This window comes from Prunus mume, linkage group LG4 (assembly GCF_029339155.1).
Source record: "Prunus mume cultivar Tortuosa linkage group LG4, ASM2933915v1, whole genome shotgun sequence".
In the NCBI taxonomy this organism is placed as follows: Eukaryota; Viridiplantae; Streptophyta; class Magnoliopsida; order Rosales; family Rosaceae; genus Prunus; species Prunus mume.
The window spans coordinates 8,554,967-8,626,369 of NC_142701.1; the positions used below are offsets into that span (position 1 = coordinate 8,554,967).

Genomic DNA, 71,403 nt, shown 5'->3' on the forward strand with positions numbered 1-71,403 from the left:
GGGCTAAGGGAAAGTGCAACGTGCTCGTTTGTATTGTAAGCTTGCTTTTTCTCTTCAGCCGTTCAGAGAATTTGGATGGCTGGGATTGATTCTCATAGAAGGTTCTCACATAAGCATTCTCATCTGATCCAAACCTTAAATATTTAGTGTAATTTTTCTTTTGGAATTTCAGATTTATTAATAGAGCAAAAAGATTCAATTAAGTCCAATGAGAAAGTAGGAAGGAAGAAAACACAAAAAATAGGAAAAGCTAAAATGAATTCTGCAAGAAAAAAATGAAGAAGCAATGGCATTGAAGTATATTCTGCAGAAAGCCTTTCCTAAACCAAACAACAGTTGGAAAACAAGTAAAACACATAGCAACATAATGTAAGAAAGAAACTAACGGTAACATAATGGAGATCGGGCCTATTTGGTATTCAACTTGAATCTAACTTTTTAAACAAAATTTGAGTCAAAAATAAAGAAAACCTGTTTGGGTAGTCCTATTTCTAAAACCTCGAACTCAATAACTAAAAAACACCCAATTATTAAAAAAAAACAAAAAAAAATCTGTTTTTTCAGTTTTTTTTCTAAAACCCATAAGTTCTCACATTTTTAAGATTTGAAAACAGTTTTCAAGTTGCATACCAAACAAGTTTTTGAATCTTAAAAATAGATTTAAGAACTCCTTGTTTTTAAGAAAAATCAAAGTTTTTGAGTTCCCTATTTGAATAGGATACCAAACGCCCTTGCTGCAAGTTTTTTTTTGAACCTGTTTACCTTCGTAGTCTAGAAGGCGATTCAAACTTGGGAACTTGTATGCGCACGGTATTACAAATAAACAAAAGTAAACAAAAATTAGGACAGAAGCCTACAAATGCTTTACGACCTAACCAACAACAAATATAAACAAAACCATATTCTAGGCATCAACTAGCCCCTCAGTAAACAAACACTAGACAAGGATTCTGCAGAAGTAAAAGCAAAAGAACACGAAAAAGTAAACTGAATTTTGCAGAAGTAATGACATTGCAGATTCAAATGATTTAAATCCAATATGGTAGCTTAATTATAAACCTGCCACTTATGGTGTGTTGAATGGAATTCAAGGGACTGTACAAGTAGCAAATATAACACCATTCCTTTTCCAGAATTAAGCAAACAGGACTAATAAAAAGAACTCAGGGCAAAATTTTGAATAATTGTGTAAACAATTTCACTTAATTGTAGAAATTTGATTTGAGTTAAATGTCGAGAATTTAAGCTTGCAAAAACTTGAACACATATTTTCGTCGTTTTGAACAGTTATGTCTTTATATTATGGCAATTTAATGGAAAGAACAGGATAGACAGAAGTAAAGAACAACTAGTATATAAATTTGAATATATATTTTTTTTTTACAATTTCGTGGTTATGAACTTGAAATGAATAATTTCAAGTCATCGACTTTACAAATACAAAAAATACAAGAACAAAGAATCCTAATGTCCAGCTGGTATCTCAAAACCCGGTAGGGGATGAATTCTGGGAACAGTGGCAGTGCTTGCACGGTAATCTGCTTTCGGTTTGAAGTAAGAGACACCATATGCATAGCCCAAAGATGAGTTGATCACCTTCAACTTGGCATGACCAGCTTTTGATGGATGAGGCGGCGCTACGAATGGATGAGACAAGAGCCTTTCCGCTGTTGATCTTTCACAGGACCTCATGGCAAGGCAACTCTTGAGAAAATCCCTGGCCACATCTGAGATCTCAGCCGGAATTTTGGAAGTACGTAGATGATCAAACACCGTCACGTCGACAGAATTGTCAAGATCACAACCAGGCTTCATTTCCCAGGGGGAGTTTCCGGTTAGCATCTCAAACACAATACAACCAAGAGCCCAAATATCACATGACTGATCTTGTTTGTTATCAAATAAAGCCTCTGGGGACAGATACCTAGGAGTGCCTCTCCACCGACTATAATTGTCCTTGGTTTTCTTAGCCAACCCAAAATCTGCAATCTTGGCTACAAAACTAGTTGTAGCACCAGACCTAGCTGTAGTAGAAGTAGTGGTTGTGGTAGGCACAAGCAGAACGTTGTCCGGCTTCAAATCGCAGTGAACATAGTCACACTTGTGAATGTGTCTAATCCCTTCAAGAATTGACCTTGTATATCTTCTAACATCGTATTCAGGCAATCCAAGACCGTTGGATTTTTGTATGAGGCCATCAAGGGTTCCTCCAGAAGCAAATTCTAACAACAAGTTGTAGACCTTGTCACCCTTGTCTGTGGTGGTGGTCTCTTCACCAAAGCGCTCGATAATGAAAGGGCAGCCCTTGATCTCAAACAGAACCTCTGCCTCATGTTCAATAGACTCCGAAGCAGACACCTTTGCCGATTTGACCGCCATCACTGCAGGCAAATTGACCATACGGCTAAACTCACCCCTTCTTCGTTTCTTGGGAGTAGCAAGGAAAACAGAACCAAAGCTTCCTTCTCCAATAAACTCCCCTCTCTGCCAGTGCCCTCCATGGCTCCACATGCTGTGCTTTTCCCCTTCTAATTCTTCTTCAACCTGTCTTTTCATTATTCTTCTTCTTCACTCAGTTCTCAGTTCTCTGTTTTCTCTCCACAGGGAAATAAGTATTTCTCTGAAAAAAAATTAGCGGCTTGCTTGACTGATTGTGCTCTATAATGCTTTATAGTATTGGTTTAGGGAATAGGAAGGTGTATGGAATGTGTGGTTTATTAGGGTTAACGAGATGTATAAAGTCGGTCAGGTTTAATTGATGCTTTTGTAGGTTTTGATTTGTGACGTAGCCACCAAGCTACTAGCTAACAGACAAGAATTTCCACAATATTTTATCTTCGTTTTTTTTCAATATCGTTTTGTTATTGGTCTGAATTTTTTACCGTTTAAAACGGAGAGAGGAGAGAGGAGATTTGACAGCTGTGGAACGCAAAGACGGAAACCTTTCCTAACAAGAAAAGGAGTTAAATTTATTCTTATTACTTTTTTTTATGGAAGAAAAGAAGTTCAAATATATTAAAGAAACATTACCCTCCGCTTATCACAAGATAATATGGTAATTATCTACAAAACCACATTTTATTATAGCAATATTTTGGAGACTTGGATATCAAGGTTGTAACAAAAGGATACATTGGGAAAATCTTTCCTAACAAGAAAGCGAGTTTAAATATTATTCCAAGTCACATAGGTAGACAACGGCGTTCTTGATGATCTCACTAACAGAGTGGAAAAAATGTAGATTTTCTGGGAGTTTGAGTATGAAGTTGTAAATGTCTTACAAAATGTATATGAACTTGAAAATGACTCCATAATTTAGGGGGTCTTTTGTCGTTAACCTTATAATATAACAAGTAAAAAGTTTAACGACAATAATTTTCTGCAATCATTTTTACATGAAACTTATAGGCCTTTGCTTGGCCATTACATACAAAACTATTAGATTTTAATGACACATTCAAAAAACAATATGGAAGACAATTCTTGATTTTATGTGAGACAGTTCCAAGAAAAGTTAACATAATAAACCCTAAACTCTGACAGTGGCATGCTATGGTTCATAGAGTCTTATTGTAATTGGCTTTCCGTATTTTCTTTCATTTTCTCTACATTTTCTGAGAAACAGAAAAAGAATGCTTCAAGAGAGTGTAGTTATAGCAATGCAAGTAATATACTCTTGCATTCTCAACAACCAAGAACACATCCCCATCATGAAAGCACATGCTCTCTTTGGGCATCCTCATCTTCAACCAACATTTCCAAAATAAAGGACGTATATGCGTCAGCTGTATATTTCCAATCAGAAGGGCAAATAGGATGAGCCCAAAAATTCATATCCCTAAGGAAAATAGAATCTCTAAAGCAAAGGTACTGATTTCAAGCCCCTGGCCAAGTGTACTGCAGAAAGTGAAATAACAATGTGCTGAAATTAATCAGATTTGAGAACCCAAATCAAAACATTTTGCATACTAGGAAGAAATTCTGCCCGCACAAACTGTTCCTTCTCTGCACTAACTTTCTTCAGCCGAGATGTTGCCTATTTTTTATAAGGTATGCATACAAATGAGGCACAGCTATAGTCTATGGTATCATCACCACAGGCATTAACAGCAAGGAGGCTAGCAATGGGAAAATGAAGTTGAACTAATCTCAGCAGGAAAAAAAAGTATAAATAAAAAGAATGGTGTAATTACTCACTTTTTCCTGGAATTAGAACATCAGCTAGGGCATACATATATCATAGTATAATACCTCAAACAGAACAAAAATTTGGAGAAAAATTATGTGGATGCAATGACCTTTGAACTTATGGCCTCTGTAAAGATTCCAAAATTAAATGGTGGATTGTCACCTTCAGCGATGCAGCTCTTATTAAGAATATCCACTCTGATATATGTAAGACACAGGTTAGTGTCCTAATTGTATACTTGTTAAAAATACATAACCATATGGTTGTGAGAATTTTTTTTTTACCCGCAACATAGTTTGACTCATCAAATACAAGTTCAAGCTTCAATGAACTGAAATTAGAAATACCCAACGCACCAAATCATAAAGAAACATTATAACAATCAACCAGAACCACCCAACGCAGTCAAATCAAGCAAAAACAGGGTATTGAATATGGTATAGTTCAATCACGACCTCTAGAAAGATGTATCTTATGGGAAACAAAGAACATCAATCAAAGTATCTGTTGGAAAAAGAAAACATTTTAAGGCTATCAGCTGCAAACTACTAGAAAATTTGTCAATCCAAGCTCAAAAGTGGCGAAATCTAGTGTTCTACATTACGTAAATATGGTTTCATTAAGCAAAGTTATGAGTTTTTTGGTTGACCGAAGTCCCAAGTCAAGTCACTGAGTGGCATAACAAAGCACAAATTATTCCATCAAAGTTACATTGAAGAACAGAAAATATAAAAAACGCACTCAAGTCTCTGAGCTTCATATTGTCCACACAGAGAGAGAGAGAGAGAGAGAGAGAGAGAGAGATAAACAAATAGAATGCAGTTACTTATCTATGATCTTAAGAAAACTACATGGTAGTCATTCACTCATGCTTCAGTATCTGGCTAAACCAATCTCATTGCTTTTGAAAGTCAAATAAAATTAACGAAGCAAAATCATGCTTCAATATCTTTCCATGCTGTGTGTCATAAGGCTTGAGACTTTCTGCTTTCAGGTGATTTTTAAATCAAAATTTTCGGTTCAACATTACCTTTTCGTCAACTGCAGCTCCTGCCATGGCTGAAGCACTCATTTCCGGGCTTATAGAACAATTGATGGGAAAACAAGAGTTACAACTGGCCGTAATTCTCCAAGAAATTCAACCTGTGCTTGAGGATGCAGAGAGGAGGCAAGTAAATGAGGTCTTTCTCAGAAACTGGTTGCACGACCTCAAAGAAGCGAGCTTCGATTTGGAGGACGTGTTGGATGAGTGGGGCACCACCATTCTCAAAATCAAGATTCAGAAACTGGAATTTGGAGTTTCAGAGAAGGTACGCTTCTGCAGATTCAATTCTTTTATCTGTTTCAGTGAAGTCAGTCGAGTCAGTCAACGCCGTCATATTGACCGTAGGATGAAAGATGTGAGGGAGAGATTGAGTGTTATTGCCTCTGAGAGTTGGAAGTACAGTTTCAATTTCTTGAGTAGAGAGATCGAACAGCCTGGGAGACTAAAAACTTTTTCTTTTATTCGAGAATCTGCTATATATGGTAGAGATACAGAAAAGGAGAACTTGATAAGCAAGTTGGTATGTGAGAGCAGTGAAGATACAGCGCACATATTGTACAGTGACCACAAGAAATGAGTGCGCTGCTCGTATGATGCGATCAACTGGCATGATTACACTAGGGAGATTGTCTGATGAAGATTGTTGGTCGATATTTAGTGGAATCGCATTTTTCAATAGAAGCTAGTGCAAACAACTAGAAGAAATTGGTAAGAAAATTGTAAGCAAGTGCCGTGGCGTGCCTCTTGATGTGAAGACCTTGGGAGCTTTCATGCGCTATAAAAATACGGAGCGAGAGTGGACATATGTTTTGCATAATGAGATGTGGGAACTGAAAATTGCGGAGACACAAATTTTTGCTTCACTCATGTTGAGCTATTATGATTTGCCCCCTGCAGTAAGACGTTGGTTTTCATTTTGTGCGTGTTTTCCAAAAGATTATGTGATTGAGATAGATAATTTAATTAAATTGTGGATGTCACAAGGGTATCTTCATATTTATGGAATTTCAGAGAAGGAAAGACTAGGCCAGGAATACTTTATGAGTCTAGCAATGCGTTCTTTCTTCCAGGATTTTGAAACATATTATGCAGGAAATATTATAAGATGCAAGATGCATGACTTAGTCCATGACTTTGCCCAATTCCTCATGAAAGATGAATGTTTTATCATGGAGGTTGATGGTGTTACAGAGAAAACTAGGCCACTTACTGAAAAGATCCGTCATTCTACTTTTGTTCTACCACCTGGGGCTCCATTTCCTGTTTCAATTACTTGGGAGGGGAAAAGTATGCGAACTTTCTTCGTTTTGGGTTCAACAAACACTACCATAAACCCTGGTATATTGTTGCATCTATCAGGTCTTAGGACACTTAATTTAAGTGGATGCTGGTTCAAAGAACTTCCAGAGGAGGTTGGTGAGTTTATACACTTGAGATATGTCCGTTTATCTGGTAATGATGAGTTGGAAAGATTGCCTGAGTCACTACGTGATTTATCTAACTTGCAAACATTGTTTATCAATGATTGCATGCGACTTCGAAGGCTACCAGAAGCGATGGGGAAACTAGTAAGCTTAAGGCAGCTTCATATTGATTGGTCCTTTAATCTGGACAGATTGCCCAAAGGAATTGCGAAACTAACTTGTCTTCAAACACTAGATATGATCGTTGTGCCACGTGATGACAAGAATGAAGCATTTCAATTGGGAGATTTGAAAAACTTGAACAAACTTGAAGGTTATCTTCGTATCTGTAGGTGTGGAAACCTAGGACACTCGGGTGGTGCTGAGAAAGTAAAACTTACGAATAGAAATCACCTTCTTAATTTGAATCTAGATTTTGATTGGAGTGGAGAGTGGAGACTTGAAGATGAAAGAATACTTGAATGCTTACGACCATATTCAAATTTGGAATCCTTAGAGATACGGAAGTACAGTGGCATCACCCTTTCTCCGGATTGGTTGGTGTGGTTAACTAATTTGAGAAGGCTTGTCCTGTATTCCTGCCAAAACTGTGAGTCCTTACCTCCTCGGGGGAAACTTCTATCTCTTGAATCCCTTCAACTATGCCTTACGAAAAGTGTGAAAAGCGTGGGGCTTGAGATTTTGGGTATAGGAACTGATGGTGCAGAAGAATCATCATTTATTTCATTTCCGAAATTGAGAGAACTTCGTTTTTCTTCGTTGGGCAAGTGGAAAGTGTGGGAAGGGAGTGTAGGGTCTACAGAAAAAGATAGTTCCTTTACAATAATGCCATGCCTTCACTCCTTAGAGATTGACTCCTGCTTTTGCATGCATGTGCTACCAAACTTCCTGAAAAAGACACCACTGCAGAGTTTGATGATCACTGAGTGTAAAATTCTCCAAGAACACTGCCGAATGAAGACAGGGTTTAGGAATTGTTTGCATCCCACTTTGCCAAAATCTAGTAGAGGAGTATCTTGTTATAAAAAAGTAATAAATATTATATGTTACAATTGTTATAGAAACAGAGAATGGCCATCTAACATTTATCAATTTCCTGCTCATCGCTTTTAGGAATTTGATTTATTTGCTTCTCTGTTTATCTAGCAATTTATTTAGGATTCCTTTTTGTTTATCTTGGATCACTTCACAAGTATTTATCTGACTGTATTGGCCTCTATAAATAGGCCATTGTGTTGTGTTTACATTCTAGGCAGACTAGACTTTAGAATAAAACTGCATTTCTCCTACATCCCTCCGTCTAGTCTTCTCCTCCCTTTACTACTTTTCTTCTTAATTTAATTCTCTCTGTCAATCCCTATTGGTGATACATCACATAGGCAGGGTATTTGAACATTATTTTGAAGCCATCATGGATGCAATAGACTGAGCTTAGTTTAATGTTACATAGTGAGGCAAGGGTGGTCAAGTGATCCCTGCAAGCCGGAAACCACTGCCTAGGGGAAAAATGTTGACCCCCGCAAATGCTTGATTCATGGCCACCAAGGATGAAAATATCGGCAATACAGATATTATAGGGCCTTCAATTTATGGATATTTCAGGGGATATATCGATGTCGTTATAGGTATCAGGGAAAATCGACAAAAAAGACAAATATTGGCTTAAAAAGACGGAAATTTGAAGTGAAACTTTCATAGATATTAAGCACATTATCAATGAATGTACTGAACAAATAAATTTCAAAATCTACTAAGTATATGATATGCATATGATGAAATGTACGTGTATATAATGTGCGATGAAAATCCTGAAAATAATTACAATTAGACTTAACACAACAAAGACTACATTATTCAAACATAACCCAACCCTACCCATTAATACATAACCCAACATTATATTACAAGAGTCAGAATGATGGAAATGAGAGATAGAAGACTAGGTGAAAAGTAAAATCAAACGCACAAGAAACTGAGCAACCAGAGAGAGGAGAGGAAGAGCTAAAGATAGCCGAAATAACTGAGAAGAAGAAACGAAAGGAGAAACTACCAAGTATTAGAGCTTGTTTTTTGACATTGATTTAGTGGCTGGGACCTATGATTATTTTCAAAACTGAAGATAAATTTCTGGGTTATTTGTATGGTATTGGGAAATATTGGTAAATATTGGTAAATATTGAGGATATTGAGGGTTATAGGGGATATATCGCCAATAAAGAGGAAGAAATAGGCTTACCCCCTGTATCTGTATCGACACCTAAAAAAAGGAATATATTAGCCGATATATTTTTATCCTTGATGGCCACCAGGTGTTTGATAAATTCCTCCAAAGAAGAACAGCAGTGCGCATGCACTGCTTCCTTTTGTTTTTAAAGTGACCTTGCCAAATGACGTGGTTTGGGCCAAGTTAATTTTTCACTTCTTTTTTTTTCTTTTCAAAACCTAGTGAAAAGAGGAAAAAAAAAGAAAAAGGGCCAGCAGCTATCCTATTTGATTTTTGCAAATTACATCCATTGTCCTCAACAATTTTGACCGTGTGCTCTGAATCTCTCCTTCCTCTTCTCTTTTCTTTTTATGTTAATTACTGTAGACATCCTTGAACTTGGCCTCCATTTGCAATTGGGTTCGTGAACCTTTTTTTTCAGCAATTACATCCGTTAACTCGATAAACAGTTGCAATTAGGTCCTGCCGTCCAAATCACAATTTATCACCAAAATTAGGGTAAAAGCGCCTTTCAGTTAGCATGGATGAACTGCTCCTTCTTTTAGAATTATTTACTGTGCTGGAGAAAAGGTAAATTTAAAACAAAAATAATAATAACAAGAACAAATATATCTTAAAGAATAAAATAAGAAACAATTCAAAAAAAATAAAAACTAGAACAAGAACAATGCACCAAACCCATAAAAAGCACCCCATCTCATCTTCCCCAACCCCATCCCAACCTCCCTTCCCTATACCTATCTCCGATGCTCGGCGACAGTAAACCCGCACCCGCCACCGATGATCGCCATAATGATCGCAACTCCTCGCCCTCCGTTGTTGGTGACGACGATGATTGCGTCATGACGTCGTTATTTCAAAGCCTCTCCTTTGCCGTTCAATCTCAACCTTCGGTGAGGTTTGTGGTGATGATCATTCAATCCACCCCTTTATGCCTCTAATTACCGTATGAATCTCAATAATGCTCCCCCTTTTTCCTTTTTTTATTTTTTTTCTACCCTTATTTTCTAAGGAAGATCATTAAAAAAAAAAGAAAGAAAAAAAAAGAAAGGAAATCTGGTACTTGGTGGTTGAGACTGTAACGACCCGGTCTTAAATAAATTGGTAAATATTAATTTATTCAGATAAAAGACCATTTTTGCCCCAATAATATTTTATTAGGTTTAAAGTTGACTTTTTGACAGAGAAGGAATTTGGGAATTTCGACTATACCGTTGCGTAGAGCACGGTAAGATGGGTCCGTAGACACGTAGTGGGCTCGAATTGGAGTTGTAACGAGAGAGATACGATCAAAATACCTTCAATGGCATAACCGTAAATATTGCAAAAAGGGTTGATAAAGTCAGAAAAGCCCTCACCTTTCTTTCTCTCTCCTGCTCTCTCTCTCTCTCACACGAAACCCTCGATCAGTAATACAATGCTCACGGCCGCCATCGCCATGTCCGGCCACCGCTCGCCGGGACTGGTCCCAAAATGACCGGCCCGGCTCCACTTCCCATCAATTCTCCAAGGCTGGCAAAGAACACCGCTGATTTTGCGAAAACCAACCAGCTTAAAGGAAAATTCTAGCCGCTCGTTCTCCCTCCTCCGGCCACCGTTTCTGGTGAATGAGGTATGCTTTCTCACCTATTTTTTTATGATCTAGCTGATGGTTGGGTAGGATTCCGTTAATTTTGAGTGTTGATGGTTCGATTTACGAATTGGATTTCGACCGAATTTTGGGATGAGATTCCAGCCACTTACGGTCAGTTTTTGGGGTAGGTACAAGAACAAAAGTGGCTCCAATTAGGGTGTTTTACCTAGGGTAGGAGGCTTGAGTCGTGATTTGGAGTTTTTCCGCGAAAGGTTATCGCTTGACACCCACGCCGTCGGCAAGATGTGGCGGCGCGTGGGCGCCAGAAAAAGGGCTTTGGGTCCCGATGTAATCTCCTGGTCCTTACTAGTGCATAGGTGTGCTCGAATTTTTATTTGAATACCGTTTGAGTCTCGAACGGATATCGCTATTATGCGTTATCCGGGTTCGCTAGGTTTGGATCGTTGGATGGTCTTGAGTTTATTACAGGTTAATCTGGACATCCGTAGGATCGTGTAGGATTCGACGGATCGTAAAACGGAGTCCTGTATACTCCGAAAATGCCAACCCTAGGGGTAGGGTTATAGTAACCGTCCGATTGTGAGCGATTCGACCGTCCGATCCGGACCAAACTTGCAGGACATGTGTCCTAAGCTTTGTAATGCCTATAGGAACTGTCGGATCGAAATTTGAAGGTCGTGGGCCTCGTGGGCCCGTTTAACCAAGGTTGGATAGTTTGACCCAAGGTTGACCGTGAGACTTCCGAGATAGTTCTACCTTCTCAGGAGGGTTAGAATGACCGTAGTGACAGGTCTTGATTGTTAGTTGAGCTATGTTGATTATGTGGGATTAGGATATCAATTTATTGTTTTAAATTGGGGGATTACCGAATGCTATATTGTGGTTGAGGTTTTTGCTATATTGAAAATTAATATGTAAATATATTACCAAGATATAAAGATGTTTGATTACACGGTGTAAGTACCATCCTGTACTATGAGATGTGAGATCCCACATGTCGTAGGATTTTTCGGCGTGCGGACATACCTCATATGTGGCGGTTGGTAGTTCCGGCATATGGGGAGATTTTGTAATATTGTGATGAGGTCACACGTGTCGTAGGATTTTCCGGCGTGTTGACAAACCCCATATGTGGCGTTGGTAGTTTCGGCATATAGGGAGATTATGTGATATGATTGTGAGGTCCCACGTGTCGTAGGATTTTCCGGTGTGCGGACAGACCCCATATGTGGCGTTGGTAGTTCCGGCATATGAGAAGATTATGTGGTATGATTGTTAGGTACCACGTGTCGTAAGATTTTCCGGCGTGCGGATAGACCCCATATGTGGTGTTGGTAGTTCCGGCATATGGGGAGATTATGTGATATGATATTGAGGTCCCACGTGTCATAGGTTATCCGGCGTGCGGACAGACCCCATACGTGGCGTTGGTAGTTCCGGTGTATGGGGAGATTATGTGATATGATGTTGAGGTCCCACGTGTCGTAGGTTATCCGATGTGCAGACAGACCTCATACGTGGCATTGGTAGCTCCGGCGTATGAGGAGATTATGTGATATTATGATGAGGTCACACGTGTTGTAAGATTTTCCAGCGTGTTGATAGACCCCATACGTGGCATTGGTAGTTCCGACATATGGGGAGATTATTGTGATGTGATTGTGAGGTCCCACGTGTCGTAAAATTTTTCGGCGTGCGGACAGGCCCCATACGTGGCGTTGGTAGTTCCGGCGTATGTGGAGATATTGTGATATGATGATGAGGTCACACATGTCGTAGGATTTTTCGGCTTGTTGACAGACCCCATATGTGGCGTTGGTAGTTCCGGCATATGGGGAGATATGCGATATGATTGTGAGGTCCCACGCGTCGTAGGATTTTCCGGCATGCGGACAGGTCTCATACGTGGCGTTGGTAGTTCCGGCTTATGGGGAGACATTATGATATTATATTGGGAAAGCAAGACATTTGTGAAAGAACTACGTGTGGCTTGATCCCTTAGTGAGGGTACATAGGCAGCCTAGGGGTAGTGCCTAGGTGCAGCCGCGGGCTAAATTTTGAGGCTTGACTAAGTTAGATCTGAAAACTCGTTTTGGATTGTTGTATGATTTAGGCTGAGGCCTTAAACTACTTGTGTTTGTATTAGGAGGTTAAAACCTCATATGTTGGATATTTGGGGAAGTTAGATGATAGTTGATGCATGCTAAACATTTGGGAAGTTAATTTATGTTATGTGAAGGCCGGAGGCCGATTATTCGAATTGCATGAAATTATATTTTGCGTGCTGCCTGTTGGGATATTAAATTGTGAATTTTGTGCAGGTTGAATTTGGGGAAATGTTCAATTTATATGGGAGACTCTGCCAAAATTTTGATAGAAAGTCTCGTGCCCTTACCCCTTTAAGGAAAAGAGGATATAGTTTTAGTGAGTGAGCTCAGCATTGGTGTGATGCCGGGATTTCCACAGGATTCGTCAAAAAATTGGTGGGTCCTGTCAGAGAAGAAGAATTTGAGTTTTTTCTTTTTTGTTTCTTTTGGTGTAGAAATAGCATCTGGGTTTTCATCTTCAACTTAGGTCTGACTGAGGAGGTCTTGGTAGCTGTGAGAGAGATGGGTATAAAGGTTCCTACTGAAATTCAGTGTATTGAAATCCCAACGGTGCTTGATCAGGTTGGTGAATAGGATACATAGGGCGTGTTGGTGAATGGGGTGAATGACGATGATGGAGAGCTTGATCGGGTTGGTGAATAGGATACAGAGGGCGTCTACTGTGATGGGTGACTATGAAGGCGGTGATAATTCTTTCTCTTTGTGGGAAGCTTTGCCCTCTGTTGCCGTCGTTAGTGGCCAAGTCTGTCTCTCCCCTCACCGCCTTTGAATCATTTTGTCCCATTTTTTATGATCTTTGTTTGTTAAAGAGGGTTTTAAGTAGAAAAAGTGAGAAAGGATGAGACTTTTTTGGTAGATATTGATTGAAAATTACTTTCAATGAATAAAAAAAAACGAATTTCAGTTTAAGACACAAAGTGGAACTGATGTTCTTTTTATTATTGTTGTTCTTTAACATTTGGTTTCCTACTGAGCTTTACACGCGGGATTATCCAGTGAAGGAGACTCTTGGAACTCGAAATGACAAACTTGGACGGCAGGACCTAATTGCAACTATTTGTCTAGTTTAAAGATGTAATTGCTTAAAAAAAAAAATTCACGGACCCAATTACAAATGGGGCCTAAGTCCATGGACGTCTACAGTAATTAACCCTCACATATTATATAACCATCAACTTTCCATATTAATATCAAATGTACTAATAAGTAAAAAATCATATCAAAGTGTCATGGACAAGGATTATGATTGCCACATTAAATGGTCGTGCAAGGTTGACCACATGCCCCCTGCTTTTCTTCCTTCCATCAACACAATGGTTAGTAATATAAATAATAGTGCAACACAGAAAATTATACTTGAAAGCTTTTCGTGCTGATAATGTGTTGTAAAATGAACAGTATATGCGGGAATATTGAGTTGCACGTAAAATAAATAAGACACAATATTTAATGAGTTTCGGCCATGCCTACATCTTCGGAAAGCAGCAGCAGTAACTTTTCCACTATGTAAAATAATAGAGTTACAACTTTAGTATTTACAATCTCAGTGGCTCATTGATTTTTCTTTCTGCTCTCCTCTCCTCTCACTCTTCTTTCTTCCTTCCTTCCTTCCTTCCTCTCGGCCTAGGCTCTCTTCTCCGTTGGTTTTTTGTGTGTCTCTCAAGTAGTGAGGATGGCCTATTTATAGGCTAATTGAATGGAAGAAGCGAAGCTTCACGTTGGTGTGTAGAAAATTCCTCCAAAATGTGGCTAAAAAGGAATCCAATATGTGGGTTCCACCCACTATCTTTACAACAGCTTAGATTTCATTTACTGAGAAATATTTTCCGCTTCCTTGTTGTAGACTGTACCGTTACTCGCTCTCGTGTAAAAAATTAAATTAAAAAAAACTCTGTTCACTCTACGAAATTTGTTTAAAGTCAATTGGGAAAGATAACCCAACTGCTGCTGCTGTCCATTGACACCATTTTCTTGAGTATATTTCTTTTTTTCCTTTTTCTTTTGGGTCTAAATTGATCATCTGCTAGGGAAGATAGGTAATTGCTGCTCAGTCACTCTGCAAGTACAATGCGATGCATTGATCAATCGCTGCATAGACTGCACCCTTGGACGAGCAACATACGTGTGTTTCACGGAAGAAAATCTCAACTCTCTAGGAATTGCATTAGGAGATTTGCAGGCGTTGAAGAATGATGTGAAGACCAGAGTTTACCTGGCTGAGGCATAACAACTGAAGCCATTGGACCAAGTGCAGAGGTGGGTTTCAATGGTTGAAGAGATCCAAGACAAGGTCAATGAATTGGTCAGAGATAGAGATAAACACCTTGAGAAATTATGCATTGGAGGTTGCTGTTCTAAGAGCTGCAAGTTCAGCTACCAATTCGGGAAGAAAGTGGCTGAAAAGTTGAAGCAAGTCAATGATTTGAAGAGCATGAATTTTGCTGAGGTGGCTGGGGAGGCTGCCCCGGCGTCGGAGAAGAGACAGACTGAGCAAACTGTGGGGATGAAATCCATGATTGATTAGGTCTGGGGGCAACTTGAGGAACAAAAAGTGGGAATTGTTGGGTTATATGGAATGGGAGGGGTGGGGAAGTCTACTCTTCTGGACCAGATCTACAACAAGTACTTGGACACCCCGAACGATTTTGATCATATAATCTTGATACAGGTTTCCAGGAACTTCAAGCTTGATAAAATTCAAAATGAGATTGGGAGAAAAATTGGTGGTTCAACGAGAAATGGAAGAACGAAGAGGGATAGCAAAAAGCTGACAAGATATTCAGGGCCTTGAGTAGGAAAAAGTTTGTGTTGCTTTTGGATGATGTGCGGGAGCGTGTTGATCTGAAAAAGGTTGGCATTCCTATCCCTGATGAAACAAATTGCTCCAAATTGATCTTCACTACCCGGGATGAGGAGGTATGCAGCCAAATGAGTGCTCAAAAGAAAAATAGAGTAAAATGCTTGGCATTCGATGAAGCATGGTATCTATTCAAGAAGAATGTGAATGTCACGGAAGACATACTTTCTCTTGATCTAGAAATCCCTGACTTGGCTAAAATCGTTGCTAGAAAGTGTGCCGGTTTGCCTCTTGCACTAAACATAGTTGGTCGGGCCATGTCTTGCAAGCAGACAAGAAGAGAATGGGAAGATGCCATTGATGTTTTGTTGACGCAGAAAAATGGTTCGGCACTTTCCTGCACAACATAGTGATGTTAGGCCTTCAGATGCTCTGGGCCTCGAGGCGTGCAACTGCAAGATAGCAAACGATCGGTAAGACCTAGGGCACCGGTGTGGTACCGGCCGAAGGCTCTCCGATACTTAAGTAAGTACAGATTTAGTAAGGTTGAACTACAGATTAATAGGCGATGCCGTGACGCTTTGATTACCTACATTCTAGGGAATTGTGCTTCTTTTATAGATCTTGGGAGGTGTACATGTTGTGTAGATTTTCGATGTGGGACTGTAGACATCAATTGTGAGCTTGCCACGTGTCCTAGAGAATGAGGTTGCCTTAATTGTTGGATCGGTAAACTGGGTGCCGAAGGCTACCATGACCCATTTCGTCTACGTGTCGCTTCTCATTGGCTGTTCATTTTAGTATAAACAGGAGTCCCCAAGTTCTCTTGCAGAGTTCTCAAGGGGACTTGTAATTATCATCGGCAGGTAAATACTGTCCTACCGTCGAGTTGAGCCGATGGAAGGGCTCAATCTTGGTGCTTTCGTGCTTTCCCATCCGAAAGCTAACGTCGGGAGTCGGAAGGTCGCGCAAGTGACGCTTGAAAAGAAATGTGGACGCTTTGTCTTTCGTGCCTCGCGTGCCGCACCCCCACAGTGATGAACGACACGTGGTGAGAGCAATTATTAGGGCGGTGCATTAATGTGCTGTTTGGTTTTTCGAGGTATACCGTTACTGAACCCTCGCTCTATAAATAGGGGTGACTTCGGAGAGGAATTCACTTATGCGTTTGTGAGAAGCGAGAGCTCGTTGAGGTGATTTTCGACGAGAACTTTCGGCATTCAAAGCGATTTCTGATGCGGGCTAACGGTAATCCATGCGATTTCCGACATAGCGAACAGCAAGAAAGGCGAATTTCGTCAAGGCGATCGGTATCATAGTTCGTGGTCTTCCTTCCAGAGCTTGATTTAAGATACCGTTCGGTACCCTCAATTTACTCTCTCCCTTAACTATTGTTACATTCTTTCTTGGCTTGAACTAGACTGACCATAGGGTTCTGTTCGGTAGTCTAGTCGCCATAGGTAGTGATGTATAGGTCGGTAGGCTAGTCTTCGACATGAACCTTAGTTTCCTTTTCTTTGTTTTTGTAGATGTCTGATAGCGAGTCAATTCCTGAGCGTGAGCCCAATGCGCTCGATGGAGAGTCATCGGACGGTCTTTTGACTCGCATAACGAGATGGTAGGCCCCGGCGCCGAGGACGAAAGCGACACCGATGTTGAGATACTCAGTGAAGGCCCTAGCTCCATTCCTACACATGGCATCGGTAAGGGGCTAATGACCGCACCGCATCGTTGTCCATTATATATAGCGACGGTCGTCCACGCTCGGTATAGCCATACCAGGAGACGAGCGCTGGCCGCTTGAGACCTCCACTTCGGCCGTGGAGAGTCACCACGAACCATCCTCTCGGCCGAGGGTATTGGTAGTCTTTCCTAACAATCCTAGGTGTCTGATGGGAGTTCCAAGGAGCACCTATTCAGATAACTATCAGAGCCCAACAAGATTACCGAGCTAGAGATCGGGAGATATCACGCCGAGTATTTCATACCCGATTCGGTAAGGATGAGGATCCCAACGCCACCGTATCTCCGAGTAAGCCGAAGGAGGGAAGTCGTCTTCTTCACGCACGCATTTCGCAAAGGGTGAGGCCGCCACCGCTTTGCCGCTTGCTCAGAGGATCTTGGCATAGATCGCCTATGCTCTCGGTGAATTCAACCCCAACTCGGGTAGCGTTGATGGGAGTGGTCACGGCTTCGCATGGCCGGTGAAGGAGTGCCTTCGACGGTCAGCAGTTCTCCCATCCGCATGCGATCACCAAGTCGAGTCCGCCACCACGAGGGTCGGGTCCAGCTAATCGCCAAGGCTACCGAGCGCAACCATTTTGTCGCTGTCGTGCGGCCGCAGAAGACGGGAGGAATCGGCGGGTACTTTTGTTCGGCGATTGGGAGTCACCATCGGACACCCGTGCTCGTTTCCACATTCCAACCAACTTCCAAATAGTCGGTAGGCTAACATACTCGGTAGGTCTTTAGTGCACGACGTCATAAAGCCTAATTCGCTTTCCTTTTATTGTGTAGGCAAGTTAAAGCAGCCGAGCGCCACCCAATCGGAGATTCGGCAGATTGACAGGTGAGATTGAAAGTCCTGCCGTGGAGAGAGTGTACGAAGTTCCTCTTCGCCGCCAACCTTATCAAGGCCCACTCGTCAACCCGCCGAGAGTAAGTGTACTGCTTAGTTTATGGTAATGTAACACATCGACGTCTTACCGATCGTCTCTTTTGTACAGTGACGGAGGCGAGGATAGTTGCCGAGGCCAAGAGGATGAATGAGTCATCCAAGAGGCGACTCATGCTTGGCCTCCAAGGGAAAAAGAAGAAGAGCCGGCCGGTGGAAGCGGTACCGCATCCTCGGTAGAGCCGACCCCAAGGACCAAACCTCATCGACCGTCTCCGTCCAAGCGAGCTAGAGCGGCAGCGATCCGACTCTTGGCCGAGGTGTGTCTGCCGAGGGCACCTCCTCCAAGGTCTGCTCAGCACCCGATCACCGTCGATTGGGGTGAGCAAGCAAAGAACAAAGTTGATCTTGAGGCGAGTGCAGAATTGCCTAAAGGCTTCCGAATCAAATTGCCTATCGTTATCGGTGATGATGGCATAGGGGATACCAATCGATAGCAAATGTTCGTCCAGATGAAATCTTCTATTCTGGATGCCGTTATCATTACTAAGGCTTCGGCATCTAGCCATTTGGTGAAGTAGTCCACGACAACCACAACATGTTTGACTTGACCCTTGCCTTACGGCATCGGACCGATCAAGTCTAATCCCTCACTGGGCGAAAGGCCATGGGCTTACGATCGGTGAGAGAGGCTCAGCAGGATGTGAGGGACACTACCAACCGCTTGGCATTTGTCGACTTCTTGACTAACACGTTCGCATCTTGGTGTAAAGTTGGCCAGTAAATACCGCCGAAGACTTTGTGTGCGATCGGGACTGAATGGTCACCGCATACTCCATCGTGGACTTCGAATGACGAGTACCCCGCTCTTTGGTTAGGCATTTCGATACGGCGCAGTTGTAGCCTCGCTTGTACAAAACATCGCTGATGACTGTATCTTGCCGATCGCATCGTAGCTTTCGGGGTTGGGACTTATCGGTGGGCAGCGTGCCATTCGTTAAGAAAGCATAAATTAGAGACATCCACGTGTCCTCATACCGTACGACACATACTTCAGCAGCTTGTTGCGCTTGGTGGGACAATATCTCCACCGCTACCTTCCTTCCGATCTTGTTGTTTATGGTCGAAGCCAAACGTGAGAGTGCATCGCGTGGCTGTTTTCGACCGGGATCTGCTGAATGTCGAGGCCCGGAACTTTTGTAGGAGTTTGTGAGCCGATAGGTAGGTCGACATTGAGGCATCCGTGGCTGCGAAGTCCGCCGTTATCCGGTTTACTATGAGCCGGGAGATACCGTGATGATTTGTTTTGCGTTCATGCTCTTAGCTAGCCGAAGGTCGGCCAAGAGAGCCTCATACTCGCCTCGCTGTTAGAGGTTCCGGTTGAATCGAAGGGCATATTCGACTTTGCCTCCGTCTGGAGTTGTCAACACCAAGCCAGCTCCACAGCCTTGTTGATTTGCCGAGCCATCGACGTGCGGTGATCCATATAGGAATGGAGGGATCAAAGCGTTCGGCATTCAACTTTTTTGGTTCCAAAATAACAATGTTCGGATGGATGGTTCCGATGGTGCCAAGGTGTGAGCTCGAAAATGAAGTTGGCGATAGCCTGACCCTTCTCGGTAGGTTTTGGCTTGAACTGTATGTCGAATTCTCCAGCTCGATCGCCATTTGATCGGTTGGCGGGATGTTTTGGCTTTTGTAGTACCGCCGAAAGGGTTGATTAGTCAAAACAGTGATCCGAGACCACGAGGTGAGACCACGAGGGCTAGTGCTAGCCGCTCCAAGGAGGGTACAAGCTCTGCGCTCTGAAGCGCCTTGCTAACATAGAAGATCAGAGCTCGCCTTCTCTAGCTTCCGTACGCACCGAGCTAACGGCGGCTGGATACCGAAAGGTAGAGGAGGAGAACTTCTCCGGGGAGTGGTTTCGATAATAGTGGTGCCTTGCTCATGTAGTTCTTCAAGTCTTGAAATGCTCGGTCGCACTCGGAAGTCCATGTGATATGGTGTTTGCCTCCTTTCAAGGCTTTGAAGAATGGTCTGCACCTATCGGTAGCCTTGGAAATGAAACGCGTTAGGGCCGCGACAAGTCCGGTAAGGCTCAATATCCTTTTATGTCTTCAGCTTTTCCATATCGATGATGGCTTTGATTTTCTCGGGATTGGCTTTGATTCCCCTTTGGCTGATCATGAATCAGAAATTTCAAGATACACCGAAGGCGCACTTCGTTGGGTTAAGATTCATTCGGTATACCGAACATGAGGTTAAGTTTACCAGGATGCCCCACGCCTTTCGGCTTTTCACCAACATGTCGCGACATACACCTCCATAATGCTGCCGATGTGTTTAGCAAAAATCCTATTGACGAGCCGCTGATATGTTGCCTGCATTTTCAAGCCGAAAGGCATGACATTGTAACAGACAACCCGCAATCGGTGGTGAATGTCGATGCTCGCCATCGGCATGGTCCATGAAAATCTGGTTGTACTCGAATAGGCGTCCATGAAGTGTAGCTCGTGTCCAACGGTTCGCAACGAGCTCGTCAATTCTCGACACTTGGAAGCTATCCTTCGGATAGGCCTTGTTCGTCGGTATAGTCTTGACACATTCGCCATCCGCCATTGGCGCTTCAACCATAACCGAGTTGGCAAGCGCATGGCACGTAGCCTCCCTAATAAAGCCGGCGGCTTTAAGCTTGTCAACTTCGATACACATAGCCTCATATCGCTCGGCATCATACGAACGGCGCTTTTGTCCGACCGGTTTATAGACGGGAGATGCCGAGGTTGTGATTGATGACGTCGGGTGATATGCCGGGCATATCATCGTAAAACCAGTGAAGACCTCGGCGTGGTGTCGCAAAAAGTTAATGAACCGCGCTCGTAGGTCGGATTTAGTGTGGTGCCGATCTTTACGCACCGATCGGGATGTTCCTTGTTCAGCATACCACCGCTTTCCAGCTCCTCGGCAGTTGTGCTACCGGTGTCGGCGCTTTCCTCCCTTAGGTCATCTATAGGCCAGCTACCGCTCGGTACCTTTCTCACGCACATTGCTTTCATTAGAGGTTTGGGGGCTACCGATTTGAGTGTCGTTGCATAGCAAGTCCGCTACCGAGTCCCTGACAACGCCATCTTTATTCTTTGGGTTGGAAATTTCATTAGCAACATGTGGGAGACAAGTGTGCTTTAACTCTGTGAGTGTCGTCCGTCCCACGATGACGTTGTATGCCGCTTTGGTAGTCGACAATGAGGAATTGGTCGTAAGTCATCGCTGAGGGTAACGCCAAGGCGACGGGCAGACTCACACCGCCGACAGCTAGACCGATCCCCAGAAAAACCGAGTAGAGGTGTTATCCGCCAATTGACCATGCTATCGCAATTCCTAACCCTCAAGGCATCGGAAAAAATTACATTGATGAACTTCTAGTGTCGATCAAGACTCGACCTACATCGAATGGCGGCGATTTGGCCGATATGATCATCGGGTCATCGTAGGGTAAATGATCCCTTCTTCCTCTTCTTTGCAAAAGATTATAGGCTCCCAACCCACCTTCGGGACCTTACGGTGACGATCGGCCTCTATGCCGAAGACTTGAGGGTAGTGAGCGACACGCACATATTATTTCACTTATTAGTTAGAGGGTCCCGCCAGAGTGGGGCCTCCGCTAATGGTGCTGATCATATTGATCCGCCGATTCGCGTTGGGGCTGGTACTGCGGTGGTCCGGCAATGTATTGATCCAGACCTTCCTTCCCAAATCAGCGCTCAACGATCTTCCTCGGTGATCGATGCGCCTTGACGCTGTGGTTAGGTGGTATCTCGCAGAATTTGCCGGTATCCCGATTGTCCCGCCGATTGGGCTTTCAATTGTTTGGCTTCGGATTTGGTCACATTCTTTCATCAGACGGCCTCATATGTAGTATTCAACAGAGTGAAGACTTCGAGCGTGGTCGTGATTCGCAGTGGCGCTCCGTAGTCGCTTGCGACCGTATTTCCCACGGCCCTTCTTTGAGCTTCCCGCCAATTATCACGGTCGTCCCTTTCGCTTGTGACTCGAATAGTCGCGGCACCGCTTAGGAGGGTATGATGATCCTTGCCCAAGATAGCTCTTTGGTGCCGATTGCTCCCGCCTTGCCGAAGGCCCTGACTTGGAGTTGAAATATTCACCTTGGCGTGGATCGCCGCCTACTTCATCGATTCGTCATATGTGCACCAGTTGCTACTGTGCATGAGATATCTGAAAGTGAGAGGACCGAATGCCACTCTTGAAGGCACCGTAGGCTGCCCTATCACCGCTTCAACACCTCGAGTATTCATGACCAAGCGCGCAGCGTATTCCCATAGGGTTCGCCTTCTCTCGCCAATCGTACGGATCGTCCGGAGTACAAACGGTCTATCCGGATCATGAAGTGATTGAGAAAATCTGCTTGATTCGTCAAACGAGTCTACCGTTCTCGGTTCAAGACGGTAGAACCGGCTTCAAAACGGCTTTGTAAGGGAGGATGAGAACAACAGTGCATTGCCCTCGTCCGAGGCCCTTGCATCCGACCGCCGATTGAAAAGAGTGAAGGTGCGTCAAGGGGTCTTTCACACCGGTGTAGAACGGTATGCGCAGTTGTACCTCCCGTCCCGCCTGCATTTCTTGATGCTCTCGAAAAGGGTCCCGCCGAAGTTTCCAATCAGGTTCCTAGGACCGGGTCCGGTCGCTTTTCCATCTTCCAATTCTCTAGAAGAGCAGACGGATAACGGGGTCTCGGCTTGGAACCTCCTCGGAACTATAGTCTTCGGAAGTTCTCCTCGGACTCGGTGGTCTTGCCTTTGAATACTCCGTGGGAGTTTCCAAACGGTAGTTCGATTCGGTGTCCTTGGAGGGGACATATTCGTTGTCAGATTCTACCTCCGACTCCAAGAGGACCCTCATTCGTGAGTCCCGCAGGTGGGCATTAATCCTGATTGGGAACCTCTGCCATTCGGCCTCTTTGTCGTTGATCCGATGGCGACAGTCGATGTAGACCTTTTTCAATATGTGAGGCTGGTCCCATGGAGCCGGGACTACTAGCTGTTTGGAAGGCGCAGCGCGTTGCCTTTGCCCCCTTCTTCCCCTTCTTCTTGGACGGGAGTCCGCAGACTTTGGGAAGGTTCGTGAGCTTGGATATTCTGCGTTTCTGTTGATTAAGCAACCGCTGGGTTTCGTCTACTTTGGATGAGAGGAGGTTGTTATGTTCTTGGAGCTTAGCCATTTCCTTCTGAAGGGAAATATTCGGGCTGTAAGCTCCAAGAACATAACAATGAAGTGGAGCTCGGCCCGAATGGAGTGCTAGGGCAGCGCAGGCTTGCTCCACTTGGCTCTGAGCGGTAGCCCATCCTCCGATAAGAACGTTGGTACAAGTGGTTCCCATGTGTTTTTTTAGGAATTGTAGGTCGATTCTTATTAATTCCTACAGACGGCGCCAAACCGCTGACGCAAAAATGGTTCGGCACTTTCTTGCGCAACTTAGTGATGTTGGGCCTTCGTGATGCTCGGGACTCGGTAGGGGGTGCAAGGTAGGGGCAATCTGCAAGATAGCAAACGCCGGTAAGACCTAGGGCACTGGTGTGGTACCACCAAGGCTTTCCTGCTTAAGTAAGTACGGATTTTGTAAAGTTGAACTACAGATCAATAGGGAGTATGTCGTACGTTCTGATTACCTCCATTCTAGGGAATTGTGCATCCTTTATAGACCTTGGGAGGTGTGCATGTTGTGTAGATTTTCGATATGGGACTGTGGACGTCAATTGTGAGCTTGCCACGTGTCCTAGAGAAGGAGGTTGCCTTAATTGTTGGATCAGTAAACTGGGTGCCGAAGGCTACCATGACCCATTTCGTCTATGTGTCAGCTTCTCATTGGCTGTTCATTTTGGTATAAACATGTTTTAAGGAAATCTGCTTCACAATTTCAAGGTATGGAAGAAAAAGTTTTCCCTCTTCTCAAGTTTAGCTACGACAATTTACCTAGCATAGGGCTCGTCAATGGGCGGGCAGGCTAGCCCGCCCAAATTTAACGGGCTTAGGGGCCGGGCTTTAAAGAGGAAAGATAAAACATCGGGCCGGGCCGGGCCGGATTTTTTAGAAAATTAAAGCCCAAGCGACCCATAGGTCAAGCTTGAGAAAGCCCATTGGGCCGGCTAAGCCCAACGGGCCGGGCCGAAACAGGCCTACTTCATTCGAAAAAAATCATAAACTTAATCATAAGGGCATTTTAGTCTAAATTTGAGATTAAACTCACTTAATTCCAATATTTTCACATCAAACCAAATTCATAAAATACTCAATAAAGTCACACAATTTAATAAGATTTTCCACAAAAATAATAAAACAAAGTATTATTTTTGAGGTTATTACATAATTAGACCATAATACGTTTTAAGAAATAATTTAAAAAAATAATAAGTATCAAAAAGATATTTTTTTTTAATCGGGCAGCCTAACGGGCTTTGTGGGTGGGCCGGGCTTTCTTAGGCCGGGCCTATAGGCCGGGCAGCTTCAAACACCTAAGTCAAGCGCCCGGCCCAAGGCGGGCCATCTCAAAGCCCATAACGGGCCGGGCCGGGCTTTTTCCAATGGGCCGGGCGGGCCCCCATCGGCCCATGAGCCCGCGGGCCAAATGATGAGGCCTAACCTAGCAATGAAGTCAAATCTTGTTTCTTGTATTGTGCTTTATTTCCAGAAGACTTTTCTATTCATAAGGATGAGTTAATATATAAATGGATGGCCGAGGAAATATTGAAGGAGTATGCTAATATAGATGGAACTCTAAACAAGGGTTACTCTATCATTGGTATCCTTGTTCGTTCTTGTCTATTGGAAGATATAAGAGGCCACGTAAAAATGCACGATGTGATTCGTGATATGGCGCTGTGGTTAGCTTGTGAATTGGAAGAAACAAAAGATAATTTTATGGTTCAAGCAGGTTCGCTTTTGACTGAAGTTCCAAATGTTGAAAAATGGGAAGGTGTGAAGAGGATGTCATTGATGGCCAATGACATTGAGAATCTTGAGATAATACCTTCATGCCCCAGTCTACTTACATTATTGCTCAGTAATAATCATTTGAAGATGATTAACGAAGGTTTCTTCAACTCTATGTGCAAACTAAAAGTTTGGGACTTGTCCAAAAACAAGGATATAACCCAATTGCCATCAGGAATTTCAGACTTGGTTTCACTGCAATATCTTGGTCTATCAGAGACAAGCATACAAAATTTTCCAGTGGAATTAAAGGCTTTGGTGAAGCTAATATATTTGAACTTGGAGCACGCCAGCGAACTTGAGGTTATTCCGCATAATGTAATAGCGAGCTTCTCCAAACTGAGTTTTGAGACTATATAAATGTGGTACGTGCAAAAGTATCCTTGTTGGGGATGATGAGCACCTGGGAAGTGAATTGCAATCTTTGAAGCACTTGGATATGTTGACCTTGACCATACAAAGTGTTCCTGTTTTCGAAAAGTTTTTCACCTCCAACAAACTACTGAGCTGCACTCAGTTTCTATGCCTTGATGGTTTGAGCTTTCTTGATATATCATCACTGACATATATGGAACGTCCACATTCTCTTACCATTAGTAGTTGTGAAATTGTGGACTACAATGTCTCAAGGCAAAGTTCCTTTAAACATCTTCAAGCAGTGGATATACATGATTGCCCCAACTTGAGGGACTTGACGTGGCTAATTTGTGCTCCAAATCTCAAGAAACTATCTGTAAGTTCATGTTCCAATATGAGAGATGTAATCCAACTTGAAAGATGGGATGAAGTTGCGCAGGTAGAAGAGACGAATCACTTTGCAAAGCTTGCTGAATTGAAATTGATAAGCCTACCGCAGCTGCAGAGCATATATGGAGGGGACACCTCGCCTTTTCCATATCTGAAGAGAATCTAGGTCCTTGACTGTCAAAATCTAAAGAAGCTTCCTCTCAACTTTAGCAATGTCCCCAAACGAGATCTTGTCATTGCTGGAGAAGAAGACTGGTGGAATATGTTGAAATGGGAGGATGACGTTACTCGTAAAGCTTTTCGTCCCTGTTTTAGACCACACAAGTAAATGGCATTAACACCAGAAAGAGTTAGATATTGAATATGTTGGGCGCACAAAGCAGGAGTCAAGTCCAAACTACGATTCCAGGTACCAAGAATTACATGATTGAGAATCTTTGTAAATTGTGTGTAATAAGTATAACATACGCATGTATTTAGGTCCAATATTTTGCAGCCTTTATTCATTGTCTTTGAGTCTCTACCTCACATGATCAATGTATTAGGTGAGATGCCAAACTCCAGGAACTATTTTGGCAAACTATTGTATAATTATTGCTTTGGCTGGAGAGTTGTAGAGGCCTCTAGTTGTTCTTCCTTATTTTTCTGTCGTGGTTCTTGTGTGGCTTTGTTGGTTGCATCCTCATCAACTATTTATTTGAAGAGAAAGAAATAACATGATCATAGACACTTTGCCTTGTAGAAGTCGGAGAGATTTATTATTTTTTATTTTTTATTTTTCTGGGTGTGGTAATTACCTCTGTTTCTAACCCTACCCTTCCTTTTGGGCCTGTAGCATGGTACTTTGCCCTTCCCCTCTAGTATTCTCCTCCTCGTTTCTCCTCTTTATTGACTTTCTTCTTTTCTTTTTATCATACCCTCTGCATCCACTATTTTACGCTTTTAGTAATGGTCTCAAATGCTTGGCAATATAGTAAGGATTAACTACAATTTAGTACTTTGTGGTTACACCCTAAAGACATGTTAGTTCATACCTTCTCAATTTTTACAGTTAGATACTCTGGTCTTTTAAATTTGTTACAATGTGGTTTCGCCGGCAACTGGTCTTATATGACCTAAGTACACACAATATTAAGAAGAATCTTTGTTTTTATGGGCGTGACAATATTTTATCACAAGCTATTTTCTACTCAGAGAGTCTAGTCTCAGTCATAGACTCATAGGGGATGAAGAATGAAATTAGCAAAATATGGTGTTCGAGTCGTGTCCAGTTTACTTTGTAGTTATTAATTCATGGCTTTCCTAGACTAGTTGGTGTATAAATTTTTAAATAAATTACTGGCTTGATCATTGATTAGTTTTTGGTTTGATTGAGAATCAGGTTGAGCTTGTTTATTTATTTACTGTCGTGGCAGAAAGTTAATGACGACACCCACAATTACCAAAATGTTTGTGTAGTTGTGATAATAAGCATCCGTGACCAACACCAGTGGCATCATGTTTTGCAGCAAGCCATATAATATGCTGAAACTAGTCTTCTAATTTGGGTTTGATGCTTAATTGAGTTTTTTGTTCTTTGTATTAATTCGACAAACACTGGTCACTATTAATATGTTTGTGTAGTTTAATCCTAATCAACCTCTCGACCAAAAAAAATAATCCTAATCAACCTAATAACATACCAAATTCCAATAAGAGAGCAACACACACAATAAAAAATCAACTTTGAATTAAATTCTAAGATTTTGATTTAGCGTGACTTATAGCATCTCCAGTCGTGCTTTCTATTTTCAAGTAAAGTTTCAACTTCAAAAACTTGAACTAATACTTTATAATTACTATTTTAATTAAAAACTTAACCATAATACAACCAATCCCTACCTAGCCTCTTGATAAAAATTTACCATTAGGTTGTCAATGAGCCAGTTCATTTCGAAGTTCCAATCACCAATTTGCCTGTCAATATTGGTTTTAGAATAAGATTAGTTAGTCCATAATCTTAGAGTGAACCCACATTGACAATAATGGCGTTCTCAGTTCTCTATAAATTGATGACACAAAACACAACTTTTGTTTTGTTATGAAATGTGACAAACACAACTTTAGAATATCGTTCGGTGGGTAGGATTAGTAGAGGATTCCAATCCAATGTTTGGTACTAAAAAATAAATATAGACGAAGATAATCTCACCATAATTTCATTAGGTGCATTTTTATAAGATAACTAATCCTATGAAAAAGTTGGATATACAATCTCACTACTAGATTCGAAGCCTCTACATTTACCCGCATTTCATAAAATCTAGACCATCCAAATGATTCAATGCTTGAGAATATCCCACATCATTCATTTGATATATTTATAATTTCTTTTCAAAACTGACGGTAACAGTTCATCCATCTCCAAACTCGCCTACCCATGTCTCTCTCAGTTCTTCCTCTTTGTCTTTGTATTATAGTTTTTTTTTTTTTTTTTTTTTTGGGCTTCTTCTTCTACTTTAATGTGTATCAAGTGAAGATGGGTGTTGTAACCCCAACATTGAAGAAAATTAAACTGAAATCAAATGGGTATTTCCCTGATCATTTTGGGCTTTTCTCGATGACTAGACTACAACTTTCAAATTAGCAAGTTGCACTAACTTTGGGCTTTTCTCGATCACTACAACATTGGAAGAATTTTTAATTGATCATATTAAAGGTTTTTTTTTTTTTTTTTTCCCAGAAATGGAAGTATTTAGCTATTTTAGGTTTTTTTTCGCAAATCATAATGAATACTGATAGAAAGAAAACAACATTACTAGCGAAAATCCGTTCTTATTGAACTTATAAGAAAATATTGTGACAAAAAAAAAAAAAAAAGTGAGAACGACATGGGAGAGAAGATGAGCGCGCGAGTTGAGAGAAAAGAGGAAGATACAAGTGATAGCATTTATAAAAAAGGAAACAAACTCATTATAGGCAATGTGGTATTCTCATAAGCATTGGATTAGTTGGATGGTCTGAATTTTATAAAATACAGGTAAATGCACCGTCTCTAAATGCAAAAGCTCGAGCTCCCCTACTACTTTGGCATTGTAAGTCACGAATTGGTCTTGCCTCCCTCACGTGAGACACTTGTACATATGAAAGCAAGATAACATTATTTTTCTATTCTAATTAATCATGGCATGCCATGTGTAATACCCTTTCACGTGACAGTTTGTGATTGCTTCCCCGTTTTCACCATTTTTCAGATTTTCTTTGCCTTCGCTGGCGTTCGACATGTCCCATAGTCTTTTCTTCTGGTAAACTGATGGCACTTCCCTCCATAGCAAGAAGGCTACGAAGCAAACATCCCCAGCTCTTCCTATCACACACGCTGCTCCCGTCCATTTCTAACTCACCGTCTCCTCCTCATTCTTCGCACCTTCTCCCCCAGCATCTCTCTCAAACATTTCATCGAACACTTCTCGTTCCCTTTCAAACCCCTCGCCATTTTTCTACTCTCCAACCCTTGTCAGCCCAAACTCTCAACGACCCATTGGGCTTCAATGCCCAACGATTCAAGACAAACGACCCGTACAAGTCGGGTCTCACCCAATTTCTCGAATTGCTCAAACATGCCGCCCATTTTGCCTCAGAAGCCGAGGCCATGGCTTTTCTCGACAAATCGGGCATTGAGGTGAATGGAGATACGGTCCTTTTAGCGATTTGGGAATTGAAGGAAGACTGGAAATTGGCGTTTTTGGCTTTCAAATGGGGTGAGAAATTGGGTTGTTGCGATGAAGAGGCTTGTAGTTTGATGGTATGGGTTTTGGGGAGTCACAGAAAGTTCAGTACTGCTTGGTGTTTGATACGGGACTTGCATCGGGCTCTGATGGATACACGGCGTGCTTTGCTCATTATGATTGAGAGGTGAGCTTGAGCTTAGCTTTTGATATTTTTTTTATTGTTTTGATTGAATGTTGATTATGTTTTGAAATTGAATATGGTGTTCAAAGGAGGTTTAATTTAGCTACATTATTTTCTAGTTAGAAGTAAACGTGGTTGTAGAATTTTCTTCTTTGGTGCAATCAAACAAGATGCTTGGACCTTCTGAAGTTCTGAAATCAAACTAACTTTTCTTGTTTTGTTTCTGGATGGTTCCCAGAAGTGGTTTCTGGGGTTGCATACTTCTTGCATTGTTCGCATAATTCTACGAATATTGTAAAGTATGGATCTTTATAGATTAGAAATTCTTTTGTTGCTTTTGCTAGCTTTGGGACGTTTGGATTTTTGTTTTTATGATGGTGCATGAGATGAGTTTATATAAGTCTTCAACCACATCCACGACTTTGTCTTTGTGCTTTCTCAAACTTATACGCGGTTCACTAGTGTTATTCAAAAAATTAATTTTCCTTATTTCCCCTTTGGTGTTCATCAGATATGCATCTGTAAATGATCCATGTAAGGCCATTAAGACATTCCAGATGATGGACAAGTTCAGGTTGACTCCTGATCAAGAAGCATTCCACACTCTCTTAAATGCTCTCTGTAAATATGGAAACATTGAAGAAGCTGAAGAATTCATGCTTGTTAATAAGAAGCTTTTCCCACTGGAGACTGTGGGCTTTAACATTATTCTCAATGGGTGGTGTAACATATCTGTTGATGTATTTGAAGCCAAGAGAGTTTGGAGAGAAATGTCAAAATGTTGTATTACACCAGATGCAACTTCTTATACACATTTGATTTCCTGCTTGTCAAAGGTTGGAAAGCTTTTTGACTCCCTTAGGTTCTATGATCAAATGAAGAAAAGGGGCTTTGTTCCTGGCCTCAATGTTTATAATTCATTGATTTATGTACTAACTTGTGAAAATTGCTTTAACGAAGCTCTCAAAATGCTGGGCAATTTGAAACAAATGGGTTTGCAGCCAGATTCTACTACCTATAACTCAATGATATGTCCTTTATGTGAATCAAAAAAGCCTGAGGAGGCGAGGCAGATGTTGAGCGCTATGATAGAGGATAATGTCAGCCCAACCATTGAGACTTACCATGCATTTCTCCAGAGCACAGGTTTAGAGGGAACTCTTGAAATTCTTAATCGAATGAAGAAAGCAAATTTAGGTCCTAATGGCAATACCTTTCTTACGATTCTTGGAAAGTTCTTCAGATTAGAGCAACCTGAGATGGCATTGAAGATTTGGACAGAAATGAAGCACTATGGAGTAGTGCCTGATTCTACACATTACACTGTAATGGTACAGGGCCTGGCAGCTTGTCGTTTGTTAATGAAGGCCAGGGAACTTTTTGCTGAGATGAGGTCAAACGGATTTTTGGGAGATCCAAAGCTTGAAAAGCTTTTGAAGGAACCAGTTGGAGGCAGTAGTGTAAAAGGAAAACAGAGACTGAGACCGGTCAAGCAAGCGACAGGGGTTAATCGAAAGCAAGGCAGGATGAAGAGATGGAAAAGTCCACACCAATCAAGAGAGGAGAAGACATCAATTGAATAGTCTAATCTGAAATTTTGACTGCATGTCAAAAATCTTGGAAAGATCCTCTCTGCTAGTTCTTGCAGAACTTTTGCAAATTCCATATGGAAGATATGGGTTGTTGTTGTTGGAAAGTTGCTAAGGAGCTTCTGCAAAATTGACTCCTAGAAACCTTTCCACTTGTGCTATCTGGTTTTCATTCTTGACAGCTGATCAAAACAAAATTGATTTAGCATTTAGAAAGAAGGAACTGAGCCTCTTGAATGGTGCAAAAAATATATTATGAGGAGCATTTGATTCACATTGTTGTGGTATTTGCGGATCAATGCTATTGTTTCTATGTGTTCCTGGTACGCATTCCACTTGACCTTCATATTACATTTTGGCAAATGAATGCAATGTTTGCCAATTGGTTCATGGACTTGATTTGCATTTTTCATTGGTTCACATGACTTGGAAGTAGACTGTCTTTCCCTTTCCTTTGTTGTTTTTTGTTTGCTCATACTGAATGGAATGGATGTTTCTTTTCATAAGTATTTTTAATTTGGAAATTTGGTGATTTCTTTTTCTGCAGCTTCTCACTCATCATCTGTGCTGGTGGAACCTATTATTTGGAGATACAGGATTTCCAGATCCGTTTAGAAGGAAGAGAGTGTAGAACCTTTTGCTTTATAACTCATAATTGTGAACAACTCTTGATGTAAGATATTTTCACTTTTTTTCCTTAGCCTTGGATGGCAATACTGGAAAAGTTCTAATAGGCCGTTGCCTTTCGTCTATGATTCGTTGGCAGAGGCACAAGTGTCATGCTTTCATATGGACAAATATGGGAACACGAATATGTATACGTCTTTGGGACTTTATAAACATACATACATTTATTACCATGATTGAGCATTTATTTGCAGAAGCATGATATTTTGCAATACCAATACAAAATGGAAGTGTTAAGATGTTTCTTGATACAATAGGATGTAACACTTTGTATGAAGATATTCAAGTGACAAGAAGTACCGTTGTCTTTTACTCAAGTGTCTCCCTCCCCTGCCTCTTGCTAAACCAGGCATTTCTTTTTGGCATTATTTCATATGTCAAATTATGAGGAGATATCTGTACGAAATATTGAAATGCAAGAAGCAGGAATGTCAAAGTCCCCTAAGGCAGCAATCTTGGAAAGAGTTTTTCATATAAATACTTTGGTAACAATTGCTACCCTCCTTCAAAATTATATTGCTCTCTGGGTTCACAGCTTAAGAAATCCAATAGACTCGTGTGTAAATCCTCTTTTAAGAAAATCACATTAGAAAATATTGGCTTTAGTTAGGTGATGGGATGGCATTGGATGGCAACAGGCCGGGTATGTCAATATCATCCCCATCCCCGCTTCCCATCCTTGGCCCTGTTCCCGCCTCCATCTCTGTTTAAGAGGTTTCGGGAAATCCCAATCCCCATCAACATGGGCGGAACAAAGGCAATGGCTGGCTGCCCTTGGCTGTAGCCCAGAGAAGGTTTGGAAAAAATAAATTAAATATACATATAGCATAATATTTTAACTATAAATATACATATATATATATATATATATTACACAATTTCAACACCAATAGGCATAGTAAGAGGTCTTTCACATTTGTATTTGGTGTCAAAGTTTGTCCCAACATCAATTTAAAATTTTTTCTATTAATTTGTCTCCAAAAGATAAGCATTTTACTATAGAAAATGTAAGTACCAAAAAAGAAATTATCATTAGATTTTAAGCTAATAACTTTAGCTAGTCTACCCATTGAAAAATTTCTGGTTCCGCCTTTGTCCATCGGGGGGCTATCCCCATCCCTGCCCCGAATACTCACTTTTTTGTATAAAAAATATTAATGCCTGACAAAATAACCCACATTAATTCTTAGTTCATATTTGGGGGGAAAAAATGCAAATCTAAAAGAAACAAAAAAATTGGGATATTCACATACATTTGCTCATGCTTCAAGAAGCATTTCTACGCACGAGATCTTGCCATGCATTGCAGCTAACATAAGTGGAGTATGAACCATTTCCAATAAAAAATCTAACATTCAAAAACAATGGGAATTATTAAAGGAGAGGGGGTTTCTCCCACACATACTACCAAGATACTATAGGGGTTCGAATAAAAAATTATTAATCTATAAATTAATATTTTTTTAACTAAACTAGACTCCATTAACACGTCATTGACATTTTCTAATGATTTATAAAATACTGGTTTTATATGCATAAATGATAAGAAATCACTCGTTCATAGACAACTAAATTGTTTTTTTATAAAATTGAAAATCACATAAATCAATGATCAGAACAGAAATCACCCACCTCCGCAGTCAACTGACTGTCGCACAGCTCTCAATAGTCTGTATTGATCCACGACCCGGAATGTCTGAAAATTAAAAAAATTTCGCGTTGCTTCTTATTTTGTGTCCCAATTTACCAAACAAGGACAAAAATGTGGGTAGTTATTAAAAGCTACTCCAAGAAAATATTAAAATGGGGCCTGCTTGTTTGGAGACCACAACGGCCATTTCCCAATGCCTGATCCATCTACTCATATATCATATGCCATCAACGGTTCTTTTTCTTTTCTTTGTCGGTTCTTTTTATTATGTTGCAAGTTGATAAGATTTTTTAATGGAAATATTGTTTTGGAGTTCTGTGAAATAAACCAAAAAAATGGGGAGAAAGAAGAATTGTTTGTTTGTGGAGCCCACACAGACCCAGAGCTCAACTCAACTGGACTCCTTTTTGAACTGTCTCCAGCGAATTATTTCCGTTAACCAAGAGACGGAGGAAGCGGAGAAAGGAGAAACCAACCAGAGAAGGAACATGTGGAAGTCTTGTAACTCAACCCACCTCATCTTGTTTCTCCTTTTCATCTCCGGCCTTGCAGTCCTCACTCCAATCCTTGCCACTGACCACATTGTTGGTGCCAACCGTGGCTGGAACCCTGGCATCAACTACACCCTCTGGGCCAACAACCAAACGTTCTATGTTGGGGACCTCATCTGTAAGCTCTCTCTCTCTCTCTCTCTCTCTCTCTCTCTCTCTCTCTCTCTCTCCCTGTGTTTCTGTCTTTAGATTCATTTTCAAGTACTCAGTTTGCATTCTAGAACCCACTTTCCTTGTTGGGTATTTTGTTTTCACTTTTCTGCTGCTTGTTAAAAACAAAAGTTCAAATTTTTTTATTAAAAAAAATGAGAAAAATGGTATCATATTATGGTACTATGGTACACACTTGAATTGCATTCTAAAACCCACTTTCTTTTTTGGGTATTTTTGTTTTCACTTTTCTGCTGCTTGTTAACAACCAAATTTTTTTTTAAAAAAGAAGAAGATAAAAGTGAGATATATCATATTATGGTTACTACGGTACACTTGAACTGAACCTAGCACATTAATTTTGGATTTCTTTAGCTTAATTGTCTATCTGAGATAGTTTTCTTTCATATCTTTTTCACAGTTCATAGCTGATCATTCTGGTACTTTGAATATTGCTGTTGGTGTGTGTACACACAAATTTACTATCTTTTTTGGCTAATCATACAATTTTCTATTTGTCTTGGCCTTTTTCTGTGCAAGTTTTTCTTATTTATCCTGGTCTTTCTTTTCTTCTCAAAGTATATTGCTTGTTAACTTGCAGCATTTAGGTACCCAAAGAACCAGTACAATGTGTTTGAGGTAAACCAGACTGGGTATGACAACTGCACCTTGGACAGTGCTGTAGGGAACTGGAGCAGTGGCAAAGACTTCATACCCCTCAATCAGGCCAAGAGGTATTACTTCATTTGTGGCAATGGTCAATGCTACAATGGCGTGAAGGTCTCTGTTGTTGTCCATCCTCTGCCTTCGCCACCCAAGGCTGCCCCAAGTGCCCATAATTCTTCATCAGATTCTGCTGTCCTGGTTGTTCCTCGACAGGGATTTCGGGCCTTAGCGGTTTCTTTGGCAATGCTGTGCTTTGGATTCGGATGGGTCTAGTTCTTGTGGTGTGTTGTGGTTGTGGAAGCTGGTGTAACTCAGGGAAGTGTACAATTTATTCTTATTTGTTCTCAGTTTTAAGCTTTTCTTTTTTTCCTTAGTTGATGTTCTTTGGACAATTACATTATATGATTTGGGTTGAACTCTTCTGGTTTTTTCCTTTGTACCCTCAACTGTCAACTGTATTGCCTAAACTTTGTTTCAAATTAGCAAAACTTTACAATTTGATCATCCTTCAACTATTTTAATCACCGCTCTGAAACTTTACAATTTTGACTTTCTGAGCCATGTTTAGGATTAGACCAGCACCCTGTATCTTGAATTGTCTCCTTAGGCGTCCAAACTAGTTTAATAGGAGCGCAGGCACTGTTATTACCAAAGACTTGTCAGTGACTACATTGTGCTAGCTTCCAAGACTAATCTACCATAGGCACATCAAATATTCTCCATTTCCAGTTGCAACAGATGTAGGCAGTTCTTCAGCTGCATCTACTTCGACATGGAGGTGTCGAATAATCAAGCCTTGTTCTTTGCATAGTAATGCTGTCCATTCAGAAAGGTTCCCATGGTAATAGTTTTCCATGAGCTTTGCCTTCTCATTGCCCAAGCATTACTGCCCTTGCTAATTTTGCTTGTTCTGCCCTGTCTTTTGACAAGAATTTCCAGAAAATAAGAAGGTTGCGTGATTTTGTAGCTTTAATACTATCAAGATTTACGTAGCCAAATGAATACACTATGCATATAAGATCCTAATGGATGGGGGAAAACACAAAATCTAGAAGACCAAAAATATTAATTTCTATGTAAAGATGCATAGATATTAAGGGAAGAAGAAAACATTCAAAATTTATGATTTAAACTGTGAAATACAACAAAACATTAATATTAGAATCTCTTTATTAATCTTAATCTCGTTGACACTTCTTTCATGGTGGGCCTATCATAAGGATCTGACTCGAGACACCACAATGCGAGCTTGGTGCATTCTGCTACTTGCCCCATGCTTCTATCTTGCAAATTTTCTCTCAAAATGCTTTCCCATTCGTTAGAATTCACTAAAACCTGAAAAGCTTGTAAATCAGCAATGTTCTTTCCTGTTAGAATTTCACAGAGTACAATCCCAAAATTATAGACATCACTTTTCTCGTTATAACGCCCATAAATTTTTAGTTCTGGAGCAAAGTGGTGTGGAGCCCCGAACACTTCGGCATCAACATGAGTTTCACCACAAGGAATTGGTACGGAGGTTTGGAACTCAGACAGTTTGGCAACGTAGTCTTGGTCTAAGAAGATATGTTCTGTCTTTATATGTCGATGGATGAACATCTTGCGCGTGCCGTAGTGGACATATGCAACTGCATCTGATACTTCAACTGCAATCTTTAGCTTAATCTGCCATGGTAGCAATTGACTGCCCCTATAGATGTGATGAGAGAGAATTCCTTTTGCTGGGAATTCATAAACTAGAGTAAGCAACTCAGTCTCAAGGCAGCAGCCCAAGAGCTTCAAAACATTCTTTTGCTTGCTCATTTTTGAGGCAATAGCAGCTTCATTTGTAATTAGTTCTAGAGGGTCCATGCAACTGTTTGAGTCTCCTTCAAACTTCTTCACTAGAATTTCATGATCGTCATGAACTCCTTTGTACAGTTGGAAGTTCCAATCCTCATGTGTCATTCTATCCCAGCTGTAGTCGTTTGTTGCCTTCTTGAGCTCTTTTCCAGAGTACATCCGAATCGGATTACAATTCCCATTAAAAGAATGGATGAGCTGTTCCAGCATCACAGCTCCATTCTTCAGGAAGTAGCCCTCTTTTCTCTTGTTTTTGTGGTTTCTGAAGCGTGATAGCATACCAAAAGATTGGTTTTCCAGTTGATAACAATACAACTTTAGCTGCGGACATTAATAGCTCAGTCTTTTTGTCCTGTGCGCAGAAAGTCAACTTGGGGTTGTCACTTTCTCCAAGTTCAAATTTTGTCTTTGTCTTCAAAGGCATACCAAACCCAATTTATTTTCAAAGTCTTCAAGTCTATTCAAGGTATTGAAGAGTCATGAAGACAAATTTGAACTACAATTCATGTATTACGCGAAAAGCCCCCCCAGTTTGACTGTCTGCAGAGAGGGTGGACCAGCAAAGTGAGCTGTTCTGTTACCTACTGAAAACTAATCTTCCAATAAGCCACAGTGTCATTAAGATCAAAATAATGAAAACTACAACTGTGCTTCAAGAATAAAACCTTATGTATTACTCTAATAATTGTTCATCGATTGTGGTCCAAAACCAGATGCTTTGTTTCTTCCACAAGCCTTATAGGAAAACACCCAAAAAAAACCAGGATAGTTCCTAAAGAATTATTAGTCAACAACTTAAGCCCCTAGTTAACTGTCAGCTGAGACAGGACCACAAAAGCAGGCTGGTCCACAGATTGTGCTGCAACTTTGGCAACTGAAAACCAATCGTCGAATATGCTATCATGCTTCAGAAACAAGAAATACAAGACAAAAGAGGAGGGATGCTTCTTGAAGAATGGAACTGCCATGTTAGAACAGCTTATACATTCTTTCTATGGGAATTGTAATCTGATTCGGATGTACTCCAAAGAAGAGCTCAAGAAAGCAACAAATGATTATTGCTGGGATGGAATGGCACATCGAGATTGGAACTCTCGATTGTACAAAGGAGTTCATGAAGACCATGGAATTTTGGTGAAAAAGTTTGAAGCAGACTCAAGTAGTTACATGGATCCTCTAGAACTGATTACAAATGAAGCTGCAATAGCCTTGAACATGAACAAAAACAAGAATGTTTTGAAGCTCTTGGGATGCTGCCTCGAGTCTGAGTTGCCTACGCTAGTTTACGAATTCCCAGCAAAAGGAAACCTCTCACACCACATCTATGGAGATGGCCAGTCACTACAATGGCAGCTCAGGTTAAAGATTGCAATTGAAGTAGCAGATGCAGTTGCCTATCTCCACTATGGCATGCCGAAGATGATCATCCATCGAGATATAAAGGCTGGACATATCTTCTTAGACCAAGACTATGTTGCAAAGCTGTCTGAGTTCCGAACCTCAGTGCCAATTCCGTTGGGTAAAACTCATGTGGATGTTGAAGTAATTACCAGGACTCATAGGTGCCTGCCTCCTGAATATGCTATATCGGGACGTACTTCAGAAAAGAGTGATGTGCATAGCTTCGGAATTCTGTTATGTGAGATCTTCGCAGGAAAGAGATGGGATAGTTTACTAATTTGGTTTATGGAGAATTCTAACAAAGGCAGTTCAAGCTCATATAACGAGCTAGAGTTTAGACAGTTAGCAAATCTTTTCAAAACCTACTTAGAGGCCAATGTCTTGGAAGAAGAAAACAAGAAGCAAGTAGTGGAATGTGCTAAGCTCAACGAGAGGTGTCTCAAAACAAATCCGGATGACAGGCCCATCATGACAGAGGTAGCACAATCACTCAGATTGATCAAAAGCTTATAATGTTGAGATGATCAATGGTCAAATTATAAAATTATAAAATTTTCATTGTTAAAAATCACCACATATAGAAAGATGATCACTCACTCTCTCCCTCCCTAGCTTCTTATGAGAAGTATGTGAATATTATGTTTCACTTATAATACGATTCTTGCATTTGTTATTAACTAGTTTCTGTTTTTTTCTTCTTATTTTTACACTGAAAATGTTATCAGATGTCCCATAATATCATTGTTTGTTCTCTTTGTTTCACATCAAATGTTTGGTACAGTGTATTTAAGATAATGACATGAATAAGCAACAATGTGTTTTTCTTGATCTAAGCATTTATTTAACTTATTGGCAATCTATGGCATGGATGAATGTTGCCTGCAATCAGCAGAGCATGATGATGCAACAGAAATTCGATTTCGGACAATGCCGTGTCCAGTTGGTAATAACATAAAGTAAGGGTGGGAAGGGTTGGAGCAGGGGAGGTGGGAAGATGAGGACTGGAGGTGGTGGATAAGCAATGTTTGGAAGGGTGAGAGTAGTAATGGATGGGGCAATGGCAGTGACAAGAATTTCCAAATAAGGTTGCATGATTTTGTAGCTTTAATACTTTATTATCCATCAAGAATCAAGATTCACATAGCCAAATGAATACATTATGCATATAAGATCCTAATGGATGGGGGAAAACACAAAAACAAAAAACAAAAAACAAAAAACAAATAAAAATTTAGAAGACCAAAAATATTAATTTCTATGTAAAGATGCATAGATATTAAGGGAAGAAGAAAACATTCAAAATTTATGATTTAAACTGTGAAGTACAAAACATTAATATGAGAAGCTCTTTATTAATCTGAATCTCCTTGCCACATCTTTCATGGTGGGCCTATCATAAGGATCTTGCTCGATACACCATAATGCGAGCTTGGTGCATTCTGCTTCTTGCCCCATGCTTCTATTGTGCAAATTTGCCCTCAAAATGCTTTCCAATTCCTTAGCAACCTCTGAAGCTAAATCAGCAGTGTTCTTCTTTCCTGTTAGAATGTCACACAGTACAATCCCAAAATTATAGACATCACTTTTCTCGTTATAACGCCCACAAGTTTTTAGTTCTGGAGCAAAGTGTTGTGGAGCCCCGAACACTTTGGCATCAACGTTAGTTTCACCACAAGGAATTGGTACGGAGGTTTGAAACTCAGACAGTTTGGCAACATAGTCTTGGTCTAAGAAGATATGTTCTGTCTTTATATGTCGATGGATGAACCTCTTTCTCATTCCGTAGTGTAGATATGCCACTGCATCTGCTACTCCAACTGCAATCTTTAGCTTAATCTGCCATGATAGCAATTGACTGTCCCTATAGATGTGATGGGAGAGAATTCCTTTTGCTGGGAATTCATAAACAAGAGTAGGCAACATAGTCTCAAGGCAGCAGCCCAAGAGCTTCAAAACATTCTTTTGCTTGCTCATGTTTGAGGCAACAGCGGCTTCATTTGTAATTAGTAGTTCTAGAGGGTCCATGCACCTGTTTTTTAGAGGGACCATGCAACTGTTTGAGGCTACTTTAAACTTCTTCACTAGAATTTCATGATCGTCATGAACTCCTTTGTACAGTTGGAAGTTCCAATCCTCATGTGTCATTCTATCCCAGCTGTAGTCGTTTGTTGCCTTCTTGAGCTCTTTCCCAGAGTACATCCGAATCGGATTACAATTCCCATTAAAAGAATGGATGAGCTGTTCCAACATCACAGATCCATTCTTCAGGAAGTAGCCCTCTTTTCTCTTGTTTTTGTGGTTTCTGAAGCATGATGGCATACCGAAAGATTGGTTTTCCATTTGATAACAATACAACTTTAGCTGCGGACATTAATAGCCGAGTCTTTTTATCCTGTGCTCAGAGAGTGAAGAGTCATGAGGACAAATTTGAACTACAATTCATGTATTACGCGTAAAGGCCCCCCAGTTTGTCTGCAGAGAGGGTGGACCAGCTAAGTGAGCTGTTCTGTTACCTACTGAAAACTAATCCTCCAATAAGCCGGTGTCATTAAAATTAAAATAATGAAAACTAAAACCGTGTTTCAAGAATCAAACCTTATGTATTACTCTAATAATTGTTAATCGTTTGTGGTCCAAAACCAGATGTTCTGTTTCTTCCACAAGCCTTACAGGAAAACACCCAGAAAAAACCAGGATAGTTCCTAAAGAATTATTAGTCAACAAGTTAAGCCCCTAGTGGACTGTCAGCTGAAACAGGAACACAAAAGTGTTGGAAGTTTGAATGAAATTCAAGAACATTTGTCTCCCATTAGTAGAAAGAAGAAAGAGTGAGGTATTTATAAGTGTGGAAGTCCCGTATCTAATGAATGAAAGTTGGGCCAAGTGAAAGCCAATTGGGCTTTAAAATGGATTTGGGCTTTGAATATTATATAAATAATGTATAATATTTAATGGTCAAATAGATAGGCTTTCATATTTAAATTAATTTTTTGGGCTTCAAATCTGCAAGCCTCTATCTCGAATCCAAGTCAGTTTCATCTGTTGTTTATATACTGCATTCTGTATTACAGTTTGTTATAAATTCTATTTCGTTGATTCATATATATATATATATATATATAATTATTTTAAATAGTTACTGATTATTGTTTTTCCAACAATTTAAAGACAATAAAAGATGGACTCACAATCATCAGTGACTGTGAATGGGATGACAAAGAATCCTCATGACAAGAAGCCTGAGAAGTTCAAGGGAATTGACTTCAAGAGATGGCAACAGAAGATGTTGTTCTATCTCACAACCATGAATCTGGCACATGTTGTTAGAGAGGAGGCTCCCAAATCAAGAGAAAATCCAATGTCTAAGGAAACTATGATGACCATTGAGGCTTGGAAACAATCTGATTTCCCGTGCAGAAACTACATTCTTAACAGACTTGATGATACTCTGTATGACATTTATTCATCATACAATTATGCAAAGGAAGTTTGGGAATTACTTGAGAAAAAATACATAACAGAAGATGTTGGTGCCAAAAAGTTCATGATTGGCAAATTTCTCAAGTATGCCATGGTTGATTCGAACACTATTATTAAACAGGTTGAGGAACTTCAAATTCTGATCTATGATTTACTTGCAGTGAGGTGTTCTATTAATAAACACTTCCAAGTTGGAGAAATAATAGAGAAATTGCCTCCATCATGGAAATACTTCAAAATTTACTTGAAGCACAAGCGCAGAGATGTTTATGGAGGATCTGATTTTGAGGCTTTGAGTTGCGGAGGATCACAGGAAAGGTGACAAGGGTGAAGTGCATGTCATGGAAACCAAAGCCAATGTTGAGGAGACATCAAGGCCAAAGTTCCAGAAAAACAAGGGCAAGAAAGTTGCAAAGAACTTTGCCAATGGTCATGCACCAAAGGGCAAGGATTTCAAGAAAATCAAAGGCGCTTGCTAGGTATGTGGAAAAAGAGGGCATAAAGCACAAGATTGCGGCCACCAAAGAGACCAAAATCCAACCAATCCTCAAGCCAACGTGACTGAAGTCAATGAAGATTTTGTGGCTGTAATGTCCGAAACCAATATGGTTTCTGATACTAAGGACTGGTGGGTTGATACATGTGCTACTAGGCACATTTATGGTGACAGAAATCTGTTCAGTAATTACAAACAGAATTCTGGTGGTGAGAAACTGTACATGGGAAATGCCTTTGTATCTGCAATTGAAGGCAAAGGCAGTGTGCTGTTGAAGTTCACTGGAAAGGTTTTAACCCTTTTGGATGTGCTGCATGTTCCTGAAATTAGGAAGAACTTAGTGTCTAGCCCTATTCTTAGTAAGAAGGGTTTCAAACTTGTATTTGAATTTGACAAGTTCATCCTAACCAAAGGAGGGTTGTTTGTAGGAAAGGGTTACCTTGCTGATGGCTTGTTCAAACTCAATGTAACTGGCAATGATGCTTTTAATAATATGAATAAGGTTTCTGTTTATTTTGCTGAGCCTTCAAATATTTGGCATGCTAGATTAGGTCACGTAAATTATCAATCTATGTATAGAATGATGCATCTAGGTTTATTGCCTAAATTTGATATTGACTTTAATAATCAGTGTGAAACTTGTACAGAATCCAAGTTTTCTAGGCAAACCTTTAAATTTGTTCAAGGAAGGTCAAATGAATTACTTGGATAGTGACCGTTGTTACTTTAAATCCACACCAACTCATGGTGGGAAAAATTATTATATAACATTTATAGATGATTGCAATAAGTATTGTTATGTATACTTAATACATAACAAGAAGGAAGCCTTACAGATGTTTAAGACATACAAGGTAGAAGTTGAAAATCAACTTGATAGAAAAGTGAAAATACTTAGATCAGATAGAGGTAGAGAATATGAGTCCACTGCATTTTCCAATTTTTGTACAACTCATGGAATTATTGTTCACCCGTTTTATATTTGTTCCTGTGATGGTAGGGCAAAGTTCCCCATTGTCTCGAAAACCATTGACTGGTAAACAAGTCAACTTTCTTTTGTGTGCGAGCATGCCACTGCTAGCAATGAAAATCCTAGCAGACTTCTTAAAAATAGATAAATTGCACCCCAAGTTATTGATTTCTAAGCAAGCGATTGTGAATTTGGGTGAGGATATCTCTCAAGTAAGTTCTTTTTTTGCCTCAGATTGGTGAGGACTTCACAATTTTTCACAATACAAAACTGGTAGTTCTGGCCAGAATAAATGATAAGAAAGTGAATTGTTTTAGGTATAACTGTCTTTTACAAAGCTCAAAAAGGGAAGACCAACTCTAAAAAGACAAAAAGAGCGCTGGACTTCAATTTCTGCCTGGATAAATGCTTCTGATCAAGCTAGACTGGGTATGTCTATGCTGGATTGGACTATCAACATCTTCAACTGTCAAGTTTCAGCTATAAATCGATACCAACGTTCGAGTGTGGCAGAGCTTTAATCTATTTCAAGCCTATTTCTGGTTGGAAATGAATTTGTATAGTCATTTTGAAAATTCATTTCCGATGGAAATTTAAGCAATATCGACGAAACATGGGCGTTGGAAATACATTATTTCTGACGAAGTGGTGGGAAAAAAACTATTTCCAACCAGCGTTTTCGACGACTTCCGACGACAATTTGCCGTCGAAAAAGGGTATTTCCGACAGCAAAAGACCTTTTTCAACCACAAACTACCGTCGCTAAAGGCATTCTGTTTTGTAGTGTCCCCAAGTTGGTCAAACTTTGCAAAAAAACCCTTAGGCACAAACAAGGAGATTTGACCTTAACCCAAGTATTAAACTCCCTCAGGATTGAAGAGAAACATAGATCAAGTAACAAGCTTAAGGAAGAAAAGACAAACGTGAAACTAGTGGAAAGTTCAAACAATAGGAATCGTTTCCAATCTAGAAGGAAATTTTTCAAGAGGACAAATAGAAATAGCCAACCCAATCATAATCAATTCAACCGAAACCAAAATTGCTAGCACAATAGACCCCATAACAATTCCACTGGCAATATGGATCAACCATGCTTCATTTGTGGGAGAACAAATCATTCGGCCAAAGACTGTCATTATAAGAAGACCAATCCTTACAAACCAAAGCCTAAATGAAACAAAAGACAAATGGGTCCAAAAGCCCAAGTGAATGTGGATCAAGATGATCAAGATGAACCCAATCTAAGGTATAGTTTTAAGCCTCTAGTTAATGTCACATATTTAAGTAATAGTCATTGGTGGTTAGATTCTGGGGCAAACGTACATGTGTGTTTTGACAAACGATTTTTCAAAAATTAACAGAACTCAAGTGGAGGAAGTGTAACCCTAGGTAATGACACCGTCGCACAAGTACATGGAACAGGAGAAGTGGAATGGAAGATGACATCTAGAAAGACTCTAACTCTCAAGGATGTGCGACATGTTCCTGACGTGAGGAGAAACCTTATCAGTGGATCGTCCTTAGTAAAACAAGGATACAAAATTATAATGGAGTTGAATAGGATTGTTATTACTAGAAACAATGTCTTTATTGGAAAAGGATATGTTTGTGATGAATTGTTCAAATTAAATGTAGTTTTTGAAGATAATAAAATTTCTCCTCAAGTTTTTAATGTTGAGTCTTGTAATGTATAGCATGGATGGTTAGGACATGTAAGTTTGAGCAAAATCAAAAGGTTAATGGATCTTGAGCAAATCCCTAAGTCTAATGTAGACCTTAAGCACAAATGTGAAGTGTGTGTTCAAGCCAAACAAACTAGGAATTCTTTCAAACCTGTAGAGAGAAACACCCTAATCTTAGAGCTCATACATAGTGACGTGTGTGATTCAAATAGGTCTCCTACTAGAGGTGGAAACAAGTACTTTGTGACATTTATTGATGACTTTTCTAGGTATTGCCATATTTATCTTATTAAGACAAAAGATGAGGTGTTTGATAAACTCAAGATTTATAAAAGTGAGGTAGAAAATCAATTGGAGAAAAATATTAAAAGATTTAGATATGACAGAGGTGGGGAGTATACCTCAAATGAGATTGAAGTGTTTTGTGAAGAACATGGAATTTTACATGAAGTTACTCCACATATTCACCCCAATCTAATGGAGTGGCTGAAAGGAAAAATAGAACCCTGATGGATATGGTAAATTCTATACTTCTTAGTAGTGGACTACCTAAGAACTTGTGGGGGGAAGCAATGTTATACTCAATAGGATAACATTGAAGGATAATGAGAAAACTCCTTATGAGTTATGGAAATGAAGATCACCTAACCTTAGAATCCTAAAAGTGTGGGGGTGTTTAGCTAAGGTACTCATACCTGATCCTAAGAGAAAGAAAATAGGTCCCAAGATTATAGACGCAGTTTTCCTCGGTTATGCCAAAAATAGCAGTGCCAATATGTTTTTGGTGATTAACTTTGAAGTAAAAGATGTTGCAAACAACACAATTATGGAAGCTAGAGATGCTACATTCTTTGAAGATATTTTTCTGTACAAGACAAGATTTTCTAAGGAAGTATAGACAAGTGAGAAGCCTTCTAGCTCAACTATGATCGAAAGTTTAGAATCTCAAGAACTTAGAATAAGCAAAAGAGCAAGAATTGAGAAGAATTTTGGAGATGATTTGTATACTTTTCTAGTGGAAGGAGATTCCACAACTTATAAGGAAGCTGTTATGTATGTGGATGCACCATTCTGGAAAGAGGCTATAAATGATGAATTTCAATCTATAATCCAAAATAATACATGGATGTTAACAGATTTGCCTGCTAGAAATAAAGCAATAGGGTGCAAGTGGGTGTTTAGGAAAAATTTGAAACCAGATGGAAGTATTGATAAGTACAAAGCAAGATAGGTAGCTAAAGGTTTTACACAAAAGAAAGGGATATACTATTTTGATATTTACTCACCTGTTTCTAGGATTACCATCATAAGGACTTTGATAGTTTTAGCATTTGTGCATAATTTAGTAATTCACCAAATGGATGTGAAGACGACATTTCTAAATGGAGACTTAGATGAAGAGATCTATATAGAGCAACCCGAAGGATTCATAGTTAAGGGCCAAGAACACAAGGTGTGCAAGTTGGTTAGATCTTTATATGGCCTAAAGCAAGCTTCTAAGCAATGGCATGAGGAATTTGACAAGGTGATTCTAGGTTATGATTTTAAGTTTAATGGTCATGATAAACGCATTTATTATAAAGAGAATAATGGAGAACATGTAATTTTGTGCCTATATGTTGATGACATTTTGATCTTTGGGACGAATTTAGAGATTTTGAATGATGTGAAGTCATATTTATCTAGGAATTTTGACATGAAAGATATGGGAGAAGCACATATAATCTTAGGAATGAAAATTGAGAAGACAACACAAGGAATTTCTCTAAGTCAATCTAGTACTATTGAGAAGATGTTGAAGAAGTTCAATTACCTTGAGTGTAAGCCCACACCAACACCGTATGATCCCAATGTTCATTTAAAGAAAAATCAAGGTGAACCATTTTCTCAGCTAAAGTATTCCCAGATGATAGGTTCTTTGTTGTACATTGCAAATAAGACTAGGCCAGACATTGGTTATGCTATTGGAAGATTAAGTAGGTATACACATAACTCAAGCAAGGAACATTGGAACACTTTGGAAAGAGTTTTTAAGTACCTAAGAGGAACAATGGATTATTCACTGTACTATAAAGGATTTCCAAATGTAATAGAGGGATATAGTGATGCAAATTGGATAACAGACAATGAAGAAGTGAAGTCTACTAGTGGTTACATTTTCTTATTAGGTGGAGCTGCAATTTCATGGGGTTCAAAGAAGCAAACAATTATTTCTAGAAGTACTATGGAGTCTGAACTCATAGCTTCGGATATTACTTGCACTGAGGCTGAATGGATTAAGAGTTTATTGATGGATATGCCTATGGTGGAGAAACCATTGCCTGCTTTATCTATTCATTATGACTATAAGGCTACAATAGACTTGGTGAAATGATCTCATATAAATAGGAAAATGAACAGGCACATACATATGAGACATAAATATGTGAAGAGCCTATTAAGTAAGAACGTTGTGCTTTGGAGTATGTGAAGTCAGAGAATAATATTGCTGACCAATCCTAGAAATGTCGAGGAGGATGGGCTTAAGCCCATAAGGGAGTCACCTAGGTTGGTAACCCAACTTCTGTGATTGGTGATCCCATGAAGGAAGTTCAATGGGTAGAAACAATTCATACTATGTGACACATTGAGCATTGTTTATATAATGTGAAGGAATCCTAGAGATGTCCTCATGGTCATCCCTATGACATCAGTGCTATATAATGTGACGTTAGGAGGGGAGTTATCCCTGAATGAGTTTCGAGGCGGGCAGTCTCCCCCAGGGTGCATGTCGCATGTACTCTTGGAGAACTCACCTAAGTGAGAGACGTTGTAAGGCCGCGACTATGAGAATTGAGCTATTCTCTACCAACTCTCATGAGAATCAAGATTAGCGCATGCCCATAAATAGCGCTACCCCACTTCCAAGTCTCAACCAATATTATGTGTGGGATATGTTGAAGTTTGGTCAAAGGTGCCGAGTTCAATATTGTGTACACTCAAGTTCTTCAAATGACAACTATCATAACTAAGTGAAGGTTCAAGCCCGGAAGGCACCTACACCTATTGCATAGTATTATGTTGCCCATATGTATATTTTCTTTATCTTTTGCTATTTTAAAATTTTAAAACCCTTTGTGGGGGATTGTTATTATTTGAAAGGCTTTTAAATTTTAAACGTTTTATTTTCTGTTTTAATATTTTGGCTGTTTTTCTTATATTTATTATGGGAGTTACAAATTGTTTAATTTTCAGTTTTTATTTTCTATTCATTGCCTTAATTTTTCTGGTTAAATGTGTTTGGAGGTTACGAGTGTTGGATGCCTATAAAAGGCCACTCCTCCTTCACATTTCAACACACCACAATCAAATTTCTCTATTCTCATATTTTCATATATTCCCTGCTTTCCATATCATTATTTTGGCCAACGGTTCTGTGACTTGGATATGTCTATCCGACTATGAACATACTCATAGCGGACCTTAAGCTTGTGTATTGGGATCGTATCTTGGAGTCCTGTAGACTGTCATTACCTGCATGTAGGAAGGCTATAAAGGCTTTAGGACAGCATCTTTGACGTGCTTTCACTATACTAGCTTGCTTTCTTAATCTTAACTTTTATTTATTTATTTATTGTCTCTTTATTTTATGTTACTGTTTAAGCTTTATTTTATATATTTTTATATCCAAAGATTTAAATAAGAATTTTATAAAAAAGGAAAAAACCAGAATTTTTTAATAACAAATGGTATGCCATTCCAAGTGGTATGCAATTCTTATATAAACATGTTGCAAGAACCTTGAGAGCAACCAATGGCAGTGCTTTCTTCTTTTGCAACTCCACGTTCCCACATGTGCTTTATATGCTTTCTTCTTCTGCATCTGCACATATTCCCAAACCCCAAACCCATGTTTCTTATGTATATTATATATACTAACAAATTGTGGACCACTTAGAATAGCAGATATCCAATCTATCTAAAAAAACAAGCTGAAAAAAGGAACAACCGGATTTTAACATCATGCAGACATCCGCATTAGAGAAAGACTATATATATACATGTACCAAATATACATCATGTAGCAATTCCACCATGAAAATGAACAACTTTCATAGGAATGAAAAAAAAAAATATGCACGAGACTACATAAGCACAACTCCTTCAAATCAAATCCAAACTACCGATGAAGACTGTGTAGACTAGTTGGCTTCGATGGCAAGTGGGCTTGCTCATAAGTTAGAGGGATAATGGAGGATTTCTCATAAAATTACCTGTACGATGATTAAGAATGCCTAGAGAGGGTGAATAGGCCAATTTAAAATTATAATCAATAAACGAAAAATAAACTTTGGTAACAGAATTGATATAGCTTATCAATCTTGAAACGTGCTGAGCATAAAATAAAGGAACACACAGAGAATTATTTTACGTAGTAAAACCTCACCTATGAGGAAAATCCACGAGATTCCTCCGTCCAACACAAATCTGTTAGAAATATGCCCTTAAAGCCAACTAATTATGTGATAGTTAGAGTTAAGGACATCTTTGATTAAAAAAAACATATTATGTTATGAATGAGCTAGAAAGGTTGTTTTACACATTAAATCATCCTATATTATCTTTCAATATGTAGAACAACCATAGTCCAAGGAATACACAAGTCGATATGAAAGCTATGTAAAGAGATTGCATACATTGAGACTTCTCATCACCCCTAAATCCTGAATATGTTCCTATTCATAGGAATATTGAGTGGGCGTTAATATTCCGCAAAGACCAGTACACACAATATCGTCTCTATATGTAGGGAATGGCAAGGTCTCAAGTCATTAAGTGTGGAGGCACATCGATATATGTGTAGGTGCTTGTAGAAGAACAAGTACACTGAGCGCGATCCAACACATGAGTTACAGCATGGAAGTCTTTACTCATATGTCAAGCTGGAACTCATAAATTGCAATGGTGCAAACTAATCCTTAGACCTAAGGCATCATAGATGTTTTGTGGTTATGTTGTTAATCTTTGATACGGTCATGTTGAATTAGGCATAGCATAAAGGTGCTCATCAGGATTCTCAACAGAGTCATGGAAGCAAATGAATGTACAACAAGGAATCTCTACTCTCAGTAAAGGAGAAAGAATACTCCAAGATATGATTGGCCAAATCTCTACGCAGAGTAGTGGATAAAACTTGAAAGAAGAAGTCTTCAAATCCTAGCAGAATAATCATATAAAAGCCCCAGGAAAACAGAACAGCAACCCAAGCCAATAGAGAAGGGGAAATAAATGTAGATGTATTTTTTATAATGAAAGTCAACCAAATACTACCAATCTGGAAAAGAAGAACATACCTGGAAATCAATTAACCCAAAATCCAATTGTTGTTCTCTTGAGCCATAGAAAACACCTGCACAAATTCAATTTATCGTTAGATTCAATAGGAAACACCACATGCCTTGAAAATCGAAAGACAATTTCGAAATACCTAAAACCCACATGATAACTTATACACACCTCCCCAAAAAAAAACTAGAGATATGAAAAAGATAATTGAAATCTAACTAATTGAGACAGAGGTGAGATCATGAGAGAGACGGAGAGAGGCAGACAAAGATGTGGAGAAGAAACTTTAAACTCTTCCCTAAACTTTGTACCCTTAAGTTCTATTTTCCTTAAAAAATCTTGGTACTCATGAATTTGTTCACTTACAGTTTTATTCTTAATCATCACATAGTTATTAAAGTTTGACATTGTAAAACGATATATTCCCACATCTTCTATCCCATATTCAGCTTCTAATTCATCCCACAAAGTTTTCGCATTTTTTGTATCTTAATAAACATCATACAGATCATCAAAGAGAGCACTAAGGATTCTGTTATGGCAATGATATTCTAGTTCTTCTTTTGTCATGTTTTCCTTAGTTTTAGAAGTGGATTTTTGAACGGGCAGAATTGGAACCTCTTCAATCTGGAAAGGGCAGAAATGGCTGGACTTGATGATTACTGAGTTGGAACTGCACTGTAGTACCTGTTCTGCTTGATCAGGGTTCTCCATAAATTTGTTGAGGTTTTCATATTTGTAAAACTCGAACTCTGCTTGATTTGACTTGTGCTAAACCAAATTTGTAACGAGAGAGATCTCGCTTTGAATTACTATTTCTCTGAAACTGGACTGAAGTTTAGAGATTCTGAATTATAGCTAACTTGTTTCTTGTGGCTCAATGAGCTTTTGGTTACTTCAATGTTTTGAAGGTTTTTGAGATCAAGTGATTATTTTGAGTTTATGTTTTTGATTGATTTTTTGGCTGTCCTTCGATCTCATATTTATAGGAAATGCTGGAGTAGGTTTTTTTTTCTAATCTTTTAATAATGGGTGGCAGATTTTCTAAAAGAAACATTTTTTATTTTAAATGCAAAGAAAAAGGGAAGTTATCTGTTCTGGCAGAGAAGAACCATCAATAATCAGTTTTCATGGAGGTCTTTTCCTTGCTTTTCTGAAAGAAAGACCAACTCTTCTTTGTTCTCTGTTTGTTCTTGGTAAAGAGAAAGAACACAATCTGACGTGATGGTTAGTTTTCTTTTGAATAACTCCCTTGCTTCCCATTTATCTTTTGAGATCGTAGTTTGATTATCTCTTGGAAAGATCACCTACTCTGATGCAGAATTATATATAAGGGATTTTGATCTTTTGGCTGCAGAGTTTCAGAGAAGTCCTTCTATAATGACCTGCCTTCATTAATTCCCAATCGACTTTCTCTTGTGACTAGTTGAAATTGTTGACTTTTCAAAGTCAGATAGTCACGTGGGTTTCTTCAATTTTGAGTTGTTCTCTATCTTCATTTAATCATGCCAAGCCCAGTTTTGAGTTTTGGGACTGTGGGCTAAGCAAAGCACATGCACTAGGCTTCCTTCCAATCTTGGGTCGGCTGATTTCTTTTCTTTATTTCTGAAGCCCAATTTAAACGAAAAGTCCAAACTACTTGGGTCCTGAGGTTTTTGCTTTGTCGTTCTGGGCCTCCAGTGCTGGGCTGGTGTGTAGAATTTTGGCCCAAATAATTATACATCAAACCACTGCACCATATACATTGTTAATACATAATTATTTTACATAGTCACTGATTGTTGTTTATCCAACAAAAAAAAGCTAGTCCACATATAGTGCTGCAACTTTGGCAACTTCAAATTACCTGTAGGATGACTAAAAATGCCTAGAGGGGGGTGAATAAGCCAATTTAAGATTATAATCAAATAAAGAAATTTAAACTTCGGTAGCAGGATTGATATGAATTATCAATCTTGAAACATGCTGAACATAAAATAAAGAAACACGCAGAGAATTATTTTACGTGGTAAACCCCACCTCTGAAGAAAATCCACAAGACTCCTCAGTTCAACACAAATCCACTATAGAACTATGATTACAAGAAGTACTCACACACTTATCCTAGACACATTCCAGATAATATTTATTGACTTCTTCGTAACTCAACTTCTGTCACGGGATGATCTTCAATATTCCTTATGTTGAACGTAATACTGACCACAATTGCTTCAAGCTCGCTGAAGGAAAACCGCCACCACGATCTTGGTGCCCTCAACCGTATGAGTTACCGACATGCATATGAATGCAATATGAATGAAGAAAGGATTTGATAAATCACCAAATAAATAAGGAACACTTGATTACTTATCTAAAAGTTGACTTTTTGACCGGAAAGGAATTTGGGAATTTTAGTTATACTGTTGCGTAGAGCGCAGCGAGATGAGTCCGTAGACACGTAGTGGGCTCAAATCGGAGTTGTAACGACGGAGTTACGATCAAAAGAAGTTCAGTGGCATAACCGTAAATATTTCGAAGTTGAGTTCTTAAAAACCCAGATTTCTCCTATGTCGGCAACTCGACCAGCCGACTTTAGGAGAGGATTTCTCTCAGCTCCGAGCACCAATTCGAGCAAGACCGGTGCCAAATGAACCACCTCACTCCCTTCTTTCAGTCTCAGCCCATCCCAGCCTCGATCCGCGTCGTGGTCGCCGGAAACCACCATGAAACAGGGCGGTTTGGACAGTTTTTGATGGAATTTCACGGAGCTCGTTTGGACACCTCCAACCACCAAATCGGACGAGTGAGGTATGGTTTTTTTAGCTATTTTCCATGCTCTAGCTGCTGGTTGGGTATGATTTCAGAGATTTCAAGCGTAGATCGTTTGATTTTTAAGTTAGGTTTCAGCAGACTTTCGGGTCACTGTTCCGGCCACTTCCGACCACTTTTTGGGGTAGGTCTAAGAACAAAAGTGATTCCAAATAGTGTGTTTTACCTAGGGTAGGAGTCTTGAGCCGAGATATTGAGTTTTTCCGACGAGGCGTTATCGCTTTAGGCACCACGCGCTGTCAGCGCGTGTGGTGGCGCGTGGGCAGCAGGGTTGGGACCACAGTCAGTCCTAAAATGATCTCCTAGTCCTCACGAGTGCGTAGGATTTCGCGGATCTTAATTCGGATTTCGTTTGAACCCCGAACGGATCTCGCCTACTGTGCGATTTCCGGGTTCAATACGTTTGAACCATTAGATCGTAGTTAGTTCCAAGTATGTTAATCTAGACTTTCCCAGGATCGTATAGTATTTGACGGATCGTAAAACGGAGTTCCGGATACTCCAGAATGGTCAGCCCTAGAGCAGTTTTATCGTAAATTCGATTCTGGTCATGAACAGAGGAAAGAAGTACGTGTGGCTTTATCCTTTAATATGCGTAGGCAGCTGCGATTACAGCGCAGCCACGAGTTAGGGTCTCGTGGTTTGTGTTATGTTTGGTATTTTGGTCATTTATGACCACAGCAGTGTCAATTTTAAACAGGATTCGACCCGGATTCTAAAGTGGAATTTGGGTCGGGTCGTTTCATCCCCTTTGAAAAGAAGACACCTTGATTTTATTCAAAACAGGTTCTCTCACTCAAGAGTAACCTACGTGACCATCAATCCTATTCAACAAAGACTTTCAACCTTATTCAACTACCACACTACAAAACCTGATGCAATATGGTATGTTTATTAAGACGCCAAACATAAAATAAAATACTATATGATGATGAATATGAATTGTGATTCAACATGGACTCTTAGTGAAGACACCAAACAACCACTTTTATAAAGAAACAATTATCTCCTAAAACAAGTTAATTAGGAAATAAGCATGGTGCACGTCATTATAGAAACCACTAATATTTTAACTTAAATTACAATGAAATTGAAAATAACTTCAACTATAAATCCTATTGTGAATGCATGATTATGTCATGATTTACCTGTTGTCAAATTTCTCATATCGATCAAGTCATGCCTCGGAAGTATGGATTGAATGAGTTGTGCCAAAACGTTCAGTAACAATTCCATTTTCAACTTATGCTAGAGTCTAGGAAATGACAATACAATTTTCATACTAACACAACTGAAAACCAATCTTCGAATATGCTATCGTGAATCAGAAACAAGAAATACAAGACAAAAGAGGAGGGATGCTTCTTGAAGAATGGAGCTTCCATGTTAGAACAGGTTATACATTCTTTCTATGGGAATTGTAATTCGATTAGGATGTACTCCAAAGAAGAGTTCAAGAAAGCAACGAATGATTATTGCTAGGATGGAATGGCATATTGGGGGTGTGAACTCTCAATTGTACAAAGGAGTTCATGAAGACCATGGAATTTTGGTGAAAAAGTTTGAAGCATACTCAAATAGTTTCTTGGATCCTCTAGAATTGATTACAAATGAAGCTGCAATAGCCTCGAACATGAGCAAGCACAAGAATGTTTTGAAGCTCTTGGGATGCTGCCTCAAGTCTGAGTTGCCTATGCCAGTTTACGAACTCCCAACGAAAGGAAACCTCTTACACCACCTCATCTATGGAGAAGGCCAATTGTAGAAACTGTAGATTCAATTATCATATTTGAGATATTACAACCAATATTTATACACAAACTATAAGATATATTCCTAGTGGTTACAATGAAACGGAACACCCATTATATCATAATAAAGGCTAATAACAACATAACAGCTAAAACACTAATGTATTGTCATTGAAGACCATTAACTATGGTAACTCCTATAACCCCCTAACACTCCCCCTCAAACTTGACGTAGGAGTGGTGACAAGTTTGGAAATAAGACGTGAAAAGAAGGAATATAATAAAGATGAGGAATGGAAACAAAAGAAAATTCAGCATATGGAAAGCAGAAAGGGATGCAGAGAAAAGAAGGAATATTTGAAGAGAATAAATGGGTTAAGAAAGGGTGCAGCACAATAGTAGAGGGTAGGAGGTGAAACCAACTTGGAACATAGAGAAAATAAAACGAGAGCATGGGCAAGTTTGAATTTCAAAGCACCATATAAACAATAAGGTGTGGGGAAGAAAACCATGAGGGAACAGAGAAGTAATAAAGAAAAGATTATCACAAGAGGATAGAGGCCCATATAGATGATTGACCCAAAAAACAATAATAAGAAATAAAGGAGGAAACCAAGTGAGACAGAGAAAGGAAAAGAGAGTGTGGGCAAAACACAAAGTTAAAATCTTTTCAAAATAAATATGGAAAAATGGGAGAAGGAAATAGAGGAGAAAAGATAACACCCATCAAAATGAGAAAGTAGGCAAGAGATGGAGAGAGAACAAGATGCAAGAGACAACCCATGAAAAGGAAAGGAAACCCAAGATGATAGAGACAACCCATGACAGGGAGAGATACAAAGCAATTGAAAAATATGAGAAGAGAATACCCCAGTAACATAAAAGAATTATAAAGAAAAGAAGACAATACCCTTGTAACAGAGAAGAAGAAAGGCAGCATAAGAGAGCATTGAAGAAGACAGAGACCAACAGTAAAATCAAAGAAACAGATTGGGCTTAAGGGGGGAGGAGAACACAAGTTGAGCATAGATAGAGCGTGAGAGGCCGATACCAAGCCAGCAACACAGTGATAGGGCTTGAGTGGCTGATACCAACTCGGCAACACAGAGGAAGAAACAGGGGCTGTGCAAAGGGAACACCGGCAGTGTAGCACGGCAGAGAAGGCTCGACAAACGTTGACGAGGCTCACGGAGGAAAGAGAGACGGCTCGGTGAGCGATGAGAGGTAGCATCAACAAACAAGGGGAAAGTACGGACACCACGATAGAGAAACCATCAAAAATACATGAGAGATAGAGAAACCACAATTGCAGACTAGGAAAAGTGAAAGAAAAGGAAGTTTTTTTTTTTATATAAAAAGAAAAGAAAAAGAAAGAGGAGATACGAGCTTCTATTAAAAACAAATAAAAAACAAAATAAAGAAAGGAAAGCATTAAGGTGAGGAGCACGAATGTTTGGACAGGAAAGAGAGATGAAGCTTAAGGGAATGAGGGGAAGCATGCATGTGGATAGATATTGGAAAAATGGGGGGCTCATGACACCAAAGAGAAAGAGAGGGAGTCTTGATATAACCAGATCAAGAGAGAGTTTTGATAGAGAAAAAAAAAAGGAATGAGATCCTGGAGAGAGAGAGAAAGGATAGAGCACATGAGGGATAGACAACGGTTGTGCAAAGGGACTAACGCAGTGAAGCACAGCAAGACAGAGACAAAGACCGGCTAGGATAAGGCTTGGCGAGCGATGACAATTGACAAGGGGGAGAAGGCTCAAACTTCAAAAGAGAGCATAAGAAGGAGAAATGGCTCAATCTTCAACAGAGAGCTAGATATAGAGAGAGTGAAAGATAAAGGCTCATCAATGAGCAGAGAGGTTGACAGGGAGCATTGAAAAATAAAAGGAAATGGCAGCGATAGAGAGAGAAAAAAAAAATTACTGATTATAGAAGGGAGGAGAAGATGGAAAACTATACATAAGCAAACACCCTTTCGGGCGAGGAGAGCCAACGACTCTCAATTAGCTCTGATACCATGTAGAAACTGTATATTCAATTATCATATTTGAGATATTACAACCAATATTTATACACAAACTATAAGATATCTTCCTAGTGGTTACAATGAAACGGAACACTTAATAAAGGCTAATAACAACATAACAACTAAAACACTAATGTATTGTCATTGAAGACCATTAACTATGGTAACTCCTGTAACTTCCTAACACCAATCAGTACAATGGCAGATCAGGTTAAAGATTGCAATTGAAGTAGCAGATGCAATTGCCTATCTCCACTATGGCACGCCGAAGATGATCATCCATCGAGATATAAAGGCTGGACATATCTTCTTAGACCAAGACTATGTTGCAAAGCTGTCTGAGTTCCGAACCTCAGTGCAAATTCCGTTGGGTAAAACTCATGTGGATGTTGAAGTAATTACCGCGACTCATGTGGACCTGGCTCCTGAATATGCTATATCGGGACGTACTTCAGAAAAGAGTGATGTCCATAGCTTTGGAGTTCTGTTATGTGAGATCTTGGCAGGAAAGAGCTGGCATAGTTTACGAACTTGGTTGAAGGAGAATTCTAACAAAAGCAGTTCAAGCTCATATAAGGAGCTAGATAACGAGCTAGAGTTCAGACAGTTAGCAAATCTTTTCAAAACCTATTTAGAGGCCAATGTCTTGGAAGAAGAAAACAAGAAGCAAGTAGTGGAATGTGCTAAGCTCATAGAGAGGTGTCTCAAAACTATTCCGGATGACAGGCCCATCATGACAGAGGTAGCACAATCACTAAGATTTATCAAAAGCTTAAAATATTGAGATGATCAATGGTCAAATTATAAAATTGTCACTGTTAAAAATCACCACATATAGAAAGATGATCACTCTCTCTCCCTCCCTAGCTCCTTATGAGAAGTATGTGAATATTATGTTTCACTTATAATACGATTCTTGCATTTGTTATTAACTAGTTTCTGTATTTTTCTTCTTATTTTTACACTGAAAATGTTATCAGATGTCCCATAATATCATTGTTTGTTCTCTTTGTTTCACATTAAATGTTTGAATGTACCAGTGTATTTAAGATAATGACATGAATAAGCAACAATGTGTTTTTCTTGATCTAAGCATTGATTTAACTTATTGGCAATCTATGGCATGGATGAATGTTGCCTGCAATCAGCAGAGCATGATGATGCAGCAGAAATTCGATTTCGGACAATGCCGTGTCCAGTTGGTAATAACGTAAAGTAAGGGGAGGAAGGGTGGGAGCAGGGGAGGTGGGAAGATGGGGACTGGAGGTGGTGGATAAGCAATGTTTGGAAGGGTGAGAGTAGTAATGGATGGGGCAATGGCAGTGCTAAGAGGAGGGTTTAAAGTTGGATCAAGTGGAGTTGTTGGACTAGTTGATAGGACTAATGTATTTTGGGGTAGGATAATCGTAGGTGGGTTTGGAGGGGAGAAATACTTCCCTATCTTCGTTTCATTTGCCCCCTTTCTTTATCTCTCTCCTCCAGGCAATGAAAAGGTGGTACACAAGTTTTCTTCATGGAGGGGCTTGGAATTATTGTGTGAAATGGGATAAGAGGGCTTGAAGGGTCTATTTTGGGAGGTTGGGATTGTAGGGATATCTTGGATAGGAATGTTAGGCCATCTTCAGCCATAGACTATATCCCAAAAATAGCCTTAAAATAATACAAAACTCATCTCTAGCCATGGACTAAACAAAATTTTGGCCAAATTTGAAAATTTGACCCTTTAGCCCTCCAACTAGGCCACATATAGCCCAACTTTAGCCTAGGCCAAATTTTTGTGGGTCCCGTGCATTTGCTTTTCAACAGCCAACAATAAAGCACACTGATGTCATAGCTGGATATATATATATATATATATATATATATATTTAACAGCCTTTTTAAATATTTCAATTCGTGTTGTTGGAGACAAAAGTATAAAATAATATTGGTCATGACCGTTGAGGTCAGACCATTGAAACCCTTTTTTTTTCTTTTTTTAAATAAATGTGGTCACATTTTTAAATGTTTTCAAGTGTTGTTTAAAAAAAATTATAAAAAATTGTCTCTAAATAGTAGTTTAATTAAATATGGAATATTGTCTCTAAATAGTAGTTTAATTAAATTAAATAATATATAGTTGTTGAATGTATGAGTGTTGTACTATAGTTTTTCTCAAAATAATAAAACATGAAGGACTCTAAAATATAGCCCTACATGACTGGAGATTGAAAAATTTAGCCCTGCACTATTCTTTAAAAAATTAATATTTTGGAGGGCTAAATTTTTAGCATTGGACTACATTTAGCCCTATAACTGAAGATGGCCTTAAAGCTTAAAGGGGCTAAAGTTTTGGATGGGATTGTAGGAATTGCTGGGGCTAATGTTGGGCATTCAAGGATTAAAGGGGCTAATGTTGGGCCTTCAAGGATTTAAGGGGCTAATGTGGGAGGTGGAGGTCAATGTAGGGTGGTAGGGTAAGTGTTTTTTTTTTTTTTTCGTCACAATTAGGAAGGAAAAGAGGGTTTTTCTCATACACACTATTGTCGTGGGATTTTGAATTTGAGACTATTGGGCAATGCCATGTTCCACTAGACTAGACCCCGTTGGCGTAGGGTATGTGTTAAAAGATTAAAGTTGAAATTACTGTAATTAAATGTGCATTTACCACAAAGTTAATTGAACAATCAGGTTTGAATATGTATGGACTTTCCGTACAAGCCCATAAAATAAATACAGAGCTAGCCTAGACATGATTGCATTGGTCCACTTGGTTTGCTCCAAAATGAAAATGTTAACAAACTTACCCACATTCTCATTTTGAATATTTGAAATTCCAATTATGATAAAATTGAACGTGGGAGCTAGCAAATGCTTTTTTGTTGTTGTTTTTTTATGGTTGAATAAAGAAACATGAAAAGGGGTCTCAGGAACCAATGCCTAGCTCCATTGTCTAGTTTTGTTGGTCAATTATTGACAAATATGATGATTTCCTAGAGCTGACTAGAAGTGCTTTCCTCCAATAAATATTTGATGGGTTATGTTATTATGAAGAGACTCACATGTTCAAGATTTTTTAGAACTATTTTTAAACATCTTAGAAGAGAGAGAGATAATTATTACTTAACTGGGTTTGGTTTCTTTTCTAGGTCTGTTTGTGTCTTGGTCAAAGATCATGCATGCTTGATTTGCTGAGAATCCTCTATTAATATATTGTATTTCTGTACCTTTAATTTTCTTTGTTCAACATTACACTTATGCAGTAGTTATGGAAGCACTAATAATGCAGGTAAAAACTTCAGAATATATTACAGTACATTTATTTGAGAAAAATAGTTCTATTTAATTTCTTCAAGAACGCGTGACAATTTTTTTTTTTTTTTTCCAATTTCTTTAAACTTGGTAGAAAGTTTTTTTTGGTTTCTTTGCATCAGAGGGGGGAATTTGAACCTTTTTTTTGGTCAAAAATGAGGATTCGAACTTGAGACTTGTTCTAATATTAGAAAGAGAAATATCATTAGATTAAAACCTAATTCGGTCATCTTTATTAGGTTTACTAGGTGTTGTTCAACGAATATTATATGGATAGAGGAGGGTTCTCCTTAGTTGGATACTCACTCTGTTTCAGTGGAATGAAAATCTCTTTAAAGATAAAGAAAATATCAGTAAACACACGTTGTCAGAGCAAACCAGAAAATTCCTCTATAATGTTCCAATTTTATCTGACATGTAACATGTGAGATGACATTTTCTGCTCAAAATGTAATATACCATTGTCTAGCATGGCCCACCGAGAAATAAAAATAGAAATAGTCCCACCAAAATGATGTTTTTCAAGTGTCGGCAAAGATTTCAGAAGGAAAATAGCCCTCTAGCTAGTGTGCAGTCTGAGACTGATAGAAACACAGAGCTCATTTGTCTGAGCCTTTGAAAGGAGAAAACATTGTATATCATAGGGATGACACTGTTTCGCTATCTCCAATCAATCATATTTCGCCGCGGGTGGTAATTTTGTCACATAGCAAAATATGATTAGTTGAAAATAGCAAAACATTGTTATCATCGTCCCATGCAAGTTCTGCGACTAATGGTGGCTATGATGCTTCTAAGCAACTACACCAGATAACCTCATAGATGGCTCAAATGGTACATAAGTAACTTGCCTGTCAGTCTTCGCACGCTTTGGTTCATAATCCTTTTTTCTTTTACTTTTGCGGTCCTTTTCCACCAGCCCAATAAGGGGAATAATGCAAATATTGCTTCCAAGAGTTGTCCCTAATATCACACAACACATCCATGTTTTCTTTGCCCAGATAGCAACCTTTTATTTCTCTTCTTTCTCTTCTTTCTCTTCTTTCTAGGAAAGGAAAAGGAAAATGACAATGACAATTCAGCAGGAAAAATTATATGGATAGAGCCATGACTTTATGATATATACTTTTGAGTGATTAGTCTTAGCCTCTCGTGGGTTAATTATTTACACTTTAGTAGTGAGCAGCTTTGGCCCGTGATTAAGACTTCAGTGCTTCATGATCAATCTAAAAAAGCTCCAACCAAAATTAAAGGATCAATCATTTTCTGTGGCTGTCAAAGTTTTACTGGCTGGTGTAAATTAAAACCTTCTTAATTAGTTCATGTATCCAAAGAACCCTTCAAATGTAAGGAAATGTGAGACAAACTTAAACATGGGAAGGCTTTTTGAGCAGCTAGATTGTTTCTCAAAGTTTTCCTATTTGATTTCTTGCATGCATTGACAAACCATCCGCAATTGTTTCAAAACAGCACAAGCCCGATGAATCACTGGATAAAACAGAGGACCTGTATATTCCACTGCACGAATTTAAGGAAACTTTGGTCTGATTATGATTGAAAAAACAACAAAGGGAGTGTCAATAGGACTTGAACATTAACCCAGCAATGAAAAATGGAGCAGAATCATCTACCTAATTGCTAATATACACACAACAACCTCATGGAACACACAACATGCAGGCCATAAATTTGTTTTCGAATACGATTTCAAATCAATGCTTCTATATTACACTCACCATAACCCCAGTGGGGAATGATAAAAGAAACTTGAAATGAAGAATATGTTATAGTCCCTACTCTGTAGTGGCAGTCTGTTTTCTCCTTGACCTGCTGTATAACTTTGAAGGGGGGGAGGGAGAGAACTCGAACGGGAGTGGTGGGAGATCCATCTCCCCTTTCAAGATCTTAACAATCTCCCCAATTTCCGGTCGTAACTCTGGCATCTTTTGTAAGCAAGAGAGAGCCAAATTTATACACAAACTTGCCTGGTCTTTATTGTACTCATCCTTCAATCTCTCATCTACAAGTTCAAGGATGTTTCCAGCGTGAGCTAACTGCCGACACCAGCTTATTAAATTTGCCTTTTCTAGCTTCATGGGTGATGCAAGAACATGCAATGGTCTTCTACCAGACACAACCACAAGGATTAGAACACCTAGACTGTAAATGTCAGCCTTCTCCATCAAGTATCCACACCCACCATATTCTGGCGCAACATAGCACAAAGTCCCTCTCATGCTTGTTGTGCTGCTGAGCTCACGGCTAAATAGATCACCACTGTAGACGTCACTTCCAACAGAATGTGCAGTCTTTTTCTTCCATCCCCTCCTGAAACTGAACTCCCCATTTTGATCACATTTATCCTGACTCTGCTCCCTAAAGTTCTTTCGTCTATGAAGGTACATCCATCTGCCAAAACGTGGCATTTTGAAGCCTTTCTTCCACTTTGTTTCGAGATTTTTAAGCTTATTACCCTTCTTGCTAATCTCAGCAAGGTGCTCTTCTTTCCACCACTCTTGCATCTTCCTTGGCTTCCTTTTGTGATTTTTCCTGCTCTTCAATTCTTTCTTCTCGAACCCCTTATTGGGATTTCCAAACCCAAATTCTTGCAACTGGGCTTCATTTGCATTTTCTAATTTATCAACTGGAGTTGATACATCTAACCCACGTTTCTCATGAATGCTCTTCTTTTCGTCATCCCAGTCGGGATTCGTAGATGGGCAAATCTGACTCCCTATCCATTCTGTAACATAATCTTTACTACACAATTCACCACTTCCATCCTGCTTCCACCACCAATCCTTCCCCCACTGTTTTGTATCCTCTGCATCATCAACACCAGAACCGGCAACAAAATTCAACTCCTTACTATGGTCAATGCTACTAAGCTCATCATCATAAGGCACAAACCTATTATTCCAATCATCCCCACCTAAATCTACAGTTGAAACCTCTTTCCCCTTACCATGACAGCTCTTCATATCACTCTCAAAAGCAATGTTGGCATTATAGTTCACAGAATTCAAGTTCAAAGTTTTAACATCACAACATTTTCTACTATTTTTCGATGAAGAAGAAGCTTGCAAAGCAAGAGCAAAATCTACCTCACTAGCACTCTCCACAGGGGTACCAATCGCCGGAGTGTCCGCAGCCAAGTTCCCAGACAGCTCCTGGCTCTTCCACAGCTCCTGACTCTTACCCAAGTCCTGGCTAAACATATCAACCCCAAATTCACCCTCTACCTTGATCCTTGACAATCCGAAATCCGAAATCTTTGCCCGGTAATCGAAATCCAGCAAAATGTTGCTAGGCTTAATATCACCATGAATAACTGGAGGATCACATCCCAAATGCAAGAACTCAAGTGCTCTGGCTACATCTGAAATGATCTCAAACCTCCTCTCCCAACCCAAAGTCAAAAGGCCATCCCCAAAAAGTGATTCCTGGAGACTCCTATTGGGCATATACTCATAAACCAGAATCCTACAATTTTTTTCCACACAATAACCCAAAAGGGTTACCAAGAATGGTGATCTCAACCCACCAAGAATCTGCAACTCATTCTGGAACTCTCTCTCTGACTGCAAATTCAAAGCATCCAACCTCTTAATGGCAATCAACTTACCACACTTGAGTATGCCTCTAAAGACAGTGCCAGAGCCACCTTTGCCAATAACATTGGCACCATCAAAGTCATTGGTGGCATTCTTGAGCTCTTTGCACGAAAATCTTTCAAGCTTGAGAGGTGCACTGGAATCAAATGGAATGGTCTTAGCCCTGTTCACAAGTGATTGCCAGAGGTAGTAAAGAAAATAGATGATTGATGAAAGTATCACCAAAGAAGCTGAGATTGTGAGGGCCAAGAACAAGACCCTGGTTTTTGTCAAGATATTGGGTGGCCTAAAACTTGGAAGGTCAGGACTTGAAGGAGGGAATGGTCTTGAAGGCATGGTTGGTGTTGGTGAGGTGGGTTCTGCTTCTGGGTCTGCAGGGTTTGTGGTTTGGCTTCAAAAGTGATGAACAAAAGGTTGAAGAAGATAGTGAGATTTGGGGATTCACATTTTCATTGTTTCAATTTTCTTTGAGCATCCAATGTGGGTTTGCTTTACAGTTGGATAATATATGGAGATTGTTGTTAATCACTATTCTCTTTTCAAGGTCCTCTTTTGATATGGGTTTTGATTGTGCCTTCCTTTTGGTTTTGTTTTTGTTTTTTAATGTTGTGACTGTAATTTAGGATTAGAAAATAGTGGGGATAGAGTGTGGAAGGGAGGGCCCCAAGGTGGAGGTCCTTTTGACTAAAGAAAAAGGCTTTGCAGAGAAAGTCATATCAAGCTGAAATTCAGAAAAGAAAACAAAAACAAAAACAAAAACAAAAAAATAAATTGGAGGGAAAGATGGGTTCCAGTTGGTTGGTGAATATAACTTAAAAAGGTTGGGTTCCACTTTTTAAATTCTATTTATCATTCTTTTTATTATTTAGTATTTACCATGAATGGTTGGTAAAATTTGAAGTAAAATACTTCCCTTCTTAGTATTATATAAGTAGGAATGTCAATAACAGTGTGATATGTGTGCAAAAGTTTTTTTATTTGCATTTTTGATGAATTATTTTTTAATATACGTCAAATAGTAATTCGAAAAAAACGAAATATTTACAGAAAATGAGACAAGCTGTATCTAAATTTTAACTTACTTTCGTGATTTAGTAGTAAAAAGGTAGGCATAATTACATACGTATTAGATTCGGATTTCTCATCCAATAATATTTTATTATGCAATTAAAGAATAAAAAACATCCGCCATGATAGCATAAGTTATGAATGATTATAGTTCATGCATCCACCTTTTCCATAATAAGTTCTTTTCTTTTTCGGTCAGTAATAAGTTCTCATACTCATTACTTGAGGGAATGTTTGCTGAACATGATTGTCTTACAGGCCATGGGGCACGTGTATACATTTACTTGGTTAGATTTACTGAGGGAATTTTAACGTTACTTTTTGTTTCCTTATTTGACTCGAGGTATAAATAGGTTCGCATGTTTGTGTGTACTGTTCACATGTGATTGAGATTCCAAATTTTCATCATTCTCATTTGTAAACTTAAATAATTTTTTTGTGCCACATTTGTTTTCTTGAAATGGAGAAGTCGTGAATCAAATAAGTTACAAATTAGAAAGAGATTGAATGAGTATGTAATCAATTACTTTTTAAAAAAATTCGGAAAGAATTCCCATAATTCGTGATTCATTAAATGTTACTCGACATGAAGGAAGTTGAAAATTAAAATAATAATAATTTCATGTATGTGTGGTCAAAGGATATGTTTGAACTTGCATTTAGTGTTAGTGGTCCAATATGTCACTATAGTGACCTTTTCATATCATTATAATTAGAGAAAATGTTTCAACTTATAAAAAAAACACTCCATTCACATTGACATATTGTACATATGAATTGTAATAGGGTTGCTTTTCTTTTTCTTTTTTTTTTTCTTTTTTCTTTTTAGGATAAACCAATTAATATTCACCAATGAGAAGTTCATGCATTGTTTACAGGAAATGTTCACATAGTCAGCTTTATTTGGACAATAAGAAGAGGGAAGAGATAAGGATTTTGACCATCATAAAATTACTAGTTCGTGTCAATAAATACATGTTTTATATGTCAAACTTTCTACACCGGGAAATTACAGCATTACTTGATAATTTAAAAGATTTTAGCGTCTTTATTCATCATCAATTAATTTTGAATTGAATACTCACATTTAATTTGATAATCACATCAGGTTACGCATGTGGTTGGTTTTTATAAAATATCGAGCTTGATTTAGACTGATTTGTTTGGGTGTAGTAGTGGTCCTTACAAGTCAGGCTTGCACTGTACATAATCATCACCTTAGGGTAAGTGACCAGTATGGGATGCCCTCACTTTAAAGGCTCAAGGCAAATTCGAGAAAGCCTACAAATTAAGAATGCCTTGCACGGGCAGAGTGAGGATATGCAGAGTGTGCTTTTTGTGCATGAAATGCAAAAAACAAAACAAAAAAAGAAAGAGAGGAAGAAAAAAGAAGAAAGAAATGAGGTTATGGGTGCAATGTTGCTATCGTGAAATGCTGTCTAGGGCACACAGTTTGCTTTTTGAGTGCTTAGCATATAGTGAGCACAAGAACATGGAACATGGAACATGGATATTGGGTGTGTGTGGGACCTGTCCACCAGATGGGAGGTGAGATTTTATAGTCACACTTCGATTTGTGTATATCCTTTTTCCATGGCACCGTCCCTCCATCAGTTATTTATTTTGTAATTATCTCATATTTTTTGTTGTGCTATATGTAAGTTTGTGTTGCAATTACGTGTTTTATTTAGGGGTGCGTTTGGTTTGGTTTGATTCGTTGTTGAGCTAAAACTGCATGTTGTTGTGATTAATTGTAAGTGGACAATATCTCTCAAATTAATATAGTAATAAGTAGAGTATAGTTCTAATAGGAATCAAGTTAATCTATTAAATATTAGAGTGATTTAATTCTAATTATATTTGAATTAAACAATAAGAGAATTATGATGATTAAAATCTAATTAAGTAAAATAAATTGAGATTAAGGAACTAATGTAAAAGATGAAACAAAGATGATAAAGCATTAGGGCACCGATTTCACCTAGCTAATCCCACCCAAATCCTTCTAGATTGTTAATCCTAATTACCTGACATGTTGATAATCATTTTCCCTTACCTCACCAATACTCTCTTCTGAGTTATATTAGTTGTATTCCTAACCATCAACCCACTCTATCCCTAGTTATGGATTTAGATAGCTAAGAACCCATTAAGATTTGTAAAAAACAATAAAGATTACATAAATCATAACCTAGTCTTCTGAGTCGGCTATGTAATTTATGGTACTTGTTACTAGAAGCTTTTTATTAGGAATCTCCTTTCGGTCTCAACCTAATTCTTCCAATCATGCAAGTGGCCAATTAATTGAAAGCATTAAGAACGGTAACAAACACTCAACATGTATAGATAAATAAAATTAACAATATCAAAGAATTTGAATATTCATAGCTAGGCTACATCGTAGCCTTAGTAAAAGAAATTAGTTCATGAAGGACTTATTGAGAATCATGATGGTTGATGAAGACATGGAAGGCACCAAATTCTCCAAGTAGAATGCCAAGGTTGCGCAAGCTTTCTTCGTATTTTCCTTTGGATATTTCGGCTATGAGTATGAATATGTAGGAATTTGATGATAGAGGATGGAGGATGATGGATTATGGATAATGGAGGGGATGGAGGATTTGATCAATGACTGAAACTCCCTATTTACAATACTCATAGAAATCCTACCTATCTAAGGTATAATTACAGTTATTATAAAAGTATGATTCCTTCTAATATATGGTCTTCTTTATTTCTCTTTGTTTGACTTGATAAGACTTGAACCATCTTGAACTAGGAAATTTGACAACATTCCTTGCAACAAAATGAATGACTTGGCTTTTTTTTTAATTAATCTCCAATCTTCATCTTCTTGCCCATTTTAGCACACTTTCTCCTATTTCCACAATTCCTTCACAAATCTCATAAAACCAATTAAAACAACGGATTTAATCCAAGGAAATTAACAAATAAATAAGGAGGCATAAAATATATATAAAATATAGGCTTATCACATGCCAAACCAAGAGCTTCGGTGGAAGGATTTGCGGAACCGACGCCAAACCACCATCCTAAAAAATCGACGCCCTCAGTTAATTGAAATGAACGGTTCAGTGTGGTTTGGTTTTGGTTTTCACACCGAGGTGAGGTAGCACACGAGACGACGAGGCTTTGTATTGAGGAATCATCATTTGGCCTTAAGCCCATAAGCTGAAGTGGGTAGCCCGAGGCCCGATGGCCTAAAGCCTAGCTCAGCTAGTTCTTTAGGTCCATTTGATCTAGCTTGTTCTCGAATTGGGTAGGACTTAGGCTTATAATTTGAAACCCTCTGCCCACCCGCGGACCGCCTAGGCCCGTTTAAGCCCGACCCGCCTAGGCCCTTTTAAGCCCGGCCTGTTTAGGCCCTTCTTTTTTTAAGACTTAATTGAAGCACTCATTAACCTCATTTTAGACTTAATCAAAATAATATAATATGTAGAATAACTTTAAAAACTTTATATTTTGTTTACACATGTTATGGATTAAGTTATAAAATACTTATAAAAATAAAAAAATAAAAGGTCGGCCAAGTCTAGGCCCATAGGAGGCCCAATTCAACCCAACCCAATTGGTAGGGCCTTGACATTTGAAACCTAGGTTCAGTCTGGCCCAAAAAATTTAGAAAACCAGTGAAGCCCGGCTCAAAGCCAAAAATTTTGAACCCTAAGGGCACACAAGGGTAGGGTTATGTAAGTGCTATCACTCATGATTTTTTTTTATAAAAATATTCTTGGACTTGAAAATGGTGAACTATATTGGTTTTACATAATTAACACAAAATAACTTTATCTCGTAGTAGTTTGGGGCTTAAAGTTCATTATGGAGGTAAAGGGATCGAACCCCCTTGGCTACAAATTTTTGGATATTTAAGTACTAATGCTAACCGATTTGGTTCAAGTGAATCAGCAGTTTGGTATTTCTCAAACTGTGAACTCGACCAAATTGGGCGATTTGGTTTGAATTTTAACCGAAAAAATAAAAATAACCATAAAAATTAAACTGATTGGTTTGGTAATCAAACATAAATTAATTAGACTGTCATTCTTAGATAAGGATTTTTTTTAAAACAAAAATAAATCACACAAGGGCTCTTCGAAGAAGACCTAAATTTCGAACATCATGCATATTTTTTACAAAAAATAAATAAAAGAAAATTACACAACCAAAATTGACTAGAGCACCAGCGACCATGGTGTAACATGTAGTTTTATATGCTCAATATAAATAAATAGTATAAAAAAAGAAAAAAAAAAAAAAAAGAAGGAAAATGTTTAGGTATTAAAGATGTCAAGATTGACCTAGCCTACTTTCAAGAGAAAATGTTTCATCCCACCGATTATATACAAGAGTGCTGCTATTTCCACTTCATGTCCTATTTTTTCACTTACTTTATCCTTAAAATTTTAAAGACAAATTTACCCTTTGTAAAATGACTTCTAAGAACTCAGGGAAAAAACCTTAACTCATTTATCCAGAATATTTTCAGAAACTACAAGGCAGAGAATAAAAATCTAAAAGATCCAAAAAAATCAAAATATTAGACTAAAACATTTATCCAGTCCGCCTAACACAACTTGATCCTCTCCATATCTCAATTGCTAATGATTAGCAAAGAGAATTTGCTTGAATTAATATTTAAAGGGTATTTTAGAAATAATAATGGGTGGAAAGATAAGATTGTGTTTTCTCAAATTTACATGATGCGTGGGAAGATAAGGTGAGTGGAGAAATAAGACACAAGGTGGAAATAGCAGCACTCAAATATAATCATGTTTGAATATCTTTCATCACATATGTAATTTTAAAAATCAACAAATTGCATTCCTGTGATCAATACTTTACAAATGTAAAATTGATCCCTGTTGTCCACTAATAATAGGTTAATGATTAGAACAATAACGACTATCACACTTAGGCCTCATCATTTGGCCCGCGGGCTTATGGGCCGATGGGGGCCCGCCCAGCCCATAGAAAAAAAGCCCGCCCTGGCCCATTATGGGCTTTGAGATGGCCATGTCCGTCTTGGGCAGGGTAGGCTTAGGCTTGGGTGTCTGAAGTCCGGCCCGGCCCATAGGCCTGGCCCGATGAAGCCCAAGGAAGTTCGGTCCGCCCACCCACAAAAGCCCGACCCGGCCCGCCCACACATATATATATATATATATAATTATGTATAAATAAGAGTTTAGGTTTAGGATTATATCACTTGAATCACATATATAATTTGTTTCATTTCATTTACTTTTCTTTACTCATTCTTAGTGTATAATTGGATGATTAGCACATTAATTTGTGTCAATTATTAATTCAACAATTATATATATATATATATAAGATGAACAACATATCACATCACTAAATATAATCATATCACGAAACATAATCGTACCACCAAATATAATCATGTTTTTCTTGAACACATCACCAAATATTTGCATATTTATTCATACTATCCTTTAAAACAATATTTTTTTGATACTTATTATTTTTTAAAATTATTTCTTAAAACGTATTATGATCTAATTATGTAATAACCTAAAAAATAATACTTGGTTTTATTATTTTTGTGAAAAATCTTATAAGTTGTGTGACTTTATTGGGTGTTTTATGAATTTAGTTTGATGTGAAAATATTGGAATTAAGTGAGTTTAATCTCAAATTTGGACTAAAATGCCCTTATGATTAAGTTTATGATTTTTTTTAATGAAGTAGGGCCCATTTAGGCCCGGCCTGATGGGCTTTCTCAAGCCCGACTCATGGATTGGGCTTGGGCTTTGAATTTTCTAAAAAAACCCAGCCCGATATTTTCTCTCCTCTTTAAAGCCCAGCTCGGCCAGGCCCAAGCCCATTAAATTTGGGTTGGGCTAGCCCGGCCCGGCCCAATGACGAGCCCTAATCACACTTATTTAATTTAGACATTGTAGAGACAATTATGTATACCAACATTGCATGACGTTTCAGGGGGGAAAAAGTTGTCCTAATCATGTATCCATAATTCTTATGCGGATAAATGAGATGTTTTAATTTAAGTCCACCCATATAGCTAGGGCCATACATGGCAGAAGTAGGCATTCTAACTGTTAATGCTAAAAAATGGTTGGATATTTTTGGGCCCAACTAAGTGATGATGTTGCCTTCGGCTTTGTGCGCTCTTCGACAGAATGGATAAGCTGTGAAACAAAGAAAGAGCAGTGAGGCTATAGGCATTAGTGTGATACCGGCCGAAGGCTCTCCGATGCTTAAGTTAGTATCAAGTATGGAGTGAATAGTGATTTGGACAGAATAATGGCTACGTAGGGGAAGGTCGCAATTACCTTGTTTTGGGGACTTGTGCCCTTTTTTTTTATACATCTTGGGAGATGTGCATCCTAAATGAGATTTCGATGTGGGACTATAGGCATTGCCTGAGGGGGTGCCCCGTGTCATCGTGAGAAATTCCTTATAAGCATGGTTTTTAGCCATGATCAGGATGTCGAACACTCACAACCTGTCAATGGTACTTTGTGGGATGTAACAGGTTGTCTAAATTTAGTAGGCCCTTTGTGGGTCCCCAATTCCACGTGTCATTCTCTGATTAGCCAGTCAGATATGGTATAAACACTAACAAAAGAAAAAACATATTTAGTACTAAGATAGCATATATTATAAAAATAAAAGAAAACAAGATTACATTGTTAAATTCAAACGCAC

General features: G+C 39.1%; 7 protein-coding genes and 4 pseudogenes across 7 annotated transcripts; 7 read left to right on the top strand and 4 right to left on the bottom strand.

The window, feature by feature from the left end:
- Positions 1-1,464: 1,464 nt before the first annotated feature.
- LOC103328209 (mitogen-activated protein kinase kinase kinase 20-like) lies at positions 1,465-2,576 on the bottom strand. Its single transcript, XM_008230603.2, has one exon. The coding sequence runs from the start codon at positions 2,554-2,556 to the stop codon at positions 1,465-1,467; it is 1,092 nt and encodes a 363-aa protein (XP_008228825.2). The 5' UTR covers positions 2,557-2,576.
- A 2,464-nt stretch (positions 2,577-5,040) lies between these two features.
- LOC148917844 (putative disease resistance protein RGA1) lies at positions 5,041-7,771 on the top strand (annotated as a pseudogene).
- Positions 7,772-13,197: 5,426 nt separating this feature from the next.
- On the top strand, positions 13,198-26,291 carry LOC103328207 (putative disease resistance protein At5g63020; annotated as a pseudogene).
- Positions 26,292-28,839: 2,548 nt separating this feature from the next.
- On the top strand, positions 28,840-32,087 carry LOC103328182 (Tetratricopeptide repeat (TPR)-like superfamily protein). Its single transcript, XM_008230581.3, has 3 exons — positions 28,840-29,641; positions 30,150-31,550; positions 31,775-32,087. Exons 1-2 carry the CDS (start codon positions 29,040-29,042, stop codon positions 31,219-31,221), a joined length of 1,674 nt encoding a protein of 557 aa, XP_008228803.2. The 5' UTR covers positions 28,840-29,039; the 3' UTR covers positions 31,222-31,550; positions 31,775-32,087.
- Positions 32,088-33,829: 1,742 nt separating this feature from the next.
- LOC103328181 (early nodulin-like protein 17) lies at positions 33,830-35,371 on the top strand. The gene is made up of 2 exons (XM_008230580.2): positions 33,830-34,234; positions 34,868-35,371. The coding sequence occupies exons 1-2, from the start codon at positions 33,901-33,903 to the stop codon at positions 35,203-35,205; spliced, it is 672 nt and encodes a 223-aa protein (XP_008228802.2). The 5' UTR covers positions 33,830-33,900; the 3' UTR covers positions 35,206-35,371.
- A 610-nt stretch (positions 35,372-35,981) lies between these two features.
- LOC148917845 (serine/threonine-protein kinase ZRK1-like) lies at positions 35,982-37,090 on the bottom strand. The gene has a single exon (XM_089050347.1). It carries the CDS (start codon positions 37,051-37,053, stop codon positions 36,091-36,093), a length of 963 nt encoding a protein of 320 aa, XP_088906473.1. The 5' UTR covers positions 37,054-37,090; the 3' UTR covers positions 35,982-36,090.
- LOC107880974 (serine/threonine-protein kinase ZRK1-like) lies at positions 37,006-39,003 on the top strand. The gene has a single exon (XM_016793718.2). It carries the CDS (start codon positions 37,669-37,671, stop codon positions 38,686-38,688), a length of 1,020 nt encoding a protein of 339 aa, XP_016649204.2. The 5' UTR covers positions 37,006-37,668; the 3' UTR covers positions 38,689-39,003.
- A 402-nt stretch (positions 39,004-39,405) lies between these two features.
- LOC148917846 (serine/threonine-protein kinase ZRK1-like) lies at positions 39,406-40,635 on the bottom strand. Its single transcript, XM_089050346.1, has one exon. The coding sequence runs from the start codon at positions 40,513-40,515 to the stop codon at positions 39,508-39,510; it is 1,008 nt and encodes a 335-aa protein (XP_088906472.1). The 5' UTR covers positions 40,516-40,635; the 3' UTR covers positions 39,406-39,507.
- A 694-nt stretch (positions 40,636-41,329) lies between these two features.
- On the top strand, positions 41,330-42,134 carry LOC148917847 (uncharacterized; annotated as a pseudogene).
- Positions 42,135-54,247: 12,113 nt separating this feature from the next.
- On the top strand, positions 54,248-57,703 carry LOC148917848 (non-functional pseudokinase ZRK2-like; annotated as a pseudogene).
- A 3,881-nt stretch (positions 57,704-61,584) lies between these two features.
- On the bottom strand, positions 61,585-64,189 carry LOC103328180 (Protein kinase superfamily protein). The gene has a single exon (XM_008230579.2). It carries the CDS (start codon positions 63,961-63,963, stop codon positions 61,807-61,809), a length of 2,157 nt encoding a protein of 718 aa, XP_008228801.2. The 5' UTR covers positions 63,964-64,189; the 3' UTR covers positions 61,585-61,806.
- Between the last annotated feature and the right edge of the window lie 7,214 nt (positions 64,190-71,403).

What these genes read in the sequence shown, in the direction of transcription:
- LOC103328209 (XM_008230603.2), bottom strand. Translation starts at nt 2,556, where the DNA reads ATGAAAAGACAGGTTGAAGAAGAATTAGAAGGGGAAAAGCACAGCATG.
- LOC103328182 (XM_008230581.3), top strand. Translation starts at nt 29,040, where the DNA reads ATGGCACTTCCCTCCATAGCAAGAAGGCTACGAAGCAAACATCCCCAG. An exon ending in TTGCTCATTATGATTGAGAG is followed by an intron (nt 29,642 to 30,149) that starts GTGAGCTTGAGC and finishes GGTGTTCATCAG; the next exon opens with ATATGCATCTGTAAATGATC.
- LOC103328181 (XM_008230580.2), top strand. Translation starts at nt 33,901, where the DNA reads ATGGGGAGAAAGAAGAATTGTTTGTTTGTGGAGCCCACACAGACCCAG. An exon ending in CTATGTTGGGGACCTCATCT is followed by an intron (nt 34,235 to 34,867) that starts GTAAGCTCTCTC and finishes GTTAACTTGCAG; the next exon opens with CATTTAGGTACCCAAAGAAC.
- LOC148917845 (XM_089050347.1), bottom strand. Translation starts at nt 37,053, where the DNA reads ATGCTATCACGCTTCAGAAACCACAAAAACAAGAGAAAAGAGGGCTAC.
- LOC107880974 (XM_016793718.2), top strand. Translation starts at nt 37,669, where the DNA reads ATGCTATCATGCTTCAGAAACAAGAAATACAAGACAAAAGAGGAGGGA.
- LOC148917846 (XM_089050346.1), bottom strand. Translation starts at nt 40,515, where the DNA reads ATGGAAAACCAATCTTTCGGTATGCCATCATGCTTCAGAAACCACAAA.
- LOC103328180 (XM_008230579.2), bottom strand. Translation starts at nt 63,963, where the DNA reads ATGCCTTCAAGACCATTCCCTCCTTCAAGTCCTGACCTTCCAAGTTTT.